Source organism: Anabrus simplex, chromosome 3, assembly GCF_040414725.1.
Source record: "Anabrus simplex isolate iqAnaSimp1 chromosome 3, ASM4041472v1, whole genome shotgun sequence".
In the NCBI taxonomy this organism is placed as follows: Eukaryota; Metazoa; Arthropoda; class Insecta; order Orthoptera; family Tettigoniidae; genus Anabrus; species Anabrus simplex.
Genome location: NC_090267.1, coordinates 334,432,316 through 334,493,263, shown reverse-complemented (window position 1 = coordinate 334,493,263; position 60,948 = coordinate 334,432,316). Strand labels below are relative to the sequence as shown.

Below are 60,948 nucleotides of genomic sequence, written 5' to 3'. Positions count from 1 at the left end.
AAAAGCGCATCGGATCGCGCTGTAAAACAGCATGTTCGTGCCACTGCCTCCTTGATTCGCACAAGTTCGCAATATTGGGAGAGTTAACAGTCGATTAGTTAACATTTCACAAGAAAAGTTTGATGAAACGCAAGAAACCTAACAAGATGTTAAATTTCTAACTCCGTATTAACTAACTACTTGTTAGTATATATTTAACATGTGTTGATGAAACCGGGCCTAAAGGTTTTATATTTCTGTTGAACCCTTTTAACTCTTTTTCTTGTGGATTGTGTTTTATTCTCTCATTTTTTTATGTTACACTGATAAATTAAATTGCATATTTAATTTGATCTTTATGTTTATTTATATTTATTAAAAAAATCAAAAAAAATATCAACAATTTTTATTAGCTATTCATATCACTTACCTTAGAGCCACAGTTAAACGCTCCAGAGGTGTTATTATCTACCTGAAGTTTGACATTTTGGGTATTTTTGGCTCTATTGCATTCAAAATATAGTGAAACGTTTCTGGACGCATCCGATAATAATCAAAGAACTTCTGGGAGTCTTTGTCCGGATCATTGCGCAGATGATGGAATTCTCCCATTGGGTTCCTTTTAGCTAGTATTGGGTTTACCCAGCACCGATGTCTTCTTCTGCGATTTTTCCTCCGACGCCTCATCAGGTAGGGACTCTCCAGAATGTAAACTAAATCCTCATCATTCTCTCACAGAATATTTAATATGTTTAATAACTTGACAACGACCACTACAGAAACACACACAGACCTGTACGGTGTACAGATGCTGCGCGAAGTCGCCTGCAGTGGACGACTCCAGTCATGTTTAATCGTATGAATCAAAGTCGCCTGTAGTTGCCTCATCCCGTAATCGTGTGTAGTCGCTTCCAATGGACGAGCAGCCTTAAGCTGCCAAGTCTCTTCTTCCATGCACCCAGCATAACACATAAATTAAAGTGATGCTAATGTGGTGTTCGTAACAACTTTCTTCCTTCCATCCCATGACTGAGAAACCATGAATCTCAAACCTTATGAAAGTACATAACAGTTATTCACATATTTTCTGCCAGAACCATTTATACAGGCAAGCTGAAACATTTTGAGCTGATTATCTTGATGTTATACTCCTTAAAACAACGATCAATACCATCTTATAATTACCGCTTTCTTTCAGTGAAATAACACTGCATATTGCTAGCAAAGGATACATGACCCAGACACTAGTGAATATTGAAGAACTATAAGAAATGGAATATCCTACATCAAACTAATACCAGCTCTATAACTGGGAACTTCTTAGGCTGAATCATCGTTGGATCTCCAGTCTTTGTCAATTAGGCTTGATAGTGATTTTCAGTATATGCTGTGCCCTGAGGATCAACATCCAACAAATCTGGTTAATATTTTCCAGGCAAACTGAAATATTTAACCTGGCATGTTGTACTGTAAAGTTCCGGTACACTTATGAGTTCTAAGGATTTTCCTCCAGGCAAATCTGTTACCACATTTGAGACAGACAAATTTTTTCTCACCAGTGTGGACTACCTTATGTTCCTTGAGTCCATCCTTTCTAGCAAACTTTTTCCCACAGTCGTTGCAGTGAAATGGACGAAGCCCACTGTGGATCACCATGTGACTTGACAGCTTCCTTCTAGTGTTAAAGCCTTTATTACATACCTGGACAAACAAGCATTCAGAATTACTAAATTTCACACAACTTAAGATTTAATTCAAATATTCTGCAGATTGTTAGCAATAAAAGAGAACTGGATTGTAGTAAGATTAAGATGCCCCACCTGCAGACCTAACTAAGGCATTTGATAGGGTAGATCATGGGAGACTACTGGCAAAATTGAGAGCTATTGAATTAGACAAAAGAGTGATTGAGTGGGTGGCTATATTTTTAGAAAATAGAACTCAGAGAATTAGAGTAGGTGCAGTTTTATCTGATCCCATAATCATTAAGAGAGAATTCCCTCAAGGCAGTATTATTGGACCTTTATGTTTTCTTATGTATACAATCATGGGCGCCCGCAGGATCTTTTCCGGGGGGGGGGGGGGGGGGGGGGCACATTAACAGTTTTCTTGAATATAAAAATCGATATAACGTCAGCAACATTAAATTGTTTACAGAAACTTCCAGTTATAACATATGCTAGATGACTGTCAGTAATTTCAGTTTATGAAATAATCTGTTATGATATTAAACAATTGAACAACAACATCTTTAGAATTCCAGGGGGGGGGGGGGCAAGTGCCCCCCCTTGTCCCCCCTTGCGGGCGCCCATGTATACAATAAATGATATGAGTAAAGAAGTGTAATCAAATATAAGCCCTTTTGCAGACGATGTTATTCTGTATAGAATAATAAATATATTACAAGACTGTGAGCAACTGCAAAAGAAACCTCAACAATGTTGTGAGATGGACAGCAGACAATAATATAGGTTGTGAGTTCCACTAATAAGAAAAGTCCTCTCAGTTTTAATTACTGCATTGATGGGGTGAAAGTTTCTTATGAGGATTACTGTTAAGTACCTAGGTGGAAATATAAGGAAAGATCTTCATTGAGGAAATCACATAAATGGGATTGTAAATAAAGAGGACAGATCTTTGCATGTGATTATGAGCATATATATGGGTTGAAGTAAGGATGTAACGGAGAGGGCATATAAGTCTCTGGTAAAACCCCAACTATAGTATGGTTGCAATGTATGGGACTCTCACCAGGATTACTTGATTCGAGAACTGGAAAAATCCAAAGAAAAGCAGCTCGATTTGTTCTGGGTGATTTCCAAGAAAAGATTAGCGTTACGAAAATGTTGCAAAGTTTGGGCTGGGAAGACTTGGAGGAAAATAGACGAGCTGCTTGACTAAGTGGTATGTTCCGAGCTGTCAGTGGAGAGATGGTGTGGAATGACATTAGTAGATGAATAAGTTTGAGTGGTGTTTTTAAAAGTAAGAAAGATACAATATGAAGATAAAGTTGGAATTCAAGACAACAAAATGGGGCAAATATTAATTATAGATCGGGAGTTAGGGATTGGAATAATTTACCAAGGGAAATGTTCAATAAATTTCCAAATTTTTTGCGATCATTTAAGAAAAGGTTAGGAAAACAACAGATAGCAAATTTACCACCTAGGTGACTGCCCTAAATAGTGATCAATGTTGATTGATTGATTGATTGTAGAAGCAAACAATAATATAATAAACACAATAAATAAAAACACAAATACAACTGAACTGAAGTCAGGTTTTTATATCTCCCCTTGCCTAAATGAACTTTGAATAAATGACTGCAGTATATTTTACTGACTCATTTTTCTATATCTTGTAGCTTAAATAACTATATCCCTACTAGGTTTCTGATTATTATTATTATTATTATTATTATTATTATTATTATTATTATTATTATTATTATTATTATTATTATTATTATTATTATCATCATCATCATCAATGTAATTCATTGATGATGTCCTGACTGTGCAGCTGCTGCTGCAGATCCTCCAGGATTCGTGGTACACAGCCTACTTGAACTCACCAGTATTTCATGATTTAAGCAGTTACTTATGCAAAGTAACAATCACAGTTAAGTAAAGTCCGCTATGCAGATGATACCACGATACATACTGATAATTTATAACGGGGGTTGGCAAACAATGACCCACAGGCCAGATCCAGTCTGTTGCTTCTTTTTCGTACAGCCTGTGAGCTAAGAATGTATTTTACATTTCCAAATTCTTTAAATATTTATGAAACACAAAAAATCATAAAAAATATTTTAGTATCAATCAAGTTATATTAGAACATTACCACGTATTTCAATACGTATTGTCTATGGCTAGTTACAGGCTCTAATGACCGACTGTCCAGTTGAGGAGTTGAGAGAAAGAGTGTGACGCTCCTATAGTTTTACATTTGCACACTATTTCATGGTCTCTGTTGCAGTGGCACAGTTAAAATCAGACAGCAATGTTAGTGCCATATGCATCACTGTTCTGTGACATTTTGTTCTCATTTTAAGACCAGTGCATATTCATCATGTCACTGTCGAAACCATAAAAAAGAAACATAGACTTTAAATGCCGTGTTTTAAAGGCACTGTGTGGAGTGAGAATTATTTTGTAATTGGATTAGATGGCAAAGCATCAGTTTTAATGTGCAATGACACTACAGTTGTACTAAAAGAGAAGAATACAGGTTGGAATTACCAGACTAAGCATTCAACACAATATTTTCAACTCAGAAAAACAATGTCAAAAAAAATAGGAAACTTTAAAACAGAGTTTTTCATTACAACACTGTTGTTTCAAGAAAATGAGGCTATAAATAAGGTAAATTTGTAAGCCATTCATTTGTTAGCTGAGAAAACTTCAGATACCCCAGGCACTCTTTTAGTCACCTCTTACGACAGATAGGGCAAAACTTGCAAGGGATGATGAGTTAATCAAATCAATTTGACTGAAGCAGCCAGAGAAATGAGTCTAGGGAAAATGGATTAACCCTTTAATGCCGAAATTATTTTTTTCGTCCGTTTTCTTTGAAATTCATCTAAATCACTTCAGGTCCATAGTATTACATAACTACAAAATATTAAGCTCATACTTTTCACGGTTTTGTCGTTAGGTGGCGTGTTCATATGATCACGCTAGGCGGATGTGTTAGCATTTCAGTCTATATAGCATTTCTTTAGTATTTATAGATTTTATGTATTGATATTGATAAATGATGAACAAATTACACTAAAATAAACTAAAGATGATTATTTATGAAGAATATACATTAATTACAATATGAACGTACATAAATAAAACAATGAAAGTCTCAAGATATTGGTAATTTATTACATTCAAGTTATCTAATTCACAGAAATTACCGAATAGGAACAAATATAAGAACTGTATGCTTCACACTGTATGAAATGGGACAAAACATGGAGCACAGAGTCCAACATTACATTTTATGCACTCGGTGCGAACAGTACTGGAGCATTCCTTTCCAGCACAGCGCCGTCGATTGCAGGGCGCTACGAGGTGCCCAATCCCGTCAAGTCGTACATCGTCAGTGACACTACTCTGCTGGATACCGTATCTTGAGGTGATGGGGCGGCCTCTTCCTAGTGGCATTATTTTAAACTTATGTGGATATGTTTGCACAATGTGGCGACGAAATTCTAGATGTGACAAATCACATCCAGACCTCCTTAGCAGTAACCATGAATTGTGAATGGATACGTCCAGGAGCCATGTGAATAGCGACCACCACCATTTCTTTCCACGTATGCCTACTCTGTAGTACGACACATTCTGGTCCATCCTATCTGTACCACCCATTCCACTGTTGTAAGCTCCAAACACAGCCGGCCGGTTTATACGCACTTTCCTTTTCTCTGCCTGGGAGTATCGTGTTACCTTAGAAACTGGTTCAACACCATGGCATGTTGATGCTATGGTAACCACGGAGTTATCAACCCACCGAACAATACTTATACCCTCCGAATTCGTTGCCATGTCGTATGTACCACGAGCCTGTCTCTTCATTTCATTTGAAGGTGTGATCGAGCAGTCTTTGGGAATTCTATTCTCTCGAATGGTTCCTGTAGCGCCATATCCGCAATGTTTTAGATGAGCCAAAAGTGCCATTCCAGTAAAAAGATTATCGAAATATAGTTGAAAGGGTAAGTGTGACATATCCTCAGGTAGTTCTTCCAGCATCAGTACCATTGGAGCAGCACACTTACCAAATCGTTGCTCATATTCAGTATTACCATAAGGATTCTTTCCTTGATATATGTCAAAATTTATGAGATAGCCAGAGGGAGTGTTCAAACACCAGACCTTATAACCAAAGCGGATCGGCTTTCCACGGATGAATTGCTTGCAGCTGTGCCTACCATAATATTCCACCATGCATTCGTCAAAATCTAAATCCTTTTCAGGCCGGAAATTCGCAAGGAATCTTTTCTTCAGCATGTTTATAAGAGGTCGTAATTTCCACATTTTATCATTCATATCAGGCTGAGTATTATCCGCGCAATGAATGAAGCGACAAATTTCCAGAAAGCGGTCTCTTCTCATAGCATTTACAACAAGTGTATTACGTACATCATCCGCTGCTTCCCAATACGATCGTTTGCTAGGCACATTGTTGTAACCGGAAAGAATTAGCACAGCAAGAAATACTTTTAATTCCCGCTTAGATATTTTTGGGTCGTCACAATTCTTAAATAAGGCAAACTTGCTTGATTCTTGAATCATGAACTCCATCACTTCGTTGTTAAACATTAGTTCAAAGCACTCTGTAGGAGATTTGCCGGATAAGGTGGAAAAATCGGCTTCCGGGAATATCCCAACTGAATATCGGTTATCATCCTTACTCCACACAGGATTTATTCTTTGAAGTTTAGTTTTCTTGCTAGATGACTGATCTAAAATACCTGCTGACACGGGATCATCGTCTGCGCCTCCTATACGATCGTTGCCAGCGAGTACAATTTCTGCCTTACTTGAAAGCTGGCGACCTGTGAGGTTATCAACCAAACCACCAACATCTTCATCTCCTGAATCTTCGTCGGAGTGAATATTAGCTTCCGGAGGTTCAATAAAAATGCTGTTAACATCTCCAATTGGTTCGTCCGATTCAAGAATATCTAATACTTCTTGGAGCGTAATGTCCCTGTAAAAAGGGAAACAAGCTTTTGTAGCTGCATATATGTCAACAAGTCGCAATTTATTTAAATGTAGAATAGATGACCGTAAATCGAATGAAGTTGTTCAATGAAAATTGATGTATAACAGTAATCGTAACAGGTATCATAACGTCCACCATCAAATACACCCACAGGGTGAATAGCTAATACAAGCGCCTAGCATGATCATACGATTGCGCAATGTTTTAAGTGCCTACGGGAGTAATATTTACTGTTAAATGTAAATTAACTGCATCATAATGTAAACATAGATCACTCCTAAACTTGTTAAGCATATGAGTTGTGTAATCTGAACATAAATATATGTGAAATATCAAACTTACTTGAAGCGCGCCATCATGATTCAGCTGCTGTGACAATGACATGAAACGAAAGTGCGCCGAAACAATGAGTCGATATGTATCACGTAATAATATGGTCGCACACAGTTGCCACATGCTTCTTGAATTGATCTACACAGTCAGCAATCAATTCCAGCGCTATAAAAAGCACTGAGAGCAATCTAAATGAAAGAATGCAGGCCGTGATCATATGGACACGCACGGCGTTAATGGGTTAATACCATCGGCTATTTCTTGAGAACAGTTGAGGACATTGATAGCAACATGAATAACCAATTAACTAACAGGGCAAATAATTTGGAGTGAATTTTCTTGGCCCTTGATGGGTCGACAAATGTTAAGATATTGAAGTTCAGTTATTCAGTCAATCAAACTCTGTTGGTGACCAACCGAGGTATCGAAGACAACAAAGTCACACCCTACATGTCCACAGCAACCACCCAAAGCAAACATTGCTGACCCACTGAAAAATTTAAGTCAAATTCATTAAAAATCCTGTGATATCTGCAGCAAAAGCTGATTTCCAAAGCCATTCATTGTTTAATAATAGTGGTTGAGGGCTCAGTTGCTGCTGTTAATTCGAGGCTCAATGCTGAGTTTGAAATGAATGGAGAATTAGCTTGTATGAACTGTCTGCAAGGAGCAACTATAGCCAAAATTAATGTTTTCAAGGAGGTTGAAAAATATTAACAAAGTACAATCTTGAAGTGGAATCAACTAAAATGTGTCACAACTGATTGTGGTAAACATCTGTGTCGAACAGAGAAAAAATATTTACAAGGCTTGTGAAAATACAAGATGCTTAAAGCCTATGGTTATTCACTGTATTGTTCACCAGCCAGTACTTTGAGAAAAATATTTGAATTCATCATGTGTTTTTGAACCAGCTGAGGCAACTCAGTAACAAAGTAGGATGTACTCAAATCCTTTTCATTTCCTATTTTCAAGTTATAGGATTTAATTTTCTGGCTTGTGAAAGTTCAATTTGTTCCCTATTGAAGAAATCAATTGCTTTACATTCTAGATGGATAGTGCATTTTTGTAGAGAACATTACACTATTAAGGAAGACTTTGGTACTAATTGGTGGTGGTGATTATTGTGGTAAGGGGAAGAACCACTTGATAACCATACCAATTTGTTGCAAATTATACAATGTATTTTACTGTCCACATTCTTAATGACCTTTATATCCAAGTAGGAATCCTCATCCTTCCCTTTTACTCTTCTTTATTCTGGTCCGAGTTTACTGATCTCTTAGCTGCATCCAGTTGATAAAACAACAGAAATCATGCTTTCTCTCAAAACAGCAAAATATGACCAGCAGCCCATGTGCAGCCAACATCTGTATATAAAGGTCAAAAATAACTTCCTGTATTGGTGATATCTGGAAATCAGGAGCATTTTACATCACGACCTCAGATGATTTTTATTAACAGCAATTCTAATAATATAATGATATATAAAAACTTTTCTCAAACATATAAAATTATAGCTATCTTATTTTTTCTACAGGGTGATCAAAAAGGTAAGCAACTCATAGCAAAGTCACGATTATGTCATTTTTGTTGCTGCAGGTGGTGATCAGAGCCGTATTTAGCCACGTTATCTGTCTGTTATTACTACCTTTAGTTACTAAACAATTTTTTCATGAAAATTATCACTGTAAATAATAAAATACATGTTTCACAATTTAACATGCTTTTTCCTTCGTAAATTCAAGTGATCCATTAACTGTGCCGCTTAGTGTGCATTTGAAAATGAGTTTTTAGAATGCGCACACTTACATAGTATTTAAAAATGCAAGCTCACAAAATGAATAATGGAATTTTTATCCCACTTTTGTGAAAGCTGCCGGTAATAATATTATAAATACCACCTCAATGTTGAAACACAGCCCTCTCGGTTCTGTGTATGGATAACAAGATGACTTCGGGCTGCACTTAGTCAAGTGAGCGGTAAATCAATGTCACTTAGAGACAACCAAATGGTGTTGATTGAATTGAGAAGACCGATAATTTCAAACAAGAGAAGTCTGTGAAAGAGAAAGCCATTTTCATTTTGTGAGAGTTTCATCATGTGATTTTCGTGTCACGTACACAACATGGATGGTCGAAAATGATTACGGCAAGTGGCTCAAATTATCACAGATTAGCAGAAGAGAAGAAGAGGTTTGCTATTTGCTTTATGTTGCACCGACACAGATAGGTCTTATGGCGACGATGGGACAGGAAAGGCCTGGGAATGGGAAGGAAACAGCCGTAGCCTTAATTAAGGTATAGCCCCAGCATTTGCCTGGTGTGAAAATGGGAAGACACGGAAAACCATCTTCAGGGCTACCGACAGTGGGGTACGAGCCCACTATCTCCTGAATGCGAGCTCACAGCTGCGCGCCCCTAACTGCAAAGCCAACTCGCCCGGTGAGAAGAAGAGGAGGGAAAGTGAATTGTTCTCTCAAACACCAACATTAGACTTGTTTTTTCCTCAGGATCCAAACTATAACTCAGCTTTCTCTTATGCAATCAATAAATATAAAAAATGATGGTACCAACACAAAAAGCTTTGATGAGTGTACATCCAGTTTTAGTTGTGTTTCCATTTGGGCCTAACGTGAAAATCGTGAAGATGATCTAGTACCAAGAGAAGATATTTTTAAACCAAACACTTATCCCTGTTTTGTCTTATGAATAATGTTATTAGAGACTACTATGCTAAGAGTGGAGCGACTAGGCGAGTTGGCTGTGCGGTTAGGAGCGCGCAGCTGTGAGCTCGCATCCGGGTAATAGTGGGTTCAAAACCTACTGTCGGCAGCCCTGAAGATGGTTTTGCATGGTTTCCCATTTTAACACCAGGCAAATGCTGGGGCTGTACCTTAGTTAAGGCCATGGCCGCTTCCCTCCCATTCCTAGGCCTTTCCTGTTCCATCGTCGCCATAAGACCTATCTGTGTCGGTGCGAACATGATCAAAATGGTGGTCAAGTGCGAAGCAGTAGATTGTGCTCATTTTCAACATTATTTGTAGCACCTCCATGGGTTGTATAACTTTTCAATCACCCTGTATACCTCAAAATAAAAAAGAAAAATACTGATAGTATTAATTATATAGGAAAAAAGTTTAGAGTTGATACAGACCTTACATATGTAAGACTTGTGGTCACTGTGGGTTAGCTGATGGTTTAACAGGCTGGGTAGCAAAGTGTACCCTTGACCACAGAATTCACATACATAAGGCTTCTCAGTGCTGTGAATTGCCCTGTGTATCTTGATGTAACTCTGAGATGATGTTGAGTAATTACACAGATCACACTTGTATGGCCGGTGTCCAGTGTGTACACTCGTGTGAAGAGCAAGCCCCTTTCCATATGCAAACCTCCGCCCACAAAATTCGCACACAAATGGCTTATCTCCACTGTGTATCCTGTTGTGTGCATTCACCTGCAATTGTAAGTCACAAGACAATTATCTCAGAAAGATTACAGAATATAAACTCCATTATTACAAACAGCAGTCTGCCTCGTGAGGCAGAAGATTTGTTTAGTTAATGGTAAACAGAACAGTAAAGTTAAAGTATTCAATTTTATATGCCTCCAACCCTCCTCAGTATACAGTAAAACTTAACCAAAACGAAATGGGGTTACATGATTTCAGATAATGAATATTTCGAACAAGAAGTAAATGCTGTAGTTATTTTCTTGTCAAAAGGTAGAAAATGATTTGTACAATAGTTTAAATTGAAATCATCGTTTTGGTGGGTTGTATTTTATAATACCAATTTACTGTACACTCAGTACGTCAAATCAATATGTATGAAAATTATTCTTCGCAAGAACAGTATTACCATGGCATGTAGAAGAGGAAGTGTGCGCTCTTCTCCTTTCACCCACAAGCTGACTGAAGAGAGTGGTGGTTCTAATCAGCTGAGTTGCCAGCAGACGAGACCTGTCATTACTACGTGTTATATTTGCATCTAGTTATAATGTATACTGCTCTCTATTGTCACTGTTAAGAAGTTTAGGCAGTTTATATTGCTGATGTATTCATTAGTGAATAGTGTGAGTTGTGTTATGTCTTAAAAATGGTAGATTATATCCAATTGGGCTTGAAAACAGTGCAGGAGGTACTGCTGCAACATGCCCACGTGCTTTGTAGGTGGATATGACCGACTGTCTTCAGGTAGGCATTTCTTTAGAACCCCTAAAGAGAGTAGTGTTCTCCTGAAATGTGAGAAAGCTGTCTGAAGGAAAGACAGAAAACTGACTCATAACTGTTTCACGTGTGATAGTAATTTTTGCGATAACTTCTTAATAAAATAGACTCATTTACAGTGAATGGTGAAAGAGAAGAGATACCAAGACAGCGGTGGAAATTAAAACCAGAACCTTCCCCTCATATACACTGCCTGACAAAAAAAAAGTTAAGCACCCAGAAGGAGCGGTTGAAAGTGAATGAAACTACATATGCTGAAAGACCATGTGCCTTTACCAAACTGATTACAATATGGGATCCCCTTCCAATGTCATGCCACACGTGTTCAATGATGGAGAGGTATGGGGATCCTGCTGGCCACGGGAGGACCTTGATGTGCTCTAGGCAGTCCATAGACACACGTGCTGTGTGTGGATGTGCATTATCTTGTTGGAACATTGTCCCAGGGTGCTGTGCCATAAGGGATAGGACGTGTGAACGCAGAATATCTGTGACTTATCGCTGTGCCATCAAAGCCTGTCGAAGCATATTAGAGGTGACCTGAACGCATATCCTATGGCTCCCCGCACCATGATGCCAGGGATTACGCCTGTGTGTCTTTCCATAATATTGGCAGGATCTGTCCTATGCCTTCGACGACGTCAAACCTGCACACGATGGTCATCAGTGGTTATGGAGAAGTGGGGCTTATTACTGAACATGATATGATGCCAGTCGTCATCTGTCCATGCCTCCCGACAAGGCACCACTCCAAACGCAGGCGATGGTGTTCTGGCGTTAACTGCAACTGACGCATGGGGCGATAGGATCTCAATCCGGAGGATTTGAGTCGTCGAGACACTGTGTGGGAACTAATAGGATGTTGTAGAGTCTCCAGTACATGTTCGCGGATGGCGGGTGCCGAAGTTATGGGATCCCGCAATGCTTGGCGCACCATACAATGGTCCTCCCTCGGGGTGGTGTTTCATGGTTGACCCGAACCTGCACGATGTGATTGGGTGCCCTCGTGTACCTACTGAGTCCAACGTTGGGCCACTGTGACGTCTGAATGGCCCACATGCTTGGCAACTGCACGATACGACTAACTCAACCTCGTGCAGTTCCACAATGTGGCCTCTGTCAATTACTGTCAATTGGTGGATATGCTGTCTAACACGTCTGCGTGGCATTGCGGGTGCTTTGTACTGTACGTAGTCCTCTCTACACATGTTGCTTAACTGTCTGACTCACAGCAGTTAACTAGTAACAACTTATCAACATGGTGCCATCATGAATGAACTCTGGTGGGCGTTCTACACATTACATTTACTCACACATCACTGGTATGCATGTATACCGAAATGGGATAATATTGGACCACTCGTTCTGGGTGCTTAACTTTTTTTGTCAGGCAGTGTATTTTCTAATTTGCCCAAATATCTCTCTACAACAGTTAAGAAACGTAACTATCCCGTGAAGAGGCAATTCACACAAAGAGACGTCTCTTTCAAAAGCCCTAATCAGAACATAAATGTCAGTGATCAGCCAGTATGTTTAGCAGTTAAAGATAGCCCTGATGCCACAAATGCTAGGAAAACTATTACTTTGTTAAAGAGAAGATTTAAGAATCAGAAATGTAATTTCATTAGAACACAGAATAGACCAAATGTTGCTAAAGCCAAGATACATTTGCTTCAAAAACAAAACAAACAAAAAATTTCAGATATAAAATCAAAGAGCAGTTTCACACAATCAAAACAAATTGCCTCTCTCAGCAAAAAGGAGAAAGTTCTATTTGATAGAACGTTAAAGAAATATCAAATGGAAAGTAAAATAATGAGATATAGTGATGAATTTCTTTGGGATCCCTTTCTTTTAAAAATACTGTAAAGATTCCAAAAGGTTATCGGCACTGCTTAGATCATGACTTGCTGCCTTTGCCTAGTAGTTCATTTGAGAAAATTGGTGAAGGGCTTTAAATGTTTGCATGGCATAAATAATCATGCTACTGCTGTCACAGCAAAATTGTTTAGTGGAAAGAAGGAGCATGAACATGTAGGGATGCTGATATTTGATGAGGTAAAGCTAAGAGGAGAAATTTGCTGTAACTCGGATTTGTTACAAGTGAATGGTTTGCTGATTAGGGTACATTCACTTCCGAGGAAAGCAAGAATCACTTGGCAAATTAGGCTCTAGTTTTCATGCTTGTTCCCTTGTTTTTTTTTGCTAGTTGCTTTACATCGCACCAACATGGATAGGTCTTATGGCAATGATGGGATAGAAAAGGCCTAGGAGTTGGAAGGAAGCGGCCGTGGCCTTAATTAAGGTTCAGCCCCAGCATTTGCCTGGTGTGAAAATGCAAAACCACGGAAAACCATCTTCAGGGCTGCCGACAGTGGGATTCGAACCCACTATCTCCCGGATGCAAGCTCACAGCCGCGTGCCCCTGACCGCACGGCCAACTCGCCCAGTACTTGTTCCCTTTATGTACAACTGGATCCAACCCATAGCAATATATGCTAGCTGGAACGCCACCCCTGGTGACATAATTGTGAAAATTCTCATTCACATCATCATACAATTAAAGCAAGCAGGTGTAGGAACCATTGGTTTCATGTTAGATAGTACCCCAGTCGAACTAAAAGCTATGGAATATCCGGCAACATCATCATCATCATCTGCAGTTTCCAGCCGTTGGCCGGGTCTGCTTATCCGGCAACATAATCTAAAATGTTCAGTTTTCAATCCAGCCAATTCTGTCAGAAAATTGTAGGCATTTTCAGACGTGCCTCATACATTTTAAGTGGATAAGAAATAATTTCCATGACAAAGTACAGGTTAAATATAATGGTGATTTTGTTGATTATTCATTTTGCAGGAAACTTTATTAATGTAATACATCTCCCGAGTTTTCTGGATTGAAACTTTACAATAAATTCACCTTTGCCCATTTGGATCCTAATTCATTTCAACAAATTAATGTAAGGCTGGCATTTCAACTTTTCAGTAGATCTGTCACTAATGATATAGAATTCTATTGTGATATTATTATTAATTCAGAGGGTTTAGAAGACATTGAAGTGATGGAAAATTTTACAAGCAATTTAAACTGCCTGATAGGTGCATTAAATTCATCATCCTTCCCTACTAAAGCACTGTATGAAGATCACAGGCACATGACACTTTAGTAAAGTAGCAGAATATCCTCAGAGATGCTCAAAATACATTATCACTTTAGCAGTGTCTGAATATTTGTGGGAAAACAATTACAACTATGTTTTGACAAGAAAACTTAATCAAGATCCCTTAGAATGCCATTTTGGTATCCTGCGATCACTAAGTTGTGACGATCATCCATCCACTATTGATCTTCTACATTTACATAAGTTGCAGTCTATTTACGTGCCAAATAAACTTGCTACCTGAATCTTCCTTAATGTCTGTTGTTAATCATATTGTGTATTTGTGCAAAAGCAATAGAGTACAAAAACCACAAGCTGAAGATAAAATCAGAGAAAAAATTGTGAATCTTGAAGAAAATCAAATATCGGACAGGGAAAACAGTTTACCTGACTCAAGTCAGAAGGGTTTTGGCAAAGTTATTTAGTTTATCATTTGGCTGGATACACAGTTCAAAATATTTCAAATGCAACACAGTGTAAATTATGTCTACTTTTCGTCCACGGCAATCTGACGGATAATGTACTGGTACCTGCTTTGCAAACACTAATTAAAGATTACAAGTCTACATAGAGCGACATATATCTTATGTATTCAAAGGAAAGTGCTTATAAAGTGCTGTTGTGAGTGGAAAATCTATTTGCTAATAGTTTGTGGGGGGGGATATATTTTCTGAGTGTTTGGATAGTTTAGATGTTATTAAAGTGAAATTGTCACAGTTGCGATGCTGTGAAGATCATGTGTTGTGTATGCTACCAGAACTAGTATTTCGCTACTTGAAGTGTCGATTCTTCTTCCACACAAACAAGATAGGAAAGACAGCTGGCTACTTCCAAGACAGCCAAATCATCTCGAAAATACTTTGAAGTGTCCAGGTGCTGAAATCATTTTTAAGCGCGAGTTGTATGCATTAGTTTACTACGTAGATGATAGAACTATACATGCCTCTGTTAACTGCATGGACCAAAAAAGGTGTTGCCAGTGCCATCTGTGCAACAGTCCACAGTAACTCGCGGAGAGTGCATATTTCCTCTTCTATACGGTATGGTACTACTGTGCTATGGATTTTTTCTGGACTTTCTTCTCACAGTATTTTGTTGAGGCAATATCTCATCGTTTTATTATGACATCTGATGACCTAGTTTCATTACTAGGGCTTGGATTTTTGAGAAGTCATATTTTTAACCTGGCTTGTTTCTCCATGCCTATGTCAACTTTAAGCACATTTCTAACATTTGTGAACATGATCAAGCAGTTCTTACTGGTCATATAAATGCATATTTGACCAGATTTTTGCATTAGGTCATATTTTGGCCAAATTATCAAATAACAGTATACTTTTAGTCATATTTATGTAGTATTTAACATTTCACCAGATATTGTTCGAAACACCATTTCCTAATACTTGAGCAGTTGATCGTACCTTCACTTGCTGGTAGCGGGGTTTACCAGGAATGTGCTGTCAAAGCCTGTGGGTGAAAGGTTCTATATAAATATACCTGGAACAACATGAACCCATCTGAGATGCCAAAAGTACGATTCATTTTGTGTGAAAAAGAAACAAATAGCTACTTTACTCTCCCTCTCTTCCTTCTTGCCAATGGTCAATGTTCAGTGTCCTAGTTCTGCAGGTGGTGGAAAGGAATTTCAACCACACACTACGTATGCCCCTGTACAGTATCTTTTTGTCTCTGCTAATGAGTAGCTCAGTGTAGTTTCAAAGTAAAGTGCTGTGATAGTTTGAAGTTGCAAGGTTTTGTTAAAAAGTTTGGTAACGTATTTTGGTACTGATGGATATACAGTATTTTGTTTTGCAAAAGTGTGAGATGAAAATTACAGATGGGAAATGTTTTTACAGTGCAACAATATTGCAATACTGGTAAACACAAAAACTGTGTAAAAAGAGAATTGGCCGGGGAAAGTGAATAGCGATTACTGTATGACAAACCATACAGCATTCATCTCCATCGGGCAATGCTTCTTACTTTCTAAGGATCTTTGTGAAAGCATGATTTCCTCAAACATTCCTTTATAAAAAATAGAGGTACCTAGTTTCTAAACATTCTTCACTTATCTCATCCCCTCAAAGTCTGCATTAAGAAAGAACTATCTGATTTCCTGTTACAATAATACAATGAACAAAATATATATTTTTTTGCTATTTGCTTTACGTTGCACCGACACAGATAGGTCTTATGGCGACGATGGGACAGGAAAGGCATAGGAATGGGAAGGAAGCGGCTGTGGCCTTAATTAAGGTACAACCCAAGCATTTGCCTGGTGTGAAAATGGGAAACCACCGAAAACCATCTTCAGGGCTGCCGACGGTGGGGCTTGAAACCACTATCTCCCGATTACTGGATACTGGCCGCACTTAAGCGACTGCAGCTATCGAGCTCGGTAACTGACAAAATAAGAAATAGTATTACCAGCATCTGTTACATGTAACATGTTACTGTAGGAATTCTTAAGCATGAATGGAGGCACATTTTTGTTGGTGTATGAGGTGTTGGATAAGGTGAACAACTCCTCCATCACTGTTGTTTTCGACACTGCAATGAACATGTTCATCTTCATAATAGATGCTGTTCCTTACATTAATCAACAAAAGGTCTTCAGAACTGTATCCCAAAATGGTGCATGTAACTTGTCGTGTACATGCCCTACATAGAGTAGTTGAAGATATTTGAGGAACTCTCCTGAGGTGGACAAATTAATTACTAATGGCAAGATGATTTTTGGTAAAGGCCCGCTTCAAGTGCAGAAGTTAAAAGAAGAGACACCATCACTGCCCTTTCCTCCACAGCCCGTTATAACACTTTGAGGGACTTGGCTTGATACTGCAATTGAAGATCTTCAATAAGTGTGACAGAAGTGATTCATTTTCTATAAAATCTGTACAAGAGTTGTTTTCATCCAGTATTTTAAAATAATACATATGATCAAATTTCTCTGTGAAATCAAACTCCATCACTCATTTTGAAACTGTGGGCATGCAATTGTGTGATGCATGTCGTATCGCGAAATGAACTGAACGTGAGAATCAAGAGCGCAGGGCGAAGTAGCTGACAAGGTTAGGGAAAAATTACGTATTCTTGAACAAAATGCTGGATACACAACATTGTGTCAAGTTGCTGATGTTCTTTGTGGGAAAGAAGCACAATTCAACGAAAATGAACCAGAACTTTCTGCTCATGATTTGACTTTTTCAACTATGCCCTAATTTTTAAATAAATTGCTCATGCTCTAATTACAGTAAGAGGAAAAAAAGCTTACCTCTAATGCATTAAATCCATCATTGGTGGTGTCAATACAGGACATACTCGCTAATACAGTATGTTTTATGACAGTGCAAAACACTAACAGATTCACTTCAATGATGTTGCAAGGAACCTTTATTAAGAGCATAGCAAACATTAACCTGGCCGATGTGATTAGACACTGCCTATGGGGTGACTCACCTTCATTGTTTTCGCCCTTTAGTCTTTCGATAATAGAAAATAAGACTTTCTTCTGAAAAATAACAAATACTGAAGCTGGTCATTTTTGTTACACAGTACTTTAGTTTGGATTTTTGGTTAATGGAAGTTTTACTCTAATACAGGATATGTAAAGTATTTGAGAACATACTAGAGGTAGTACGGAAAAAAAAAAAAAAAAAAAAAAAAAAAAAAAAAAAAAAAAAAACACATCATATCTGATGAACAATGAAAGTCTATTGACCCAAACCTTATATGCAGTAATAATTGGTGTACAGATTTATTCAATGCAACCACCTTTAGCAGCAACAGTGATTTCACTGCAAGACTGGAAGCATTAACATGCACGTATCACATGGAAGTTACTGACGTTGGACATTTTTTGGGGCTTGGGTAATCAACCGTATCGTGGGAATGCTGATTAGTCTTCATAGTCTGAATGCTGTGAATCCATTTTGCACTTGACTGCGTGTGACATATTCTTACTGGAGGCTTTCAACTCCTCCAAACTCAGCGCACAAATTACCTGGCAACTATTAAAAACTGTGCAATTTCATCGCTGTGCTTTACATGAATTGCAATAATCATTGCATGCACTTTCATCTCGTGCATTAGCTGATAGCCTTGTACTGATTCTCTGATAAGATAAAAGTATAGCAATCCAATAAAAAATTTGCATACAACTGCAGGTACACAGTTATATAATATCCTCAAATACCTTACCATGAAATGACCATGAATTTTTTAATACTTGGAAATGCGAGATTGCAGTTCCCATTATGAAATATCTCGAAACTTATGTTTTCATTTACACTTCTACAGTTCCCTTTCCAACATAAGCAAGTAACGCTCGATGACAAAGCAATGACCAATGATGTTTAAAAGTAGATCTTTAATTATGATTTTAAAGTCTGGGTTTAGTGAGATGCTGCAACAAATAATATTCCATATATAAATACAACTTCTTGGGTTATTACTATTAATCACTATTGTGTTTTTGTTCCTAATGCTTAGTCGCAATACAAAGAAAAACTAACCAAATACAAACCTGAAATGCTGAAGGAAAAGACTTGCCACAGGTCTCACATTTGTGCCTGCCCTTGTGGATGTGCAAGTGGGTTTTGACAGCTCCCACAGTTGAGTAGTCATTACCACATACATTGCACACATACCGCTTGTCCTCACAGGCATGGAACGAGAACTTACTGGTGTATGTGAATGTCTTCCCACATTTGTTACACTTGTACTCTGTTGTCTCTCTGGGACTAGTCTTCTTCCCCTTCTGTCTCTTCTTCTTATCATCACTCTCACTTCCTGAGGACTCATCGTCATCATCAACTCCTACCTCTTCTTTACAGTCATTACTCTCAACTTTAACTTCATGTTCTTCACTACTTGATTCCTGTAAGAAAAGGAAATAATAAATTCATTAATATCCATCAGTACAATCTAATTCTCAATCAGCAGGAACAAAATAGACAAGTTGGAGAAGGAAAAACAGAATAAAAGATTGATCTATGTAAAATATTTTGTAAAGATGGAACAATTTTTTTTCAGTGTCAACGTACAGTAGTTAATACAAACTTTAAGTTTTTTAGTCTGTTGAACACAAATGACAAATCTATGAAAATATTTTAGTAATAACAGAATAACATGTTTTGTTCTACAAGAACATCATCAGATTCAATCAAATTACTTTTACATCATACATACGAGGGCTATGCCGAAAGTTTTTAGCAAGTGTGAGAAAAAATTTTTATTTGCAAAACAACAATTACAACTTTTCAAAATACTCTCCATTAGCACGTATACATTTTTTCATTCTCTGAAACCACTTAGAAAACGTTTCAGTCCAAGCTTCTTTCGGGTTGTCACTTCATGCACTCTCGTTCACTGTAATGGCCTCTTCATCTAACGAAAACCGCTGCCCATGTATTTTTTCCTTGGTCTTAGGGAACAGAAAGAAGTCACATGGGGCCAGGTCAGGTGAAGGGGGGGGGGATGAGGTAACACTCGCACTTTTCCTTTTCCAAAAAGTCCATTGTTCTGGCAGCCCTGTGTGCAAATGCATTGTCGTGATGCAGCAGAAGGTGCCCACTCTTGGACTTTGGGTGCTGTGACCTCCAAGTGGCGAGGACTTTGGGAAGACAGTCATTCACATACTATTCAGCATTGACTGTACGACGTGTGTCCAAAGTCACAGACGTGTGATGCCCCATTTGCGTAATAAAAGTTGCCACCATCTTCTTTCCGGAGCTCCGACTTCGAACTTTTGTGGGTGGTTCCTCCCCTGGAAAGCACCACATAGAAGACTGTCTCTTCATTTCAGGGTCATAATGGTAGACCCATGTTTCATCACCTGTGACGATATTGTAGGTGTCTTCGGACTGTCCTCCATTGAATTTTTCTAGCATGAAATGACACCAGTCCACTCTCTCCTCCTTTTGGCTTTCTGTCAGGGAATGTGGCACCCAACGGGCATATCTCTTGGTAAGGCCTAAATTATCGTGAACAATGGTCTGTGCTGCCCTTGACCCAATATTTAAGGTCCCTTGAATGTCACAAAATGTAAGATGTGGATCTGCTTTGATCATTTCCCTCACAGCATCAATGTTTTCTTGAGTCACAGCTGTTGCTGGGCGACTAGGACGAGATTTATCATCAATTGACTGCCGACCCCTTGAAAACTTGCGAAACCAATTTCCAACTGTGGCTCTAGAAGGGGCAGCCTAACCAAAAACGCGCAGCAAAGAAGAATGACATTCTTGGGCACCTAATTTCTTTTTATAATCATAAAAAATCATTGCTCGAAAATCACGGCGCAACAGATCCATCTTGCACCGTGTCTGACTCAGCACTGCCTGTGCTTTCTTCCCTCGCTATGGAGGAACTACTGCTAGGAGGGGTTGCGCGCGCATGTTTCAAGGTCGAAAAACATCGCTCTTTCAAATGAAAATAATCCCACTGTCCTCAGAATTACGGTTTACGCGCTGCTAAAAACTTTCGGCATAGCCTTCATAAATGTCCGGCTCCATGGCTAAATGGTTAGCGTGCTCGCCTACGGTCACCGGGGTCCCGGGTTCGATTCCCAGCAGGGTCGGGAATTTTAACCATAATTGGTTAATTCCCTGGCACGGGGACTGGGTGTATGTGCCGTCTTCATCATCTTTTCATCCTCATTACAATGCGCAGGTCGCCTACAGACGTCCAATCAAAAGACCTACACCAGGCCTCTCCGAAGGCCACACGACATTTCATACACATATATATATATATATATGCACAAAACTGTTTCCATTCTGTAAACTTGTTGCTAATTATTAATGGGTGATTTTATGAACAAGAGCTAAAAATTAATTTGAATGTTAAAATTCTGTGTTCAACTCATTAATAAACCCCAAAATGTTTTCTGAACTTTAGTGTATATCTGTTCCTCTCAGCTGCTAATGGAAAAGTGATTCGATAGAATCTGAAGATGATCTTTTAATGAAACATGCTATTCTGTTATTAATATTTTATTTTCCAGGAATATCACAGCGTTTCCATAATTTGTATTTTGTATTCGACAGACTGGAAAACTTAAAGGTTGTATTAAATATGATCTGCACACATATTATACAGCAAGATGATACAAAAAGTAAAATTTTAGAAAGAATCTGAAAATATTTTCCAGCCAATCAAACACACTGTATAATGTAAACCAAAAGTTCAAATTCCTCAAACTGCATAAAAAATGAAAACATCACTACTTAATTCCTGCAAAAAAAAAAAAAAAAGGAGCAGGATGGGGAGACATGCAACAGAAACTGCAGAATAAGTATTCTAATAACCTAAAGCACACATTATTCCATTTATTGCATAAAGTGTTCTTAACCTGTTTTCTCTTTTCTTTTTTAGAACAGTGATAAGTCTGCGATACAATTATTTGGGGTAATGAACAGGGAGGAGAAGTGCATGAATAATTTAAAAAAAAGAAGAATCAAGAACACTGTATTTTATATATATTTAAAAATTTATGAAAACCAAAGTCAGTCAGTCCGGCCACTCTATCTGGTCGATTTCCTTCTTTCTTTTTTAACTGAAAGGTATTCATGCACAGATTTGTCATCAGGTACTAGAAATCACTTAACTTCCGCCTTCCTCAAATTATTTGATTTTTTCAATTTTTTTGTCTTTTTGAAGCAATCATATCTTTGGTTTTAACTGAGGTATGGAGTTCATTTTGGCCTAAAAACACTCAGTGGATCAAGCTCTTTCATTTCTGCTCTTAACTATTCATATTGGTTGATTCTGAGGAAAGTTATGAGTGCACATTCAATTTGACGTCTCATTGCTTCAACATTTTTTTCTCATTGAAGCAATCATATCTTTCAAATTGAGGTATGCAGTTCGTTTTGGTCTAAAAACACTCAGTGGATCAAGTGCTTTCTTTTGAGGTAATAACTACTTAAACTGGTAGATTCTGAGAAAAGTTAAGAGTACATTTGTCTCCATGACGAAGATCTTCAAAGGACTTTTTAACAGTTCGGCGTGTAGTGTTGTTCCAAGAAACGTTTATTTCAATTTCTTTGTATGACGTATTTTCAAGTGTTTTGTTGACATAATATTACATTCTGTTACCACAGCAGATGATGTACTTTATTTCATTAACTTGAAACTTTGCAAATACATCCGTGAGGACAGTAACGCACAACACCATACTTTGTACATTGCGGGTGGAGCCAGTGGTAAACTGCTAGTTACTTTTAAGAATATAAATAGTAAATTGCATATAAACTGTTTCCTTTCAAGCATTCATTTTTGGTTTGAAAGTTGATCCAAGTACTGTACTGGTAGGTTAAATCACATTAACATACTGAAGGCTACTTATTTCTTAAAATAGTCCGTGATGTTGGCATGCTTCTGAGAGGAGTTGACACTTTTTAGCACGGTACTACAAATTTTCCTTGCAACAATAATGTAATTACACTGAACGCCCCTCTGGCCTATATAATCTAGAAGAGTATCAACACAATGCAAGGCTCTGTCTTCACTTCACTTTCAGACTCACTATCCTCTTCTTTGTTCTGCTGTGTAGCAGTGGTCACAATTTTATAATAATTAATGTATTGGAAGCCAGGTTTACATGTGTCCATTATCAGCCACTCATTCAAAGTTTTTCTCATCAACATCTTCAAGCTCATTGCCACATTCATCATTTTTTCATCAGTGAAACCTTGAAAATCACTTTCTTCTATACCTGGAAGAATTTTCCTTTATGATTGAACTAGGCCTGACACATTCTGACAGACATAAGAAATCCTGTGTATGAAAGGTCAACTTCTTCTAGAATGTCACCAAATCATCTTCATCAACTAGCACTCTCAGTAGACCAGCCCGGTAGCACCATTTTAATGATTCAATTACGTCCTGGTCCGTTGGCTGTATAATGGCAGTCACGCTGGGAGGTAAAAATTTAGTTATGACTAGCATTTGTACCCGTTCATCACATGGGGATTTGCAGTGGATTACAAGTTATCTTCAAGAATTTATGTGAAGTAACATGGCTCTATTCACACGTTCAATGCGACATGTTAAAATGATACTTTTGTACGAAAGCCTGTGGCAGTAACGTGAAATACGAAGCTGTACAAAGTCGAGAGAATAATGGCGTTCTGAATATATTGTACAGTACAGATCCTGGTCTGAAGTTGTGTAAAATTCTCCAAGATTCTCAGGTTGCATATTGTATCTCTAACCACTGGCATGGTGCTCTGACATTGATGATACCTACCTTAATATCTGTCCTATCGAAAAGAGTAAAATGGCTCTTAAGTTTTTCCCCATTGCCCATTTTGAAGAGACATACATGCCATGTCCCACAGGACTAGGACTAAAAATCCAATGTTTCATAATCATCTGCATTATCCATTGTACGATGAATTCGTACATGGCATGAAGAAACGGAAGTAACATATTCTTAAATGTTTGTTGGATACAGTCCTTCGATGGACCTAATGTTAACAAAAATATTTGAGAATAATCTTCCTATAAATATCAACTCCGTGTGATTACCATGACATCACATGCATCTCATAACACAATTCTCAGTGAGTAGAATCCAAAAACATAGTTTGGTTGAAGTAAGTCCAGCAGCTTTCCACTGTTAGGAACAGACAGACAGACAGACAGACAGACAGACAGACAGACAGACAGACAGACAGACAGACAGACAGACAGACAGACAGACAGACAGACAGACAGACAGACAGACAGACAGACAGACAGACAGACAGACAGACAGACAGACAGACAGACAGACAGACAGACAGACAGACAGACAGACAGACAGACAGACAGACAGACAGACAGACAGACAGACAGACAGACAGACAGACAGACAGACAGACAGACAGACAGACAGACAGACAGACAGACAGACAGACAGACAGACAGACAGACAGACAGACAGACAGACAGACAGACAGACAGACAGACAGACAGACAGACAGACAGACAGACAGACAGACAGACAGACAGACAGACAGACAGACAGACAGACAGACAGACAGACAGACAGACAGACAGACAGACAGACAGACAGACAGACAGACAGACAGACAGACAGACAGACAGACAGACAGACAGACAGACAGACAGACAGACAGACAGACAGACAGACAGACAGACAGACAGACAGACAGACAGACAGACAGACAGACAGACAGACAGACAGACAGACAGACAGACAGACAGACAGACAGACAGACAGACAGACAGACAGACAGACAGACAGACAGACAGACAGACAGACAGACAGACAGACAGACAGACAGACAGACAGACAGACAGACAGACAAGGGAGAAGTTCTACCTCAGTGTTCACATACATTAGGTTGGGGTAATTTTAAATCTGAGAGAAATATGATGCATCCTTTAATTTTCTCCTGTTATGGACCCTTCAAATAACTGTACGTCTGTGAGGGTGTCCGTCACTGGTTGTAGAACATGAAACCCATAGAAAATAGTAATTCCCTCCGTCATTTGAAGAACAAGTGAAATTATGATCATAACAAAAATTATTTAAAATGAAGGGGCTTTTCACATATGTGAATATATTATAGTCTACAGATTTTACATGTAATCAATAGTGTAAGAGAAAATTGAAAAAAAAACTCTTCTGTTCTTCCTATAAACTCCCAGTCTATTTAGTGATTTGTAAATGATATGCATACTGAAAACTGCTCCTGGATGAGTAGCCTCTAAATATGCTATTTGTTTTACGTCGCACCGACACAGATAGGTCTTTTGGCGACGATGCGATAGGAAAGGCCTAGTAAGTGGAAGGAAGCGGCCGTGGCCTTAATTAAGGTACCGGGCGAGTTGGCCGTGCACGTAGAGGGGCGCGGCTGTGAGCTTGCATCCGGGAGATCATGGGTTCGAGCCCCACTGTCGGCAGCCCTGAAGATGGTTTTCCGTGGTTTCCCATTTTCACACCAGGCAAATGCTGGGGCTGTACCTTAATTAAGGCCACGGCCACTTCCTTCCAACTCCTAGGCCTTTCCTATCCCATCGTCGCCATAAGACCTATCTGTGTCGGTGCGACGTAAAGCAACTAGCAAAAGAAAAAAAAATCAAGGTACAGCCCCGGCATTTGCCTGGTGTGAAAATGGGAAACCACGGAAAACCATCTTCAGGGCTGCCGACAGACTCTAAATATGAAGTTTGGTTAAGATATAATCAATAGTGTCAGAAAAAGAAAAAAAAAAACTTCTTGTCATCGTATAAACCCCCAACCTATTCCGTGATTTGTAAATGATAGGCATATCGAAACCTGCTCCTGGATGAGTAGACTCTAAATATGAAGTTTCGAGATATATTCAATAGGTAAGGGAAGACTGAAGAAAATTCTTCTGGTTTTCCTATAAACCCCCGGTCTATTCAGCGATTTTTAAATGGTATGCATATCAAAACCTGCTTCTGGACGAGTAGACTAAATATAAAGTTTGGCCCAGATCTATTCAGCCGTTTACCCATGATGGAGGAACAAACAGACACAAAAGCTAAAAACTACTGATATGATCTTGAATTGACCTGAAATGGATAAATATATCAAAATTTGTCAAAATAAATGACATTACAGACAATGGACCCCCTAGAATTTTATTTATATTGTGAGTCCATCATCAGGTATGAGAATGCTCTCATCAGGATGTGAAGGGGCGCTAACAAGCACTAGAACAGCCTTCTGTGGTAATCCTTTCTCTCTTCTAAAAATTGCCAAACTTGTGGAACAAAATGTACGCGGAATCACTTTTTAAAAATTTCACTATCCATCCAGGCTTCTTTTTTGTTTGTAATAATGTAAAAAAATCCTTGGCTTTGGTACCCTCGAATTATATTAGATTATTTTGCTTTTCTTGTCCCTAATAGTTTCAGTTTGTGATTTCCCGAAGCATTGCCAGCCCACAGAATTGTAATAGGTGCTTTCGACAATTTCTGTCTAGGAGCACGAATCTCGTTTTTAAAAGCAAGGGTTCTGATTGGTAGACATTTCTAATACAGAGCACTTCCATCTGCATCGTACATTTAATCTAGTGTGAAATTTCCTTTTTACACAAATTTATGAATCTCTTCCAGAAGGCATCAGCTGCCACAACAAGTTCACGAATCACATGATGTTTGAATCCGGTTAGTCAAACGATTGAGGTATTAAATTCCCTCCTGTAACCCTAGAGCTTCATGAAAAAATTTAGCTTTTTTCGGGACATATCATACCTGAAACAATGGCACTTTCTGCTCATTTTTGGCTAAAAGTTTGCAAAAGAGCAAACATCTAACTCCTTGAATGTGCATTACTTCATACTTTTCTGTGTAGATGGTCCAGAATTGGAATCACACAGACCCATACAAAATCTTGTACCATAATTTTTGTTTACTCTATAATGTACTGAACAGTCTGTGCTCCAATTCCATAATCAGCCCTTTTAATTTTGCAGCAGTTTCCTCCATACATCGAAGTCATTGGAGAGCTCCATAATGAAATCACCAATTGCCTTGAACACTTGCCGCTTAGGAAGAAGCAAGTTGAACATCTTAAAAACCCTCTTCCCAAGCTCATCTGAAAAGTACTCCTTGAAGATTCCTTTAGACGTTGGAGCTATTACCATCCAAGGGTAAGAAAGTAATATTACTTACCCACTGGAGGAAAGCAAATATTTGAATCTGTAATAACATATTTATGTCATCCATACAAAGGACAGAAGCAATTAAAATGAAAGGTAATGTCATCCCAGCTCAATCTTTCCCTGAAAGGAGCCTTAATACATCATGTTGCAGAAGATATGAGTTCAAAATCTTACCTCGTGTATTAGGGTTCTGTCATAAGAGAGAGCTGATGAGAATCAATCAGCATAATATAGTTCTATATAAGTTGAAAAACTAGTATATTGGTTCCAATTGTCAATACAGATCCAAAATGAAATTTATTTCATACAATTCAGTTTGCACATTGATTGCTGGAAGCCTCTGTAAACAACATCCAAAGGTCTATAAAAACGTAGGATGGCTTTCCATAAGACGAGCTGATATTGCTGTCACTTAATGGGCAAAAGGTATGGGTATAGTAAATGATCCCACAATAAGATTAGAGTACAATTAACAGCAGCCTCGATTAGTGTGTGAGGAGAAAAAGGTCATACATGAATCATGCACTGATGATCTTGGTAGGAAGTATGCGATTACAAAATGGGAAGTCATTGGGCTTATGATTGGTGCTAGAGGGACAATTCCTAAGGAGACACTTAACTTCCTTGCTCCTTGCCCTGAAATACCATGTATTGGACTTTTTTTTTTCCAATAGTCAGAACGAGAAAGTCCACCTGATAGTTGACAATTTCAATTTTGAGTCACAAACTCTGCTTACATCTAAACAACAGATAAAAGAAATACTGTTCATATGAACTGATTGGGAGGTCAAACATTTCGATTCCCTAATAGGGGTGGCTATGACATGGATTATATCTCTCTTACTCTTATTTTTGTGTTGATGTTAACACAAGTTTTCTTCATTTATCTGCCTTTACAAACTTCTTTTCACTTTTTTCGTTGACACACACTGATTAACAACAGAAAACTGAGCTTGTTTTTGATTTTCACAGAGCAGGCAGACTGACAACAATAGATGCGGTAATGTATTGTGGTGGTTGATTGCGGTCTTAAGAGCTTTCTCAATGACTCAAATGCAGAAGCTTAGCTTACAGGTGGATGAAAATATTTACAGTATGTTTTTTAAACTTAAAAAATATTCTACTTGACTGGATGAAATGTGTCATTTTTGTATTCAATAATATATAAAATAAGGGGGGAAACTGCTACAAGTTGTAACTTTTTGTTTAAAATATAAAATGTGTTGGAGTGATTGAAAAACATTTTCAAACTCTCACTGTCAACATTTGACACCAAAGAGAAGTACTTCTAACCAGTAATTAGTAACACAGCAGAATGAGCATCACTCTGGTGGAAATCAGAAAGACACAATACAGACACAAGCTGAAGAAGTTGGAACTGAAGAATAAATTAGTGAGTAATCTTGGAATCTTTCAGAACAGAGAAAGAAGCGAAGGTATTTGTTATACTGTTTGCTCATGCTTTTAGAGTTAACTAATTGGATAGACTGATAATTACCTCCCCATTACCGTACAAATCCTCTCACACAATGCTACCTTTGATGTATATTCCACTTTTTGAAGCTGACACTATGGTACTTTACCTGTCTCTGCTTTGGTTCTCATTTTGAGAGATTGGAGAGCTGCCGACAGTGGGGTTCGAACCCACTATCTCTCAAATACTGAATACTGGTTACACTTCAGCGACTGCAGCTACCAAGCTCGGTATGAGTGATTGAATTGATCTTGGCACCTGTGGCAGCCACTCAGTAACCACTTCCAATCATTTAAACGGCTGAACCTGTCTCAAGTTCAGACTTGGGAAACAAGCGAGTTGGCTGCTTCCTTCCCATCCCAGAGACACCGAAAACCTATACACGACGTTATGTTAAATCACTAGCAAAAAAACAAAAAAACAAAAAACAAACACCTTCACAGTGAAACAAATGAAAAATTAATAACTTACAATGTTTTGATCTGTTTTGCTACGTACTGGTCATAAAGTTTTTGAAAATTATGAAAGGAAACAGGATAAATCAGCTAATCAAGTGCACTAGTAGCAGGTGTAAATATATCAGTGAATCATTAAGGGCTTTGTGTCTGTAAATAGTCACATTTCTCGATTCAAAAAATCTCTCGCATTCACATGAACCGATACGTATTTTCTAGCTCTGTTTCATTGTCCCATGAAAAGCATTAATTTTGGGTACACGTGCCTCATGTTTTATTTTTTCAGTTCTTGCATAATAGTTCTGTATCTGTGGTGCAGTCTAATTTAAAATACTGCTTGAAGATTTTTGTCATGCTGGTGTAATGGGATTCCTCAGTGAAGTCGTTAGCAGTAAATAGAGTAGTTAGAAATTATTTGAGTTGATGATGAAAATACTGGATGGAAAGCATAATTATCTGATGAAATTTTCCTTAAAGGAGCTGCCTGGCCGAGGTGGTAAAGGCGTGCTCGGTTCACCTGGAAGGACGTGGGTTCGATTCCCCGCCAGGAAGTCGAAAAATTTAAGACAGGAGATTTCCACTTCTGGAGGGGCACATAACCCTGAGGTTCTCAGCCTACACAAAAAAAAGAAATGAGTAGCAGGTTAATTCCTGGGGGCAAAGATGCCTGGGCATAGAGCTAACTACTCTACCCCACCAAGTGCCAGGTTATGGATAGTGGAAGCCTTTTATGGTCCACCAATCCAAGGGCCTTCATGGCCTGTATGAAGATGACTTTGCTTGCTTGAAGTTTTCCTTAAACAGAGGTTCCTGAGAGAATCGCGATGTACTGTAACTTAAAATAGAAAAAACCAGGCGAGTTGCGGTTAGGGGCGCGCAGCTGTGAGCTCGCATCCGGGAGATAGTGGGTTCGAATCCCACTGTCGGCAGCCCTGAAGATGGTTTTCCGTGGTTTCCCATTTTCACACCAGGCAAATGCTGGGGCTGTACCTTAATTGAGGCCACAGCCACTTCCTTCCCATTCCTAGGCCTTTCCTGTCCCATCGTCGCCATAAGACCTATCTGTGTCGGTGCAACGTAAAGCAAAAAAAAAAAAAAGGTCGTTTGTTTTTTTCTTGAAGCAATATAGGCCCTATTGTTAAAAATTATTAAATCAATTATTACTTAATCACAAAGATGTGGAGATATCCATACATCTCCAGTATTTTTCAACATACAGAAGAGTGTAGCCCTACGATATAAGATTACGGATTAGGATACATATCTAAACAGCCAAGAAAATTAAACACACTAACGAATTATCATACATTTCAAAGGCAACCTTTCTACGTAAACCTTTTTATAACATTGAATGGAAATAAAATTTACAATAAACAAATTGAATTTTATATTGATCTGTAAATAGTCACATTTCTCGATTCGAAAAAACTCTTGCATTCATATGAACCGATATGTATTTTCTAGCTCTATTTCACTGTCCTGTGAAAAGCATTAGTTTTGTGTATATCTGCCTCAGGGTTTCTCTTTTCAATTCTTGCATAATAGCTCTGTATCTGTGGTGTAGTCTAATTTAAAATACTGCTTGAAGATTTTTGGCATGCTGGCATAATGGGATTCCTTACTGAAGTTGGTAGCAATAAATAAATGATCGTTACTGTAAAATATAACTGCCCTGCAACCATCTGATGAAATTTTCCTTAAAGGAGCTGCCTGGCCGAGGTGGTAAAGTTATCTTCACGACACTGACGTTTTTTCTGAACACTTTACCAGCCACGGACCAATTTGACAACATCACGAGATGGATAAAGAGACTATATTTTACATCCTTCTAGGAAATAAGTCCTTTCTTCTCTTCTGAATGCAAACATATCCCTCAGACAGTCGTGGAATTTAAATTTCTCACCTCGTGGATGACATTTTCTGCTACGTACTCAACAACATTTTCAGAGTACTTGGCGAGTGACTCGTAATTTGTAGCACAGTGATAATGATCAGTAGAGGTGCTATCTTTAGAAGGAACCATAATACATAGAGGGAGCACATCACTTCCTGATGGACCGAGCTCGATAGCTGCAGTCGCTTAAGTGCGGCCAGTATCCAGTATTCGGGAGATAGTAGGTTCGAACCCCACTGTCGGCAGCCCTGAAAATGGTTTTCCGTGGTTTTCCATTTTCACACCAGGCAAATGCTGGGGCTGTACCTTAACTAAGGCCACGGCCGCTTCCTTCCCACTCCTATCCCTTTCCTGTCCCATCGTCGCCATAAGACCTATCTGTGTCGGTGCGACGTAAAGCAAGTAGCAAAAACAAAAACAAAAAAAATTCCTGATGGTTTACAATTTGCAGTGGTCGATGAGTCAATCTGTCGCAATAAACATTTCCTGTATGCTGATCTGAATTGCTCTGCATTGGGATTATTTCTGTTTCCTCCCTTATTACGTATGGATGAGAAGAACAATTCTAAATTGTTGGTGATGCCTTGGGCAGCAAACGTCTGTCATTAACTAAATATCCACCCCTTAGAGAAACGAGATAAGGGTTGGACTCGCACACATATAGTGCTCTTCAAAATGTTCTGAGCAGAGAGTACTTAACTGCTTGGGATACCACTTGTCTCTCTTCCTGTTATTCATCCACTGCCCAATCAGCTATTTGTTTTTAGTGAAAACTCGTGACAAAAATTTGTGCTTTACAATGGTGAAAATTAAGATGATCTTTTAATATACGTAGCCGTGTATAATAGAAAATAAAAGAACTTACTTGAAATAAGGTACACTGTTTTGTTCGAACAAAAGCATGCGAAACAGAATGCAGGCATATTCACACTTCAAGAAATAAAGCCAAACTATAATTAATTTCTATCGACGATGAACTTGACACACAGGTGAGATTACTCAGATAACTCCAGACAGGTCTTCTCGTTGGTACATTTATATCATGACGGCCGTAGTGTTGCTTGCCTCCGCCCAGAGTGCTACGAGCTGCTATAGCCACTCCTTGTGTTATATTCTACCTCGTTGAGATTGATACTGATTGTGAACATGTTTCTCTCCTACATGTTATATGAGGTAAAATTTCTAAATTCACATTCCTAAACTGCTTAACTCTCAAAACTGGAGTGTAGTGATTATCATCTCCTAATAGTGTGATTTCTCTATATACATGGATTGTTCTGCTGAAATTGGTTAAGCAACTTCCCTGAAATATTTAATGCACTATTAGTTTAAGCTCTTGGTTTCATTGATGGTAGTGATTTAAATGGGTGAGATCCAACAACAAGATCACCCTTAAGTTATGTTTGAGATACCATACACCAACTTACACGAAGCTTCATCTTAAACTGAGCCTCCAACCTCTGGCGCAAAGTACAGTAAGATTTTACACACTGATCCTTAAAGTTCTGCCACTTGTCGAGTTCGTCGGTACAGTTCCTACATACGAACTCGGGCAGACCATCGCCAGCTGAAACCTGGAACACAAATATGTCAGAGAATGCAATAACTTACTGACATTATATGTTTTTTTACAGGCACAAAAAATCTGTAAATTTCGCTGAATTGTAAATTACCTCAAGAGATACACATGCTAAAATAACCGATGACAACTTCTTTGCATTCCCTTCTTCCGAAAATATTGAATACATTTTCTCACTGTGAACTAGACACAAACGACAGACACTCGCACCTAAAACTGATGATTCCTTACAGGAAGACATTATTCTCTTAATGTTCACGAAACTGAAGTAGTTTGTGTAAATATACTATTTTGTACAGGTTAGGGCGACACTACAACTGAAGTTTGTTTGCAAACATTAGCAGCCATCTTTCATTACACGATTGGACAACATTACCAACCTTCAATGAGGAATAGCAGTTAAGAGGAGTTACGAAGTAGCTAAAATTCGATTTGTTAACGTTGGGTATTGGGAACAAGAATTATGAAGGGCTGTAGCCATTTTTTCGAAAAACAGTCGGGTTGTGTTGATGGTTTTCAATTCTCTTTCGGATATACCGGTATTTCAGCTTTGTAAATCATTTTCGCGTATTGCTAAATACGGGTTGAGGTTCGTCTTGAATAGTTTCTGATGGAACAATTCTTTTGAACGTCGGCATATCAATCATAATTAATCACAACACATAACAGTATTAAAAGTAAAGACTGCAAGAGTCACGCCGTTGAAAAAAAAAAGTAGAATAAGAAACACAAGAGTTAAATAATAAATTAACAAGAATTTGTAAGACCCCGATTTAGAGGGACATCGACAATATAAATAACTGAAAGGGGGGTAGCAGCCTTTCGGTAGTTGCAAGGGCGGCAGTCTAGATGATTGACTGATACGGCCTTGTAATAATACTCAACATAGCTTAGCTGTGTTGATACTGCTACACGGCTGAAAGCAACGGGAAACTACAGCCGTAACTACCTCCCGAGGACATGCAGCTCTCTCTGTATGAATGATGTACTGATGATGGCTTCCTCCCGGGTAAAATATTCCGGAGGTAAACTAGTCCCCCATTCGGATCTCCGGGTGGGGACTACACGAGAGGGGGCGATCATCAGGAAGATGGATACTGACATTCTGCGAGTCGACGTAGAAATGAAAAGATTAGCACAGGATAGGGTGGCGTGGAGAGCTGCATCAAACCAGTCTATGGACTGATGACTCAAACAAAAAAATAACTGACTTGTACAAAAAACAACAATTAAAAAGTTACAAAAAATAAAGCCCCTCTTCCGCTTATCGAAAAAAAAAAAAAAAAGTTGACCTATCGACTCATTCATATTTACAAAGGTTCCGAGACCTGCATACATCTTTGGCAGCCGGCTTTCTTAATGGAGGGGGAATCTCATCTAATGGTACTAGCGTTTCTGTTTTCATTTTCATGACTACCTAACTCGGTAGAATTCACTACCATTACGGAGAAACATAGTCATGATTACTGTATACACTTGTAGGCCTCAGAACTCGCTCATTCGCTTCGTACGAGAAAATGTTTTCGGTCGTTGGATAAAATTTTGCTGAAGCTCTGGTCATTTACACCAAAGACAGAAAAATATACATACCCCCAATCATAAGGTACGTTGTTTGAAGACTTAACATGGACAGTAAATTGATTTTGTGTTACTTAATCACAACCATCCTCTTTTATCACGCATTTATTTATTTACTTCTTTCTTTCTTTCTTTCTTTCTTTCTTTCTTTCTTTCTTTCTTTCTTTATTTATTTATTTATTTATTTATTTATTTATTTATTTATTTATTTATTTATTTATTTATTTATTTATTTATTTATTTATTTGTTCGTTTGTTATACAATGTCCCAGTGAGCTAGTGGCTCAAGGAGGGACTGCCCTTTACAATCACATCTTGGCAGCTTAACGTTTCAGTTAACAGATAAGACATATGCCTACATATATAACAAGGAATATTTTACAATTGTTGATTTACATCATAATGTCATTATTTTACATGGAAAAAGAAGATTTGGAGACATACATTGTATAGCAAGATTTAGATTCAGGCTTGCATTCCAATCAATCAATCAATCAATCAATCAATCAATCAATCAATCAATCAATCAATCAATCAATCAATCAATCAATCAATCAATCAATCAATCAATCAATCAATCAATCAATCAATCAATCAATCAATCAATCAATCAATCAATCAATCAATCAATGTCAAGGTGGTGATTATTGTTTTAAGAGGAAGCAAGTACAAATTAATAATCCAGTTTCTATGCCGTACCGGTGTCCCGATATTTGTATTTGAAGTCTCCGGAGTACTTTCAAAAGAAGCTATTGAGAAATTATTTTAGACATCCTCCTTTTATTTCATTATTTAAGAGCAGTTTTAATTTCCGTAACGCGGAATAATAATAATAATAATAATAATAATAATAATAATAATAATAATAATAATAATAATAATAATAATAATAATAATAATAATTGTTACCGTGTTTTGGTGGTAGGTAGAGGTGAAAGAAGGTGCGGGGTGGTGAACAGGTCTCAAGCTACGAAAGTAAAACTAATTTAAAATTTAACAAGGTTATATTTTCTTTTCAAAATTAAGAAATAACAATTACGGCAGGTACAGAGTAGCAAGGCAACAACAGTTCCAATTACCGGATTTACAGGATTTGGGCTTCGAGCCCCAAATTCACAATTCTTGAGCAATTGGCCCGACTTTACTCCAAAATAAATTTTACCAGAGGGGCCGAAAACCCCGTTCATGTTCCAGAGCACTTGCTCCAAATTACACAAAAAAAGCCTCCTCGAGGCATACAACACTTAATTTTCAAGAAAGAGTCACTCGCTCTCAACTTTAAGCCTCTCAAAGGCCACACCAAACTCCACCTTCAAGTTGTCCTCTCTGGACATAGACACAGGGGTAAAATACCCAACCTACTGAGGTCTATTAAGTGAGAAAAGATTAATTACTTGACCTCTAAAATAACAATTTGAGAGGAGGCGAACTTGCGCTCCTAATACGCTTTGTTTAAAACCTACTTGGCACTAGGCCGTTAATACAAGGGCTAATCCCATACTAAAAGGTGACTTAAGAAGGAAACAATTTACATTAAGTCGAAGAAGAATAGGTTGAGAAAAATATAAGTTCACCTCAAAACAATATGAGTGGGAGCTCGAGAGGGTTAAGCACTCTCTATCCCAATATGCAGTTTAAAAGATAGAATAGATACAAGATTCTTTACATTTTAAGGAAGGTTACATAATGGAAAAACTTCGGACCCGCCCCGAGAGTTAAACTGCTGAGCAAGCAAGAAAAGAAGTAATTAGTCGGCCATTACCTGGTTGTTGACTGTCGCCGAAGAAAGAGGCGCTTCCCCTGCTATGTACTTTACACACTGAAAGATGGAACAGAAGTGGCCCGGAGACCCTAAAATCAGCAGTTTATATCCTCTCGCGGAAAGTTCGAGGCGTTAGGGGAATGAGAACACCCTCCCACAAAAACTTTATTGGGTAGGATACAGCAACATATTCAAGTTGGGGGAAGATACATCCGATTGGTCAGAAATTAATAAAAGAAATTCGGGATTGGCTAAATACAAAACAAGGGGAAAGAGAGGGGTATACAGCCAACTTAAACAATAACAAAAATAAATTTAACAAGAAACAAACTTTTGAAATAAAAATTTCTCCAAAAAAAAAAACCCAGTTCTTTCACACCGCACTAGGGTGCACTATTGTTGATCTTCAGTAGTGTCCTCTGGAAGAGAAGTTCACACTTCTTTCTACAAGCAAAACAAAAATACGTCGAAAATGACACAGTTCAAAAACTCCAAATTTTCCACGTAGTGACATCTTCTGAGAAATTTGAAAATTAATACCGTCAATAAAGTTCAGACTTCCTCCAGCAGAGGAGTTTCAATTGGCGCACATTTTAAATTAGCGGCGTGGAGGTGTAACGCCCGGTACAATAATAATAATAATAATCTAAAAGTTGTAATGAAAAATCTACAGCCTGCTTCCAGTCATTCGACAGGGTCAGGAATGGAATGAATGAAGCCCCTATCTGCGGCGAGGATAGGAATTGCGCCGGCTGCCGAAGCCTGTCGCACTCCTCTCGGGCAATGATTAATGAATGGTAGATGAAATGAAATGATATCGGAGAGTGTTGCTGGAATGAAATATGCCAGGGAAAACCGGGGTACCTGGAGTAAAACCTGCCCCGCCTTGGCTTTGTCCAATACAAATCTCACATGGAGTGACCGGGATTTGAACCACGGAACCCGGCGATGAGAGGTCGGCGCGCTGCCACCTGGGCCACGGAGGCTACTAAAAGCGTTAATAAGCTGTCTAAATATTTCGTTTTAAATATACACTGGCGGAAAATTAAATGCCAACACGAAGAAGACATTAGGTTAAAGGAATGCAACTTAGACTTAGCAATTGTCTCGGTAACATACTTATTTGATTAACGTTTCCAGGTCACAGTTTCAAGTATGCGCGAGAAGACATGTGGCGTGGTGATGCATTCATAACCGCTGTAGTCGCCACGATTTTGAATACAGATATGCAAATGTGCATGTTGTGTTGTACACGTGCCGTATGTCATTTTGTGCGATGGAGTTCCACGCCTGTTGCACTTGCTCAGTCAAATCAGCAATTGTTAATACTGAATTTGTCGTCCTAAGTGCTCAGTGGAAAGGTCTGGTGATCTTCCAGGCCAAGGTAACTGGTCAATACTCTGTAGAGCACGTTGGGTGACAGCAGCAGTATGAGGATGAGCGTTATCCTGTTGGAAAAGAAACCCCTTGAATACTGAGAATTCAGTCACCAGGCTGACGTACGAATCTGCTGTCAAGGTTCTTAGGATAACGACGAGAGTGCTCCTGCTGTCAAAGGAAGTCGCTCCCCAGACCATAACTCCTGATGTACGTCCAGTGTGTCGATACCGCAGGTAGCTTGGTTCTAAGCGCTCTCCTAGCCTTCTCCTTACCAACCTACGACCATCACTGGGACCAAGACAGAAACGGCTCTCATCTGAGAATAATAATAATAATAATAATAATAATAATAATAATAATAATAATAATAATAATAATAATAATAATAATACACTGACTGACAGTGACAATGCAACACCAAGGAGGAGTGGTTCGAAAGGGATGAAAGTTGGGGAAAAAACAGAGACGGCACGGACGAATAATTGATGTTTATTTCAAACCGATGTGCAGGTTACACAATGCGCACGGCATCGACTCAGTAGGATGTAGGACCACCGCGAGCGGCGATGCACGCAGAAACACGTCGAGGTACAGAGTCAATAAGAGTGCGGATGGTGTCCTGAGGGATGGTTCTCCATTCTCCATTCTCTGTCAACCATTTGCCACAGTTGGTCGTCCGTACGAGGCTGGGGCAGAGTTTGCAAACGGCGTCCAATGAGATCCCACACGTGTTCGATTGGTGAGAGATCCGCAGAGTACGCTGGCCACGGAAGCATCTGTACACCTCGTAGAGCCTGTTGGGAGATGCGAGCAGTGTGTGGGCGGGCATTATCCTGCTGAAACAGAGCATTGGGCAGCCCCTGAAGGTACGGGAGTGCCACCGGCCGCAGCACATGCTGCACGTAGCGGTGGGCATTTAACGTGCCTTGAATACGCACTAGAGGTGACGTGGAATCATACGCAATAGCGCCCCAAACCATGATGCCGCGTTGTCTAGCGGTAGGGCGCTCCACAGTTACTGCCGGATTTGACCTTTCTCCACACCGACGCCACACTCGTCTGCGGTGACTATCACTGACAGAACAGAAGCGTGACTCATCGGAGAACACGACGTTCCGCCATTCCCTCATCCAAGTCGCTCTAGCCCGGCACCATGCCAGGCGTGCACGTCTATGCTGTGGAGTCAATGGTAGTCTTCTGAGCGGACGCCGGGAGTGCAGGCCTCCTTCAACCAATCGACGGGAAATTGTTCTGGTCGATATTGGAACAGCCAGGGTGTCTTGCACATGCTGAAGAATGGCGATTGACGTGGCGTGCGGGGCTGCCACCGCTTGGCGGCGGATGCGCCGATCCTCGCGTGCTGACGTCACTCGGGCTGCGCCTGGACCCCTCGCACGTGCCACATGTCCCTGCGCCAACCATCTTCGCCATAGGCGCTGCACCGTGGACACATCCCTATGGGTATCGGCTGCGATTTGACGAAGCGACCAACCTGCCCTTCTCAGCCCGATCACCATACCCCTCGTAAAGTCGTCTGTCTGCTGGAAATGCCTCCGTTGACGGCGGCCTGGCATTCTTAGTTATACACGTGTCCTGTGGCACACGACAACACGTTCTACAATGACTGTCGGCTGAGAAATCATGGTACGAAGTGGGCCATTCGCCAACGCCGTGTCCCATTTATCGTTCGCTACGTGCGCAGCACAGCGGCGCATTTCACATCATGAGCATACCTCAGTGACGTCAGTCTACCCTGCAATTGGCATAAAGTTCTGACCACTCCTTCTTGGTGTTGCATTTGCTCTGTCAGTCAGTGTAATAATAATAATAATAATAATACCGCCGGGCTGAGTGGCTCAGACGGTTAAGGCGCTGGCCTTCTGGCCCCAACTTGGCAGGTTCGATCCTGGCTCAGTCCGGTGGTATTTGAAGGTGCTCAAATACGTCAGCCTCGTGTCGGTAGATTTACTGGCACGTAAAAGAACTCCTGCGGGACTAAATTCCGGCACCTCGGCGTCTCCGAAAACCGTAAAAGAGTAGTTAGTGGGACGTAAAACAAATAAAATAATAATAATAATAATAATAATAATAATAATAATAATAATAATAACTTTACGTCCCACTAACTACTTTTGCGGTTTTCGGATACGCCGAGGTGCTGCAATTTAGTCCCGTGTGAGTTCTTTTATGTGCCAGTAAATCTACAGACACGAGGCTGACATACACTGACTGAGCAAATGTCATGGGATAGCGGAGCACTGATGCGCAGGTGTATTGTCTGCGCACCACACGCCTCCTGTGCTAGCGGCAGTTATATAGGAAACCTTGTGGGCAGTGGCTGTGCATGTGACAGGTGTTACACGGAACGCCGTCGTGAGGTGACACTGTTCGAATGGGGTATGGTGGTTGGTGCCCAACGGATGAGAAGTGCGATTTCGGAAGTGGTGCGGGAATTCGGCTACACACGATCAACCGTGTCCAGGGTGTATCGTGAATGGTGGAATGCGGGTGTCACCGTCCACAACAAACGAACGACCGGCCGTCCACCTACCCTTGATGACCGTGACCGGCGACATCTGAGACGGATTGTCAGTAGTGAGAGACGGGCAAACGTGCAACAAATCACGGCTCAATTCAACACAGGCCATGCTAGATACGTCTCCCAGTGGACAATCCGTAGGGACATGGGTTCTATGGGGTATGGGTGCCGGCGCCGCATACGGGTGCCACTGTCAACCCAACGTCATCGGACACAACGACGCGCATTTGTCGCCAGTCACCAGGGATGGACACTGGAACAATGGCGTAACGTAATATGGTCGGACGAATCACGATTTCAACTGCACCATGCCGATGGGAGGCACCGTGTATGGCGCAGACCGCATGAATCGATGGATCCCGCCTGCCTCGAAGGTGTGGTCCAGGGCGCTGGTGACTCTGTTATGGTTTCGGGTGCATTTTCCTGGTATGGAATGGGCCCCCTAGTTGTTCTGGATGAGACTTTGAATTGTACGCGGTATGTTCAGCTGCTCGGAGACCGTCTCCACCCATTTTTGGCCTTCCAGCGCCCAGACGGTTCTGCGGTATTTCAAGATCATAACGCGCCGCCACATTGCTCCCACGTCGCCCGGGAATGGTTCCAGGAACATGTAGCGGAGGTCCAACGACTGCCATGGCCACCCAGGAGCCCCGATATGAACCCTATCGAGCATATCTGGGATGTCCTGGAACGCAGGCTCCGTGCCATGGATCCTGCACCCACGAACAGACCAGCATTGGCGGCCGCTCTGCAAACGATTTGGTGTCAGCTGCGTCCAGAGGACTACCAGGGACTTGTCGACTCACTTCCACGGCGTCTAACTGCAGTTCGCAGGGCCAGAGGAGGCCCCACACGCTATTAGGCGACTATCCCATGACATTTGCTAAGTCAGTGTATTTGAGCACCTTCAAACACCACCGGACTGAGCCAGGATTGAACCTGACAAGTTGGGATCAGAAGTCTAGCGCCTCAACCGTCGGAGCTACTCAGCCCTCCGAGAGAGAGAAAGAGAACACAACAAATCTCCAATCCGTCCTCCAGTAAGCTTTAGTTTGACACCACTGCAGGCGCAGATGGCAGTGATTCGGAAAGTGGCATGAACGCAGCAGGACGTCTGGCTCGGAGCCGTTCCTCAAATAATCGATTTGTTACAGTTAGCCGTGTCGCTCTGGTGCCAACTGAAACTTTAATGTCCGCTACATGCAGTACGATCCACCACAGCCAAGCGGTGAATACGGCTGTCTTCGCTTTCCGTAGTGGCCCGTGTGCAGCCGGACCCCAGTTGTCTTGATACAGTATCTTTCTGTGACCATTGTTGCCGCACCGATGCACTGTGGACACATCTCTGCCAAGTCACATCCACCTTATCGTAGCTTTATAACACGGCCTCGTTCAAACTCACTAAGCTGCTGATACTGTCTTCTTCGTCTGCTTAAAGGCATGTTTGACTCTCACCTACCTCACAACGTCAACATCGAACGCTCACGAAGTCTACAACGCGCATTTGAAGCAAACATCCTTTGCAAGGCCACAATGGCGCTACTAGCACCGCTCTTCGTAGACTAGCGTGTACATTTGAATAGACGTCATCTTTCAGATGTGCAAATATGGCTCCCGAATTTCGTGTATTTAGCAAAGCTTCTTCTTGGTGCTGGGACTTACCTTTCCGATAATATATTTCTATTATTTCCGTTAACTTTTTGAAATTAAGATACTATTAAGTGCAGTTTAGTGTAAGTAGTTATTTTATTAGATAGTACTTGGTTGCTTTACTATTGTGTAATTCTTGTCAAATTCGATCGATATTCAGTATTAATGGCAGTTTTAATTTCCTTAACGCGTTGCGCCTAAGTAATATAATGTCGTGTAGTTATTTTATTAAATAGTATATTGCTTACCTTCTTGTCGTATGATCCTTGTGTATTAACGTAGATAGTAGTTAGCATTTATTTCCTTTGATTTTTTAGTCACAGAATATATTATTTTTCTGTATTTCAGTTAATTTTTCATCTTTTACGTAAAGAAGAGTAAAGAATGGCTAGGTAATGCAGGTATAGGGACTATGAATGTGAGTGGGCATTAAGGAGTGTGAGTGAAAAGTTGTAGAATTTGAGGGAGATGATTAGGATTCTCACGGAGGACAGGAATAAAGGTAGGTCTCCTTCAAACAACGTACTGGTCACGGTAGCTGTACAAGAGGAATGGGAAGGAAAGGGCGAAGTTGTAGACGACGGTGGGCTAATGTTTTAAGGGGAAGGAAATTGAGTGCAAAGGACCCTATTCAGACGCAGAATTCAGGAGAGGTATCGCTGAGAAAACAGTTTGAGTCACTGTAGGAAAACAGCAGCAGGAAGATGAGGAACAGGAAACTCTTGCAGAGGAAAGGAAAAGATAGGAAAGGGAAATGCAGAGGTAGAGGATAGGAAAAGGTAGGTGCAACAGGGTCGTGGGAGTTAGAAAATGGAGGAGGAAGTAGGTTCTGCAGCTGTTAGGAAAGATAGGGCAGACTCGGAGGGCTGGGGATCAAATGAGGTGGGTGGGGTTGAGGCTCTGGTCATGGGGATTCCATTGTTAGGCATGTGGGGAGTGTATGTGTGGCGTATGTGTGGTATATGGGTGGCGTGTCTGCCTCTTACCCGGAGGGCCTGGGCTCGATACCCAGTCAGGTCAAGGATTTTAATTATGTTTTAAATTTTACGTCTCATTAACTACTTTTACGGTTTTCGGAGACGATGAAATGCCAAACATTTGTCCCGCAGGAGTTCTTTAAGGTGCCAGTAAATATACAGACAAGCGGTTGACGTATTTGAGCACCTTCAAATACCACCGGACTGAGCCAGGATCGATCCTGCGAAGTTGGGGTCAGAAGGCCAGCGCTCTACCGCCTGAGCTACTCAGCCAGGGCCATGTGGTTTTACCTGGATCTGGGGGCTCGTTCGAGGTCAACTCAGCCTTCGTGATTACAATTGAGGAGTTAACTGAGGGTGAAATAGCGGCCCGGTTTAGAAATCCAACGCCAATGTCCACTGTTCCGAGAATGAACCGTGTGTGTGTGTTGTGTCTCACTGATCCCTGAGTTGCGCCACTCAACACTGTCTGCTGCGAATCAGCTGAATCGTGTGCCGTGAGCTCACCGTTGCTGCAATTCGATTCACTCTGACACTTGAATGAATCAATATACTGCTTCGAATCATACACTCAATAGTAAACCCAATGTAACTAGAATACTAACAGGTAGGCCATTCCGGGAAGCTGCGTTGCCATTGGCTGGTGCGCGTGACGCTACCCTGAGGATAGTGCTACCGCCAGATTCAATTATGCACAGTTAGCTTAATTTTTTTGAGTTAATCTTGTTAGATATTTTAATTACACTCTACTTAGTCATGTATCTTTAGAGGATATAACATTTATCATTTAAATCTAATACGAAAACATAGCGCTTCAAATATGTAGCTGTAATGATACACATACACTGTCCGACTCGTTGGCTGAATGGTCAGCGTACTGGCCTTCGGTTCAGAGGGTCCCGGGTTCGATTCCCGGCCGGGTCGGGGATTTTAATCGCTTCTGATTAATTCTTCTGGCTCGGGGACTGGGTGTATATGTCCGTCCCAACACTCTCCTCATCATATTCAGACAACACACTACACTACCAACCACCACAGAAACACGCAATAGTGCTTACATCCCTCCATAGAGGGTTGGCGCCAGGAAGGGCATCCGGCCGTAAAAACAGGACCAAATCCACATGTGCGACGCAGTTCGCACCCGCGACCCCACAGGTGTGGGAAAAAGCGGCAGGAAAAGAAGAAAAGAAGAAGAATGATACACATACACTCACAGCCGCGATTGCGAAATTAAAAAATAACATTTTATGAATGAAGTACTCGAACTACTAAGTACACTGACTGACAGAGCAAATGCAACACCAAGGAGGAGTGGTTCGAAAGGGATGAAAGTTGGGAAAAAAACAGAGTCGGCACGGAAGAATAATTGATGTTTATTTCAAACCGATATGCAGGTTACACAATGCGCACGGCATCGACTCAGTAGGATGTAGGACCACCGCGAGCGGCGATGCACGCAGAAACCCGTCGAGGTACAGAGTCAATAAGAGTGCGGACGGTGTCCTGAGGGATGGTTCTCCATTCTCCATTCTCTGTCAACCATTTGCCACAGTTGGTCGTCCGTACGAGGCTGGGGCAGAGTTTGCAAACGGCGTCCAATGAGATCCCACACGTGTTCGATTGGTGAGAGATCCGCAGAGTACGCTGGCCACGGAAGCATCTGTACACCTCGTAGAGCCTGTTGGGAGATGCGAGCAGTGTGTGGGTGGGCATTATCCTGCTGAAACAGAGCATTGGGCAGCCCCTGAAGGTACGGGAGTGCCACCGGCCGCAGCACATGCTGCACGTAGCGGTGGGCATTTAACGTGCCTTGAATACGCACTAGAGGTGACGTGGAATCATACGCAATAGCGCCCCAAACCATCCAAACCATGATGCCGCGTTGTCTAGCGGTAGGGCGCTCCACAGTTACTGCCGGATTTGACCTTTCTCCACGCCGACGCCACACTCGTCTGCGGTGACTATCACTGACAGAACAGAAGCGTGACTCATCGGAGAACACGACGTTCCGCCATTCCCTCATCCAAGTCGCTCTAGCCCGGCACCATGCCAGGCGTGCACGTCTATGCTGTGGAGTCAATGGTAGTCTTCTGAGCGGACGCCGGGAGTCCAGGCCTCCTTCAACCTATCGACGGGAAATTGTTCTGGTCGATATTGGAACAGCCAGGGTGTCTTGCACATGCTGAAGAATGGCGGTTGACGTGGCGTGCGGGGCTGCCACCGCTTGGCGGCGGATGCGCCGATCCTCGCGTGCTGACGTCACTCGGGCTGCGCCTGGACCCCTCGCACGTGCCACATGTCCCTGCGCCAACCATCTTCGCCACAGGCGCTGCACCGTGGACACATCCCTATGGGTATCGGCTGCGATTTGACGAAGCGACCAACCTGCCCTTCTCAGCCCGATCACCATACCCCTCGTAAAGTCGTCTGTCTGCTGGAAATGCCTCCGTTGACGGCGGCCTGGCATTCTTAGCTATACACGTGTCCTGTGGCACACGACAACACGTTCTACAATGACTGTCGGCTGAGAAATGACGGTACGAAGTGGGCCATTCGCCAACGCCGTGTCCCATTTATCGTTCGCTACGTGCGCAGCACAGCGGCGCATTTCACATCATGAGCATACCTCAGTGACGTCAGTCTACCCTGCAATTGGCATAAAGTTCTGACCACTCCTTCTTGGTGTTGCATTTGCTCTGTCAATCAGTGTATATAAATGGGTTAAACACTGAATTTAACACTTTTTTACTTAACACGAAGGACAATTAGTATCCAACTCATTATAGTTAATTATCGCAGCTTCAAAAGATAGAAACATACGAGTAAGGTTGTAACTTGTTAATGGCTACTCATAAATAAAATCATGAATAAAATATGTAAATAAAAAATATTACTCAAAACTTCATAAAATACTTGAAATAAATTAATAAAAATATTTAATCGAAATGTCCGTAGTATGGGCGCCAGATTTCACCAGAATGGATCCCTCGAATTTTGATAGAGCATGAAAAACTTTATATCCCAGGGCGTGTACATAATGCTGCGTACTGGTACATCTGCTGCAGGCCTTACCTAACCTCCTGAAAACGACTAAATAGGTAGGAACTGCACCTAGGTTCATCAATAACACTGATTCTAAAATAGCTAACTATATTCTTAACAAAATCCGTGCCTGAGCACCTAATCAACATACAACATTATACATATAATACACACATAAAATATTGCTGGAAGACTCCATATTTACAACAACAACAATAATGAAAACCGTGGGAAAACGAAAGCGAGAACTAAGCTACCATTTGTAGATAGTCCGATGAACAATGTACATGTATGAAGATAAATACCCTTCACTGTCTCTATCAATACTGCTTGCCAATTCTCATAATCAGCACTTCTAACATCACACAGATACTGTACCTCGTAGTACTGTGTTCACAGACTTTAACACTTGTTGTAAAGATATATACACACGTCTGTCGATCCTCAACATAAATTATGGAAAGTCTGAGATAGCTTTCACCAACATATAATGCCAGACCTCCACAAGTACTACGACACTTAATGCATACGCCCTCCACAATTGGTTGATCATCCACTTTCCACGAACATAACAAGACTACGCTCCACGAACGTTTAAAGTCCAGTCCATTGCAGCCGTGTCACTCCAGTACCGTGTATCAGCACCACTTCCTTCCCGTACAGTGTCAGATGTCGTTCCTTCTTGCAGTGTTACTACTTGTAGTTGTAGTAGTCTTCCTTCTCGTTCCTTTAAATATCCTTTGGTTGCCGCCGTATGATCAACCTTTATAGACATCAACATCCCCCTTCTCTCAGATGATACGTCTGGATTGGTGCTTGCCAGCCAATCATGAGTGAACCTCTTGTCAAGACATGCCCTAAACTTATCCTTGCTCCCAAGAGATAAACAAACTCTGGGGTTTATTACATGAGTCAACGAACTTCCCTAATAATACAACAAGCTCATCTCATCAGGCTGGAATATATACCTGACTCACTTAATTTCCCGATACAAGTACATCACAACAAACACTGGGGTAGCCACATGACTCATCCAAATTACCAGAGTTATTAAAGCAATGTTTTCCCACTCGTGCAAAACAAATTACTCATACCTACATATGTGGATATCTTCCAGCTTACAAATATAAATGGCAAAATATACAAATATACAAAATATACAAATGAAATACTGATAATAATAATAATAATAAAAATCGAATACTGACAGTAATATCTCTAACTTCTACATATAATTCGGGGGTGTGATATATGTATTATCACAAGGTTACAGGAAATACAATCATTTCAGAATATTTTGTTATACGTTTAGACTTATGTTCTACTGGAGATTAGATATTAAGGATGATAATGCTACCCAGAGAAGATTCTTCTTCACAGCACTGTTCCGTTAAATGTCCGTACTGTATATCTTTTCTGGTTCGTCTAATCCTCATGAATGTTTTTGTTCTCACATACAACGATATTATTCTGTTGTGAATTTCAGGAAATTATGTGAACCTAAAATCACGCATTCAGATGAATCATAACACACGACCATGTATATTCATTTTGTTTCGTCGAAGTTGGTAACTGCTACCTTCTGTAAGTGCTTAAATGTTTCTGCGTTTATCCATAATGAGATCGAGAACCCCTGTCAGAACTCCAGGTTTACACTTAAAAATGCTTGGCCCAATTCTGAATGGTTGAGCGACAAAATAGAAGACATCTCTGTTTTCGCAAATAAAGATATGACTAAGGAGAGAGAGCTACCGGGTGAGTTGGCCGTGCGGTTAGGGCCGCGCAGCTGTGAGCTTACATCCGGGAGAGAGTGGGTTCAAACCGCACTGTCGGCAACCCTGAAGATGGTTTTCCGTGGTTTCTCATTTTCACACCAGGAAATGCTGGGGCTGTACTTTAATTATGGCCACGGCCACTTCCTTCCCACTCCTAGGCCTTTCCTATCCCATCGTCGCCGTAAGACCTATCTGTGCCGGTGCGCCGTAAAGGAAATTGTAAGAAAGAAAAAAAAAAGAAAAAAGGAGGAGTTCTTAAGGGCAATGTTCTGCAGGCCCCACTTCACTCTCTCGCTTTTGCTCAGAAGGGATCGAAATTTGGCCCAGAGAGAAACATTGAGACCAGACACGCTTCAGTTCACTGCGAGCTTCTTGTTCTGAATTGTGCGGAGATCGTTTCGTAAAAGGTACAGCATAATTTGTAACTTGGGCCATAACTTATTTCCTGATGACAAATTTTCCATCTTCAGTCTCTGTATTTCTGTTTTCACCCAATTGATTTCTTCTTTGGTATTGTCAGCTACCTCGAGAATCGTGTCAGAACTCGTTGATTGGCGAAGTTCTGTAGAACCTAATATAATAATTTCTCTGTACAAGTAGAAAATCATAGAGAGCAGGAAATATAGGAAATTCAGAATATCAGCATAGTAATCATTTTAATACCACTAATGGCGCAAATGTTGTCAGCTGATCTTTTTAAAAAAAGTCCCGTTGATGGTTATGAGGAAGGAAATGTGCGGAACAAATTCTAGCAGCGTTAGGGTTGATTTTATTATCTCTTTGGCACAATAACATACATTTAGCCCGTAAATAATTATTTTTTGGAAAGCCGCGACAAATTAAATTATCGGTTTTATAGGCCATACTTTCACACTCTGCAACAGCGCAGTTATTCCTGCTTTTACTCATTTTACTACCTCCCTGCACTAAATAACAGCACGTATTCTAAACTTCACTCGCTCATTGTACTGATTCACGCAATAAAGAATTAAACAGCTGACCGGAGAGTGCTTTCTTATGTTACCGCTTGGAATACGCTGTAGAAGTGTCCTCACAGTGACGTCACAAGCTACGAGAGCAGTTAATGCGGGGAAGTGATTCTGGCACCCCCTGAGTTAACCCTATCGCAGTGGGAGCTAACGTTCTATTGAAAGGGATATGTTTGAGAGTATAAGAATGATATATCCTTCTGTTAGGAAAATAAACGTGTAAGGATGTAGGGTAAACACTAAACAGTAGTACGTAAATGTAAAACAGCACGTTGGCATACCACGGTGGGGGGGAGTGATACATCAACTATAAATTAAAATTGGACATCCAACTACAAAGTTTTGGTATGCAAGAAGAAACTGCAGGCCAAAATCTACAATTTTGTTGCATGAGCTACTTAAAAACATATACTTTTCCCAGGAATGCAAGTAACTTATGTTTGAAACCATATCATTTCCACCATTTTTCCGCTATAAATTTAAATGTGACGTCATAATTAATAATAATCATAATAAATCACTGAATTCGGAAAAATCTTAGAAGTAGATTAATTCAAGCATATGGGTGTAATTATTCAACCGCAAAACCCAAACTCCATGGCACTACAGCCCTTGAAAGGCCTTGACCTACCAAGCGACCGCTGCTCAGCCCGAAGGCCTGCAGATTACGAGGTGTCGTATGATCAGCACGACGAATCGTCTCGGCCGTTATTCTTGGCTTTCTAGACCGGGGCCGCTATCTCACCGTCAGATAGCACCTCAATTCTAATCACGTAGGCTGAGTGGACCTCTAACCAGCCCTCAGGTCCAGGTAAAAATCCCTGACCTAGCCGGGAATCGAACCCGGGGCTACCCCTACACTACGGGATTGGCTAATTATTCAATTAGCTGGGATAAATCAGTAAACAAACAAAGAAAGAACTACTAAACTGTAAAGGAACTTACAAAATCACTTGAAACAGGTACACAAGATATCTGTTTATTAAAAAATAAATATTTCGATACTACAACACAGTAATTAAACCAAGGGCATTTTATGCATCCGAAATCCTGATAACTGGCGTCAGTTCACAAATAAAAACCTTGAAAAACAAGAGAGAAACATTATAAGAAAAACGTTAGGACCCAGGAAAATTATTAAGCCACAGAAAAAATGGCAGATACAATTAGAAAAAGGCGATTCAAATACTATAGGCACTTGCATACAGTGGTTAACAAGACATTGACAAAAAAACTTCTAAACTTAGTAGTATCCCTGAAAAACCACAATTGTTTAGTAGAAATAAACGAAGATCTACAAAAAATTGCATTATCGAAGAACCCATTCGTGATAGAACAAAATTTAGAAGCTTAGTTAGCAAACATACATCAGCAGGAAAAAATCGCAGAGTGGACAGAAAAATACAGAAAAGAACTCAGTGAACGAATAAAGTGATATTGGAAGAAAAAAAAGAAACATTGCACCAAATACTGTACGTTCACAGGCACTCTTTAGTTGGGCAGAACGAATCAATAATAATAATTTCTATGGAACCGCACTTGCCAAACATGTTTGGCTCTGTAATCAAATATTCAGTTAACTTATCAAACGAAGCTGCAGAAATATCAAGTCAATTAAAGATCAGTGGGGAGAGGATCAAGAAACGATAGCGCCAGTTGCGATTGGAGAAACTATACTGGCACATAACATCCTCAAACAGTTCGTGAAGAAGCTTTTGCTGTCCGTCTGTACGATCGCAGACATCCAAAAATCTGTAGTTCTCAGCACTTGTAGAATTATGCTCATCAATGAACGTTTAGTGAAAATATAGAATGTAATCTAATATATTTGTGTTTGATAACAATTTATCCGTGCAATTATACTGAAGTGCCAAGTGAGACATCTATGGAAAAACGAAAATAATAATAATAATAATAATAATAATAATAATAATAATAATAATAATAATAATAATAATAATAATAATAATAATAATAATAATAGCCGGGTTGAGTGGCTCAGATGGTTGAGGCGCTGGCCTTCTGACCCCAACTTGGCAGGTTCGACCCTGGCTCAGTCCGGTGGTAATTGAAAGTGCTTAAATGCGTCAGCCTCGTGTCGGTAGACTTACTGGCACGCAAAAGAAGTCCTGCGGGGCTAAATTATGGTACCTCGGCTTCTCCAAAAACCATAAAAGTAGTTAATGGGACGGAAAACCAATAACACTATTATTTTACTTTAATAATAATAATAATAATAATAATAATAATAATAATAATAATAATAATAATAATAATAATAATAATAATAATTGTACCGCCTGGTACACCTCTACGCCGCACATTTGAATTTTCCGCCTTAAAATACTCCTCTACAGGAGAAACTCTGAACTTTAACAACTGTATCAACTCATAAGTTTTCTCAGAACATGTCACTACCGTAAATTTTGTGATTACGGAGTTGTCAGTACTGTGTGGAGTTCAACTTGTTTTGTCTTCTATTGATCAAGAAGTGTGGACATTCTCTGATAGATGTCTCTACAAAAAACTATGACCATGCACCCTGGTGCGAAGTGAAAGAACTTTATTTGAAGAAGTTTTGTATTCATAAGTTTGTTCTTTACTAAATTTCTTTCTTTCATTTGTGGGTTGGCAATATAAATCTTTTCTTTCCGCCAGTTTTGAAGTTAGCCAATCAATTATTTCTGTAATTAATTTTTGACCAATCGTGTTTTCTTCAATTTTGATGTGTAACTTTTAGCCAGCCAATAAACGCCTCTGGGTGTGTCTTAATTATTCATGAAAGGTCTCGAATCTTCCCCGAGAGTATAAAAGCTGCTGATTTTCCTGTCTCTCGGCCACTCTCGAACAACATCTAGCCTAGTGTATGGAAGTGTAGCAGGAGGCGGGAAGCGCCTTTTTCATCCGGCCGCAGCTCTTCAACAAGAGCTTTTCTTCCTTAATGTATTAAATTTTCTTATACGAGTCACCTCCATAGTTTGGGAATAGCCCCTGGTTCAACGGCCTAGTGCCTCGTAGGTTTTAAAAGATTTCATGTAGGAGTGCAAGTACTCGCCTCCATTCTACTTGGTGTTGCGGGCCATTAATGTTAATGGCCACTTAACCATCTTTATTTCTTGCTAGCTCAGCAGTTTAACCCGCGGGGAAGGTCCGAAACCTGTATTTTGTAACCTATCTTCAAACATGTAAATTGCCGTCACTTTTGTAAGACTTCATATATCTTGAACTGTAAATCGGGGATAGAGAGTGCTTTACCCTCTCGAGCTCCCCTTCATTTTGCCTTGAGGTGACTACGTTTTCGTAACCTTTTCTTCCTTAATGTATTAAATTTTCTTATACGAGTCACCTCCATAGTTTGGGAATAGCCCCTGGTTCATCGGCCTAGTGCCTCTGTAGGAGTGCAAGTACTCGCCTCCATTCTACTTGGTGTTGCGGGCCATTAACTTAACCTATTATATTTCTACTAAGGCCCATTAGGTTGGGTGCAAGATACCCCTGTTTCTTTGTAAGTGTATCTTGAGGGCAGTTAATAGTAAAGTCCGTTGTGGCCTTTGATAGGCTTGAAAAATTGAGAGCGCGTCAGCTCTTTCTTGTATTTGGATATGTGCCTCTAGGACGCCTGACAGTGCTAGGTGGGAACTAGTACTCCAGGTTATTAGGGGGTTTCTGCTCTTTGATAAATATGTGATTGTGAGCTGAGAGCTCAGGAATTGTAAAAAGTGGGGCTTGAAGCCCAGATCGTTAAAGTGTCTCTAAATCTTGGCTTTCCTGGTCTTGTACCTGATTTGTTAACTTCTTGTTATTTGTTGAATGTTCAAATTCTATGTCAAAATTGTTATGTTTTGCTAATTTCGAAAATATAACCTTTAATGCAATTTTAATCAATATCTCAGCTTTGTAGTTAGACCCATTCCAGCCCGCACCTTCTTTCACCTCTGCATTCCACGGGTAACCCCGGAACAATAATAATAATAATAATAATAATAATAATAATAATAATAATAATAATAATAATAATAATAATAATAATAATAATAATAATAATAATAATAATAATAATAATAATAATAATAATAATAATAATAATCTTACCAGCCCGTTTTCCCGAGTGTTGTTTAGGAACACTATACTTTGTTGGGACTCTCTCAGCAGATACTTCCAGATCAGTGTTTCCCAATCTTTCACGAGGGTGGGCGACATCTGCTGTGTATGGGAAATGCGTGTTTTTTGTAGTGCAGGATAATATTGTAAATTTCAATGACCTGGCGAGTAATCAAACCCGGGGCCCTTGTATCCGAAAACCGACACGCTCACCGTTCAACTACAGAGTCTGACAAAGGGTAAAGGATTTTTTGGCATCGTATTGAATTATGCGCGCGCCACGATAGTTCACTCTGGAGGGAATGCTACTGTATTCCGCGCGCTCAGCTGACCGGACTTGTTAGCAACAGCGTAATCTGAACCCTCTTATTAAAGTTTACGTAGAAATTAGACATTTTGAAGAAACAATGACAAGAATAGTAAGTTTCCAAATAATTCTGTGAAGTTCACTGATGCAGTAATCACTAACAAAACGAAGAGATCCTTCTCATAAACCGGAACTTACGGTGAAATACGAGAGATACTACGTAATTCTATCGTTGATATATCGAGCCCTAGACCATTAAAGGTTTTAAACAACTGACGAAACAACAAACATTCACTTATTGTACAGCAGGGAACGCCCAATTGCTGTTCAACCCGGCAACGTCGCCAGGGTTTTCACGGCCAAGTGTATTATTCTCGGCGGCCGGTACGCTGCTCTCTTCTCACATAACCACCCAGTCAAATATAATATAAAATCAACAATTGCATTCAGGCACAAAGCAGTTTTAATTTTGGCCTGACATTCTCATACGCACCATAACAAGCTGATTTTTTTTATGGTTATGATCACCTAGTAGTGAGAAAAAGTAGTTTCACCAAATTTACCAGTAACCTTTTTCACTAATATCAGATGAAATTAAAACTTGATATACAGATCAACAATAAGTTTCTTTAAGTCGTATTAAAGTTTGTTAACGATCAGATTTTTTTTTTTTTTTTGCTAGTTGGTTTACGTCGCACCGACACAGATAGGTCTTATGGCGACGATGGGACAGGAGAGGGCTAGGAGTGGAAAGGAAGCGCCCATGGCCTTAATTAAGGTACAACCCCAACATTTGTCTGGAGTGAAAATGGAAAACCACGGAAAACCATTTTCAGGGCTGCCGACAGTGGGGTTCGAACCTACTATCTCCCGAATACTGGATACTGGCCGCACTTAAGCGACTGCAGCTATCGAGCTCGGTTGTTAACGATCAGATCAATACTTTAAGTTATGAATTTTCTAAGCGAGCGCTCCGTTAGAAATGGAAAAAATACCGGCACTTTTTTTAGTATTCAACCTACGTTAAATTTTTAACTGGGTACGATAAAAATCTGTACTCCAAATAATTAAACGTAGAATAAAATAAGCAAATGCTGGAACAGCTTGTTTCTATGCCGGACAAAGGATAAAACTGTTATTAATGTATTAATTCAGGTGCCTGTACTTGTTTTTTCCACGATGCTAGTGCCATCGTGTAAACTAGCTTTTAGTGATGCTTTCACCGTTGATAAAATAAACTATAAACTATAAAAGTATAAGTTGGTGAATATCCCCTTATCACAGCTAGTAAGGTAAGAATGTATATGAGTTCTCTGTAACTTTTGTTATGTAACGTTTTATGATAGAACTACTATGAGTGGAGGTAGCGAAACATGCAATGATCGCGAATATCTCTTGTTATCATTCCTCACATGGTTAAAATTAATGAAATATAAAATACCTCAAATTATATATACTCTGTACAACTTTAATTATTTATAGTTTCCCTATGTCCGCCTCTGTGGTGTAGTGGTTAGCGTGATTAGCTGCCACCCCCGGAGGCCCGCGTTCGATTCCCGGCTCTGCCACGAAATTTGAAAAGTGGTACGAGGGCTGGAACGGGGTCCACTCAGCCTCGGGAGGTCAACTGAGTAGAGGTGGGTTCGATTCCCACCTCAGCCATCCTGGAAGGGGTTTTCCGTGGTTTCCCACTTCTCCTCCAGGCGAATGCCGGGATGGTACCTAACTTAAGGCCACGGCCGCTTCCTTCCCTCTTCCTTGCCTATCCCTTCCAATCTTCCCATCCCTCCACAAGGCCCCTGTTCAGCATAGCAGGTGAGGCCGCCTGGGCGAGGTACTGGTCATACTCCCCAGTTGTATCCCCCGACCAAGAGTCTGAAACTCCAGAACACTGCCCTTGAGGCGGTAGAGGTGGGATCCCTCGCTAAGTCCGAGGGAAAACCCGAACCTGGAGGGTAAACAGATGATGATGATGATTATGATAGTTTCCCTATACGGCTAATATTAATGGAGAAATTCGATATTACACATTCTGGACCCTTAATATTGATAGTTACAATAAGCTGATAAAATAATATGTAGCCTAGTGCACAATCCGGCTATTTCTGAACTGAAATACCAAGTTTCGAGAAAATCTGTTGAGTCTTTTCATTTATGCAGATCGTGATCGATCGCCTGGAAAGTACTTTCACTTTATTAACAATTCCAGTAGCGCCGATTAGGGAGGGGGCGAGGGGGGAGCGTGTTGGGGATATCACTAATAAATAAAACACTGAATCACTTTACTTCGTCGTGGCTGCCATCTTTATTCTTACTTACTACAAACCAGTACAAAACAAAAGCATAAATACAAGCGATATGGCAGTTCCCAGTAGCTCCGCTAGATAGCAGGAGCTCATACTTGAAATACTAAACTATGTACAGGGAGATTGCATATCCAAATCACATAACGCCGTTAGAGTGTGTACGAGTCCTTTTCTATGAATCTCCAACATCCTCCCCACCCTGGTCTATCTCGAGTGGGATGACCAGCTGAACAGGTCGTGTCACATTGTTTCCGTCCGAGGTGCGAAGAATAACCGTTCTAGTTCTCCCGTCACGTCCTTCGCGTAATTCTTCGACCCGTGCTTTATTCCACATGTGTCTTGGGCGTGTATCCTCTTGTAGTAAAACTACGTCACCGACTCTGATTCTTGACCCGTGGTCTCTGAGCTGGCGATCTTCGTGAAAATTCCGTAATAGTAGCAAATACTCTTTACTCCAACGCTTCCAGAAGTCGTCAGTCATTCGCTGGAGTAGTTTGAAGGTTCTAACAAGGTCTCGCCTGGGTGGTTCTGGTCCAGTAGGTATCGTGGTGAGTCGATCGCCAACGAGGAAGTGGGCTGGAGTCAATACACCACCATTGTCATCATGTTGCGTCAAGGGTCTTGTGTTTAATACGGCTTCTATGCTGGTCAAAACAGTCCGTAGCCCTTCATAATCAATAGTGGAACGTCCAAGTATTTTCCGTAGACATCGCTTGGTGAGGCCAATTAGTCTTTCCCACCATCCTCCTCACCAAGCGGCACGTGGGGCAATGAACTTCCATGTGATACCTTGCTGGGCCATATAGGAAGGTCCATTCAACCACGAAGGTCCGTGCCACCATGAGTCCAAGGACTCCAGTTGGTGTGCTTGAAGTCCTCTAGAAAGGTGGTCAGCTGGGTTGTTGATTCCGGGACAGTGTCTCCACTGACTGGACGTGGTATGAGTCAAAATTTCAGTCACTCGGTTACAGACAAATGTCTTCCAACGGTTGGGATTACTTCTTATCCACCCCAGTGTGACTGTAGAATCGCTCCATAACGTGGCAGGGATGGACGTTACTCCAGTGGCTTCGTAAAAATAATGTAGAAGTCGGGATCCGACCAAGGCTGCTAACAATTCGAGCCTGGGAAGAGTCACTTTCTTCACAGGGGACAGTCTGGCCTTGCTGCAAACTAAGCGAACAGTGTAAGCGTCGTTGACAAGTGACCGGACGTACAATGCGGCGCCGTATGCTCTTTCGGAGGCGTCGCAAAACACGTGCAGTGATATGTCTGTACCGGAATTTGAAATGGCAATCCATCGTGGTATCCGGATTGGAGAGAGGTACTGTAGGTGTGAGAGCCAATCGTTCCATCGATGGGCGAGATTATGCGGTAAAATTTCTTCCCATGCCAGTCCTAGGCACCAAGTATCTTGGAAAAGGATTTTGGCAGTGATTGACACGGGTAAAAATAGTCCAAGTGGGTCGTAGAAGCGTGCGGTGGCTTTCAGTAACTGTCGTTTAGTTGCTGGCTGTGTGGATAGTTTTGCAGTGACGTCACCTGGGGTTGTAAAGAGTTGGTCTGATTCCGCATTCCAGTCAATACCTAATACTCGTGTCTGCAGTACGACTTCTCGAGTTTCTGCTTTCCAAATGTTCATTAATGGCAAGGAATTCGTGACCCATTTGGAGAGTGGGAGTCGAATGTGGCGCAGGAGGGCTGTCAGTTCATAATAAACAGTAACGGCCGTATTGTCGTCTTCTACGCTGGCAGTGAAGTCATCCATAAATGTGCAAGCATCTAGGAGAGGCGCTGCCGTGGGATAAGTGTTGTAGTGTAGGGTAGCTAGTTCACGGAGAGTGGCTGAGAGGAGGAACGGGCTACAGGTGAGGCCAAAGGGTAGGCGGGTGAATCGGTACGTTACGACGTCCTCTGTTGTCGTGTAGGTTCCGTCTGTAGTGGTGTCGATGCGGTACCAAAGAAATCTGGTGAGATCTCTATCTTTTTCGTCTAGGGCTAGCTGGAGGAACGCCTGGGTACCGTCACATGCGATGGCCTTTCGATGCAATCGAAACCTTAAGAGAGTGGCAAAAATTTCGGGTAGGAGATTTGGACCCATGTGGAGGGTATCGTTGAGGGATGGGAATCCTGGTTCGTGAGAGGAAGCGTCGTACACTATCCTCCATTTAGTGGCATCTCGTTTCTCCTTCTTGACGGCATGGTGTGGCAGATAAAACATATTTCCAGGGATTGCGGTATCGGGGGCTAGCTCCACTTGCTCTCGAAGCACGTAGTCCAACATTTGCGTCTGATACATGTTCTTGAAAGTTGCGTCTTGATGTAGCCGTCTCTGTAGTGTTCGAAATCTTGCCTCGGTTGTTGCCAAATTATCGGATAAGACTATATCCCGTTTGCGAGGAAGGGATACGACTCTTCGTCCGTCGTGGATGCAGTAATTGTCGTGGAACTCTTGAAGAATAGCAGCATCTGTGTCGTCTAGTTGTCTGTGTTTCGTCTCTCGAATGCCGATTGTCTCGAGGTCCCAAAAACTTCGCATGGAGTCGTCAGATATCTCGTCATTGTTGACTGAGACGTGGTTCGTCATGACATGATTGACAGTGGTACCAGAACGGTTGCCTGTGAGGACCCAACCGAAGATTGTTGGAAGTAGGACTAAGGAGGGTGTGATGGGCTGTGGTGGATCTAGTTTCACGACTTTCCAATAATTGTCTGCACCAATAAGGATTTCAATCGGCAAGTCATCTGCGTCGTTGGTTTTTGGATCAGCGAGTGGCAGATTGCTGTGGTTAAGAGTGACTGCTGGGTGAGATGAATAAGTGTTGGCACTTTCGAAAGCTGTGATAGTGACGGCGGTTTTTGTCGAAAATCCGATAATTTCAAATTGGGTGAGTCGACGTGGCTGAAAGCTATTGCTAGTTGTTTCGAAGGCTGTGACTGCTAGGTCTCGAGTACAGATTACTGGTAGCTGTAGAGTGTCCAATAATGACGTGGCAATAAAACTTGATTGACTTCCAGCGTCTAGGAGGCATCGTGTGATTTTGTGTGCCCCTGTTGGTCCTTGTATCTGAACACGGGCTGTCTGCAGAAATGAAAAACTGGGTGGCCCTGTTTCAATCTTTCCGACAGAAGTTGATTGGGATTGGCTCTGGTTGCAGATGGATACGTGGTGAAGTTGTTTGCATTTAGAGCATGACACTCTGCCCTTCTTGTTGCAGTTCTGGACGTTGTGACCTCGATTGAGGCACAGAAAGCATCTTTTGGAGAGTTTCAGCTTCTCCACCCTAGCTTGGGGTAGGACTACTTGTGTGCATCCCTGTGCCCAGTGACCTCTGCTTTCGCAGAAGGCACAGAATGGTGTTATTGCAGGCTTGTTCTGCTCCCTTCTTAACTTTTGTGGCTTAGTACTGACTTGGAGAGCAGCTGCTGTAGGTTGGTAAAGTGATGGAAGTGCGATGCTGGTCTCTCCCCTGAGTTTCTGAGTGCTAAGGGCCGCTTCTACCTCCTCACGAAGAAATTCTATCAGAGACATCATATGACCTTCGGAGATTTTGTTGCGCTTTGCGTGAATTAGCCAACGTGTGCAGATTGCCGCTGGAAAAGCTCGTAAAATCTTCGGGGCAATCACGCGTCCGTAAACATTAATGTCTTCGCCGAGCGCCTTGAGGGCTTGAACTCTACGGTGGCACTCCAGGTATGTCACGTTGAGATCATCGGGATTCTCTGATAATGTGGGTGGTAAATTCTCCAGGTAGTTCAGATGAGCCTGAATTATTTTATCTTTGTCGCCATAACGTTCAGTAAGTAAAGTCTTGACCTGGGCGTAGGTTTCTGAACTAAGTGCTATACCATCGACGAGTTGCTTGGGTTCCCCTCGTAGATATCCTCGTAATAACACGTGCTTGCTAATGTCTGGAATCGTGGTGTTGTTGTCAACTGCTGTCTCGAACTGTTCCCAGAAACGAGACCAGGACTCTATGTCACCTGAGAATGGCTCAATGTGTATTGTCGGGAGTTTAAATTCTGGAACAACTGGGGGTGGAACGTAATAGCTAGAACTGGGAATGGATGCTGACGCATTTGTCTCTGCCGGTTTCCGTGTAAGAACTTTGTTGGCATGCTGTATAGCTCTTGTTGCACTGTCGACATAGTTTTCACATGCCTGTACATCTGTTTCATAATCTGTGTCGGGTAACTGGTCGTGTATAACATCATCTGAGGAAACTAATAATTGCAAAGTGTTCTGAAGTCTATCACGAAGATATTCTATTTTGTCATAGTCTGGTGTACTTGTTTTGTCTTTTAAAAGATTGACAAAGCGCGTTAAATTAGCTCGCAGAGTACTTCGCTTTCTTTTCAGAAGGGACAGGTCTTGTATAGACATCGCTGACGGTGTGACAGACGGGCAATTTATGACGGCTGAGGAGGGGGTGCAGATGAACGTGCTGCAGGCAGGGCTTTGTTCCCGTGACAGTAGGTAGTTGGGCCGGTAATAGTCCGCCTTGTTTCCAGTAGATGGCAGCACTTGTCACACAGACCGGCGTGAAGTTGTTTTAGAAAGAACGATATTCTTGAAGCATGCAGAAATAATATCTACACCAATGCAATAATGCCGTATAATCCCCATATAGCATGCTACGTTAGTGATTCAGTACATTGCTGCTGCTGCTGCAGAGCTTTCATTCCCCGCCCGAAGGACGGGGCGGGCCCCCTAGATCGTGTCGCGATCTCTCGGGCCGGGAGATGTGGAGAGAACAGTGGGATGTTTGAAATGAAGAAGAGGGAAAAACGGTGTGAAAATTTGGATGACTGGCTATACGGATTGAGATTTATACAGGAGTGTCGAGAAGGAAGTTTCGTGGAAGTGTAAGGTGGTAAAGTGTTGAAGCGATGTGATAGAGGACAGTTGTGAGGTGTCGGAGATGTTCAAGGGTCGGTGGTGGTGGGAGGGAGATATTAGCAGAAGAAGGAGTTGGACGGACATAGATAGAACGTTGGAAGGGAGGATGATCAGGCCGGGTATGGCGACGAGAGGTGGAGTGGTGATATCTAGGGCGGGGAGGTGAACGAGAGGGTTCGACGAGATGACGACGGCCGTAGAGAAGTGCTCCGCTGGAGATCAGGTGGGCGACGGCTGCTGCACTGGAAAGCTGAAGTCTGATTAAATACGTCGGACCGGTGGAGTTGTAGATACGGAATGCCCTCTTGACGGGTATGGCTTGAAGGCGAAGTTGTTCTTGAATGTCAGTTGCCGGGATGAGTGGGCTTACGCCGCGGACGACGCAACTGAAGACTTCGTTTGTGGCTGATGTGTCTGACGGTGTCGGAGGTTGATGAGCGGCTGCTGCTGTTACGACGGACAGTGGTGGTGTTGATGTCGTGGTCGGCAAGGCAGATGTAGACAGCGTAGAAGGGCGGGTGAAGTAGCGGGGAGGAATACGTAATAGTCGAGGTGGATCAACAGGAGGTAGCGCGGGGAGAGAGGTGGATAGAAGCGGCGATGAATGGGACGACGTAACAGTTGTGATTGAAAGCGAGGAAAAGGTGTGAGCAGCGGTCGCAAAGGAAGTGGTGATGGTCGTGGTGGTGGTCGCCATGGTGGTTGGTGGTAGGGAGGCTGACATCCAACGAGGAGTCGGCCTATATGCTTTGTTGGCTCGGCGCGAGTGGAAAGTAAAGATGTGTAGCCACCCGGCCGATCAAAAATAACAGGAGTGTCTTCTGCGACGAGTTGTGGAGTTCACTTGAGGTTTACCCAAATTTGAGATCCTGGAGAGAAGATGATGAGAAGAAGGCAGTACATTGTATCTCAGAAGAAAGAACTGTTCTACTCATCGTGATCCTCGGTCGAGTGGCGTGATGGAACATTCCCTTTACAGGAGATCCGTGGTTACTTGGCGTGAAAGTTCTCCAAATCTTGAAAGTTCGTGATGAAACGTATCGTAACTTGAACAGATGGGTTATTTCGGCACCATAAATGTTGGGGATATCACTAATAAATAAAACACTGAATCACTTTACTTCGTCGTGGCTGCCATCTTTATTCTTACTTACTACAAACTAGAGATG

The 60,948-nt window shown here is 41.1% G+C and overlaps 1 protein-coding gene across 1 annotated transcript; it reads right to left on the bottom strand.

The window, feature by feature from the left end:
* Nucleotides 1–226: 226 nt before the first annotated feature.
* LOC136867303 (putative zinc finger protein 66) lies at nt 227–32,808 on the bottom strand. Its single transcript, XM_067144453.2, has 5 exons — nt 32,568–32,808; nt 32,322–32,468; nt 18,953–19,306; nt 10,193–10,495; nt 227–1,680 (listed from the first exon to the last, which is right to left on the bottom strand). The coding sequence occupies exons 1-5, from the start codon at nt 32,712–32,714 to the stop codon at nt 1,429–1,431; spliced, it is 1,203 nt and encodes a 400-aa protein (XP_067000554.2). The 5' UTR covers nt 32,715–32,808; the 3' UTR covers nt 227–1,428.
* Nucleotides 32,809–60,948: the final 28,140 nt, after the last annotated feature.

What these genes read in the sequence shown, in the direction of transcription:
- LOC136867303 (XM_067144453.2), bottom strand. Translation starts at nt 32,714, where the DNA reads ATGTCTTCCTGTAAGGAATCATCAGTTTTAGGTGCGAGTGTCTGTCGT. An exon ending in TAGCATGTGTATCTCTTGAG is followed by an intron (nt 32,469 to 32,567) that starts GTAATTTACAAT and finishes TTTGTGTTCCAG; the next exon opens with GTTTCAGCTGGCGATGGTCT. An exon ending in CTTTTCCTTCAGCATTTCAG is followed by an intron (nt 10,496 to 18,952) that starts GTTTGTATTTGG and finishes TTACAATTGCAG; the next exon opens with GTGAATGCACACAACAGGAT.